This window comes from Salmo trutta, chromosome 20, assembly GCF_901001165.1.
Source record: "Salmo trutta chromosome 20, fSalTru1.1, whole genome shotgun sequence".
Lineage (NCBI taxonomy): Eukaryota > Metazoa > Chordata > Actinopteri > Salmoniformes > Salmonidae > Salmo > Salmo trutta.
In genome coordinates, this window is record NC_042976.1 from 36,507,013 (window position 1) to 36,578,860 (window position 71,848).

The 71,848-nt window shown below is 42.2% G+C and overlaps 3 protein-coding genes across 8 annotated transcripts; all 3 read right to left on the reverse strand.

The window, feature by feature from the left end:
* Window positions 1–16,988: 16,988 nt before the first annotated feature.
* LOC115155972 (homeobox protein PKNOX1) lies at window positions 16,989–29,641 on the reverse strand. Of its 5 annotated transcripts, XM_029703115.1 has the most exons (12): window positions 28,818–29,535; window positions 28,447–28,472; window positions 27,868–27,979; window positions 24,996–25,126; window positions 24,595–24,766; window positions 19,554–19,742; window positions 19,280–19,388; window positions 19,034–19,131; window positions 18,820–18,948; window positions 18,620–18,696; window positions 18,274–18,437; window positions 16,989–18,038 (listed from the first exon to the last, which is right to left on the reverse strand). In XM_029703115.1, exons 2-12 carry the CDS (start codon window positions 28,449–28,451, stop codon window positions 17,860–17,862), a joined length of 1,365 nt encoding a protein of 454 aa, XP_029558975.1. In that variant the 5' UTR covers window positions 28,452–28,472; window positions 28,818–29,535; the 3' UTR covers window positions 16,989–17,859. The 5 variants fall into 5 exon arrangements, with proteins under 5 accessions (XP_029558975.1, XP_029558976.1, XP_029558974.1 ...); XM_029703116.1 differs by lacking the exons at window positions 28,447–28,472; window positions 28,818–29,535 and adding an exon at window positions 29,558–29,641; XM_029703114.1 differs by lacking the exon at window positions 28,447–28,472.
* A 486-nt stretch (window positions 29,642–30,127) lies between these two features.
* On the reverse strand, window positions 30,128–36,721 carry LOC115155973 (NADH dehydrogenase [ubiquinone] flavoprotein 3, mitochondrial). Its single transcript, XM_029703117.1, has 3 exons — window positions 36,616–36,721; window positions 36,017–36,122; window positions 30,128–30,492 (listed from the first exon to the last, which is right to left on the reverse strand). Exons 1-3 carry the CDS (start codon window positions 36,658–36,660, stop codon window positions 30,323–30,325), a joined length of 321 nt encoding a protein of 106 aa, XP_029558977.1. The 5' UTR covers window positions 36,661–36,721; the 3' UTR covers window positions 30,128–30,322.
* A 7,903-nt stretch (window positions 36,722–44,624) lies between these two features.
* LOC115155975 (calphotin) lies at window positions 44,625–56,915 on the reverse strand. 2 transcript variants are annotated; one of them, XM_029703119.1, is made up of 8 exons: window positions 56,791–56,915; window positions 56,277–56,363; window positions 55,664–55,769; window positions 47,158–47,829; window positions 46,735–47,094; window positions 45,280–45,343; window positions 45,054–45,178; window positions 44,625–44,969 (listed from the first exon to the last, which is right to left on the reverse strand). In XM_029703119.1, the coding sequence occupies exons 2-8, from the start codon at window positions 56,319–56,321 to the stop codon at window positions 44,938–44,940; spliced, it is 1,404 nt and encodes a 467-aa protein (XP_029558979.1). In that variant the 5' UTR covers window positions 56,322–56,363; window positions 56,791–56,915; the 3' UTR covers window positions 44,625–44,937. The 2 variants fall into 2 exon arrangements, with proteins under 2 accessions (XP_029558979.1, XP_029558978.1); XM_029703118.1 differs by having other exon boundaries at window positions 46,735–47,829.
* Window positions 56,916–71,848: the final 14,933 nt, after the last annotated feature.

Here is a 71,848-nt window from a genome sequence, read left to right on the forward strand (position 1 = left end):
CTTAAATGTAGCTGTATTTATTACATGATAAAAGCAGGACTGGACAACCAGTGTTGGGGAGTAGGGAACTACATGTAGTTCAACTAGTAACTTAACTACATTTTGCAGTAGCTTGGTGGTATTTCAACTAAATTCTAATCTTGGTAGTGTTTTTTGTAGTTAATTACTTGTTTGCCATGTAGCGGTGCAGTTTACTACTAGGCCTACACACTACTTCTTTAGCAAAGAGAAAATAACCTTCTTAATTCTGACTTGAAACATCGTTTTTGTTTTTAATAAGCTAAATGAAACATTCTGTTAACATCTGACAATTAGTAGTCTACAGTGGCGTAAGGTACTTAAGTAAAAATACTTTAAAGTACTATTTAAGTCGTTTTTTGGGGTATCTGTACTTTACTATTTATATTTTTGACAACTTTTACTTCACTACATTTCTAAAGAAAATAATATACATTTTACTCCATTCATTTTCCCTGACACTCAAAAGTACTTGTTACATTTTGACAAGTAAATGTTCCAATTCACACACTTATCAAGAGAACATTCCTGGTCATCCCTACTGCCTCTGATCTGGCAGACTCACTAAACACAAATGCTTTGTTTGTAAATTATGTCTGAGTGTTGGAGTGTGCCCCCGGTTATCCATCAATAACAAAAAAAAGATGGAAATTGTGTCGTCTGGTTTGCTTAATATAAGAAATTTGAAATGTTTTATACTTTTACATTTGATACTTAAGTACATTTGAGCAATTCCATTTACTTTGATACTTAAGTATATTTTAAACCAAAAACTTTTCAACCTTTACTCAAGTAGTATTTTACTGGGTGAATTTCACTTTTACGTAAGTCATTTTCTATTAAGGTATCTTTACTTTTACTCAAGTAGGACTGTTGAGTACTTTTTCCACCCCTGGTAGTCTATGATATTTCAGATTTAGATATGAATATACATCACAAAGTGGTTTCCATGTAGTGAACTACTTTTTCAAAGAAACTTTAGTTAAGGAAACTACACTGCTCAAAGAAATAAAGGGAACACTTAAACAACACAATGTAACTCCAAGTCAATCACACTTCTGTGAAATCAAACTGTCCACTTAGGAAGCAACACTGATTGACAATAAATTTCACATGCTGTTGTGCAAATGGAATAGACAACAGGTGGAAATTATAGGCAATTAGCAAGACACCCCCAATAAAGGACTGGTTCTGCAGGTGGGGACCACAGACCACTTCTCAGTTCCTATGCTTCCTGGCTGATGTTTTGGTCACTTTTGAATGCTGGCGGTGCTTTCACTCTAGTGGTAGCATGAGACGGAGTCTACAACCCACACAAGTGGCTCAGGTAGTGCAGCTCATCCAGGATGGCACATCAATGCGAGCTGTGGCAAGAAGGTTTGCTGTGTCTGTCAGCGTAGTGTCCAGAGCATTGGAGGCGCTACCAGGAGACAGGCCAGTACATCAGGAGACGTGGAGGAGGCCGTAGGAGGGCAACAACCCAGCAGCAGGACCGCTACCTCCGCCTTTGTGCAAGGAGGAGCAGGAGGAGCACTGCCAGAGCCCTGCAAAATGACTTCCAGCAGGCCACAAATGTGCATGTGTCTGCTCAAACGGTCAGAAACAGACTCCATGAGGGTGGTATGAGGGCCCGATGTCCACAGGTGGGGGTTGTGCTTACAGCCCAACACCGTGCAGGACGTTTGGCATTTGCCAGAGAACACCAAGATTGGCAATTTCGCCAATGGCGCCCTGTGCTCTTCACAGGTGAAAGCAGGTTCACACTGAGCACATGTGACAGACGTGACAGAGTCTGGAGACGCCGTGGAGAACGTTCTGCTGCCTGCAACATCCTCCAGCATGACCGGTTTGGCGGTAGGTCAGTCATGGTGTGGGGTGGCATTTCTTTGGGGGGCCGCACAGCCCTCCATGTGCTCGCCAGAGGTAGCCTGACTGCCATTAGGTACCGAGATGAGATCCTCAGACCCCTTGTGAGACCATATGCTGGTGCGGTTGGCCCTGGGTTCCTCCTAATGCAAGACAATGCTAGACTTCATGTGGCTGGAGTGTGTCAGCAGTTCCTGCAAGAGGAAGGCATTGATGCTATGGACTGGCCCGCCCGTTCCCCAGACCTGAATCCAATTGAGCACATCTGGGATATCATGTCTCGCTCCATCCACCAACGCCACGTTGCACCACAGACTGTCCAGGAGTTGGCGGATGCTTTAGTCCAGGTCTGGGAGGAGATCCCTCAGGAGACCATCCGCCACCTCATCAGGAGCATGCCCAGGCGTTGTAGGGAGGTCATACAGGCACGTGGAGGCCACACACACTACTGAGCCTCATTTTGACTTGTTTTAAGAACATTACATCAAAGTTGGATCAGCCTGTAGTGTGGTTTTCCACTTTAATTTTGAGTGTGACTCCAAATCCAGACCTCCATGGGTTGATAAATTGGATTTCCATTGATTATTTTTGTGTGATTTTGTTGTCAGCACATTCAACTATGTAAAGAAAAAAGTATTTAATAAAATTATTTCATTCATTCAGATCTAGGATGTGTTATTTTAGTGTTCCCTTTATTTTTTTGAGCAGTATATATATTTTTTTAGGGTAGCTTTGTTTAGCTTAAATATATCCAGTGTGAAGTATAATGAACAAAAATATAAATGCAACATGCAACAATTTCAAAGATTTGACTGAGTTATAGTTCATATAAGGAAATCAGTCATTTGAAATAAATTAATTAGGCCCTAATCTATGGTTTCACATGACTGGACAAGGGCCCACCCACTTGGGAGCCAGGCCCAGCCAATCAGAAATAGTTTTTCCCCACAAAAGGGCTTTATTACAGACAGAAATACTCCTCAGCAGCCCCTGGAATATTTCTAATAAGTTGTTCATACTCTAATAAGCCACCAATTGCTTTAAAGAGCGATTGCCTTTAAAAAGCAACACATCCCTTTGAAAACAGCCTATGTGGCATCGATATGAGTCAGAAACAGTTATTCTAGTGTCAAAATTGACTACAAAGTGTAAAACTGAGTTTGGAACATCTGTGCGTCACAACGAGTAAATGAAGATTGGGTTTTGATTTCACAATGTATATTTGCGCACTAACATGGGGTGAACAGCTGCAGGGATTGCTCTCTATCCAATAGCATAGACAGTGAGACAGACTTGCCCAGCAGCTCGGACTTTGTTTACATAAGACAAATCTCACATGTTTTTTTACTTGAGAAATACTGCACCAAACACCTTAGTTAGATGAAAAATCATGCGACTAAAACATCCTCGGCAAAAACGTAAAAATGTATTATTTTGGATTCATTCTTGGGATTTTGAGGAAGTGAAATAGGCTTCCGCGTCTACAGTGTCTCATGGGAGACAAACATCATTAACCAAACACGGAATGGTCAGGAAACACACCTCCAAGACTGAAATCTCGTTTTTCTAACGAGCAACAGAAAAACACACGTGCCAATCGGCGTGTTCAGTGGCTCTTCAAAAACAACTTTTTCTAAAATCTTGAATTAAAATGGAAATTTAGAGATAGGTCTGTAATTACTCAGTTAGGATGGGGCCTAGATTTGTCTTTTTAAGGAGAGGTTGGACCTGAGCGGTTTTAATAAGCTGTAAAGGAGCCAGAGGTCAGGGAGCTATTTATAATAGACAGAATGTTGGGCCAACAGTAGGATTAAACTCTTTTAGTAGTCTAGTAGGGATCATGTCCAAGGGGCAGTATCACTGTTAGGGGGGCACCAAGAACACGCTCAATTGTCTTAAACATAATTTAAGTTGTGGGAGCCCTCAGAGATCAGGGTAGACTAAGTGTGGGGAACATAAATTCCCTTTCAGTGTGAGTGGGGTCGAAGGGGTCAAAGGGAGGGGAGGGTATGACCTTGTTTCTTCCCTGGTGTGCTCAGCAGATACTAGCCTTCAACACATACTAGTGTGGGATTAGAGCAGGGGATGAATCAGGGGGACAGAGCATCAAGAAGACACTTTATCATATTTCTGGGTGAAGCACCTCTGTGAGTATCGGCAGGTAGAGATGTTCAGTTCATGGACAACTTGAGAGCTTCAAAGGATCAGGATATATGAAAGGGTGTATGTTTTATTTTTCTAGCAGTTTATTTACTCAACCCAAACCATACATCTAATTTTCACGTTTGGTTTATTCTACCTTAAGCTTTTTAAATGAATAAATAAAAACAAAAACCTTATGAAAGATCTACTGACTTACTCAATGTCAATCTACTACTTTTGGCTAAATATAGTGAGGACGGGACAAGACGGGCATCTTGAACCTGTGGTAGAAAATCACTGGCTGTGAAGGTAGTAGTAGCCTAACCTTCACAGAGTCTGCTCTGAGGTTGCTTGGGTGGATATGCTCAGAGTAAAGTAGTTTGTAGCTTGTTGCTATGAGGACACAACTGCAGGGAGAAATGTAATTATTTTGCCATGGCTCCGTGTTTTGTTCACAAAATAGGATAAGGATGTATCTTGGATCTGATTTATTGCAGCCACATTTCTTTTACAAATTACATTTTTTTAAACAATGTGCTTTCCCTTCAACTCTATATTATTCTTCGCAGGACATTTTGTTGAATCTGAAAAGAAAAAAACAAACATGCAAATACCCTAGCCTCAGAAGAGTAAGTGGGATCAACTGTTGGATCAAAAGTGGGATCAATGCACAACTATATGTGCAAAATGTAAATGGTACAGCCTTCCCCGTAGCTCAGTTGGTAGAGCATGGTGTTTGCAACACCAGGGTTGTGGGTTCGATTCCCACAGGGGGCCAAGTACGAAGAGAAAAAAAAAAAAAAAAAAATGTATGAAATGTATGCATTCACTACTGTTAGTCGCTCTGGATAATAGCGTCTGCTAAATGACTAAAATGTAAAATGTACAGTAGTTAGTTTTTAGTTACTTGCATTCACAATTGTTAATATTAATAACTTCGAAGAGGTTTCCATCACAAAAAAGATTGCTGTTTTGATACTGCTGTAAAAGTGCAGTAACTGCAGTTGACTGTGGTATATATAAGTTGACTGTGGTATATATAATTTGGACAAAGTACTTGCAGCATACTTCAGTTATACTGCACTCTAAATGCAAACTTTTTTTATAGGATTTTTTTTCTGTTAATTAATAATGCACAAACAATTGAAGAGGGGGTTAGAAGTATTGTTTATTTATATCTATGGAAAGCTGATTAAATACTTTCTTTTAATTTCACAAAGTAATTTGGTGAACCATTCAGTTCGTCTTCAAACCAATTAGTTTTGACATTACACAAGTATGCAGCAACATTGAATTTTTGGTAACGCTTTATCTGTTGTCTGGCTGGTTGTCATGTGGCTCTGAGAGGAAAGACCTATGTGTTTTTGCGCCCCTTGTGTGAGATTTTACACATGAATGGGGCTAGATGTGAGAGGTGAGCTGGCCTGACCTCAGGTCACAAAGCAAGACAATTCCAAGTATTGCTTTTATGGTGTGGAACACTCCTGTGGCCCCACAGTGGGAGGAGTTTCAGCAACTGCCATTTTAGAGTTGGTAGCATTGCTACTTCAGGGATTCCATTACTAGCTCTCACACTGAGATGATATGGAATCACACATGGATCTGCATAGAAATAAAACTCCCTACTGTTTAACACAAAACTGAAACTTTTTACCATATTTTTAAAGCATCTATGCCAAATAAGTGTTTCTAGTTTACTTAACTTATCTCCAAATTAAAAAATTGCATAGGCGACATACATGGACTTATACTTGCAGGATGACACATGAGCTGTACCTTCAAGGTCATTTTAACAACATAAAAATGTATGCATTGAGAATAAGGGCTTTGAACATAAAATGTATGCTCACAATGCCGATTCCTTTACGTCCAATGTCACCTTGACTCACAAGTTGACAGTTATACTGTGTTTGTAACCAAGTGGGAAATGGAAATTTACCACATACGACTGGGAAAAATCAATTTCAACGGCCCTCCAACTGGTCATTTCTTATGGGAAACTCGTCTACCATCCTGAGCTTCCACTTCTCCCGCATGCTGACGTCACCTACTAAAGAAATGAACTTGATAACGGCATTTCGGTAGTTAAATGCAAAAACAAAACATTATTGATAAGAAGCAATCTATTAATGTTTTTTTTTAAACACTATAATTTGTTAACAAGCATGATAGCTGTACTTTTAGTTGATGGTTTACACAGCTTGTTGGCCATTAGCCAATCAGTGTTTCTCAACTAGTTAAAACCACTTGAATGGATCCAACTGGTATTTACGACTTCACAACTGGTAAATTCCCACCTCCAACTTCGTTATGAACGCAGCACTACTCTATGGATAATTCAGAAACAGAGTCAGTGAAACAATACCATACAGGGGGAAGGATTAGGGGTTTCATGTACACTCTTTCTTTGGTTGTCCCCATGGGAGATCTCTCTGTGGAAAGGGTTCTACATCTAACCCAAAGTGTAGGTTTCACATGATTTCTTCACAAAACGAACACAGTGTCATAGTATTCCACCTAACAGTCTTATACTCACTATATTATAACATAATTTGAAAACTCTGAACTATGATGATGACATACTGTAAATAAGAAGTTTGTTGCTTTCTTAGAAGCCAGAACAGAGAAGAGGCACTCTTCGGAAGGGAGTGACAAGTGGTAAACTACAGTAGGCCTACTGTATGGTGTTCTGGCATCACCTGAAGGTAGGGGGAAGTCAACGTGGTTCCCTTCACTACTCAGGACTAGTACTGAGTCTATTGCAGGACTCTCCAACTCTGTTCCTGGAGAGCTACCTGCTGTAGGTTTTTGCTTCCACCCCAGTTGTAACTAACCTGATTCAGTTTATCAACCAGCTAATTATTAGATGTGCGCTAGATTAGGGTTGGAGTGAAAACCTACAGGACGGTAGGTCTCCACGAACAGGGTTGGATAGCCCTGGTCTAGTATGTGCAGCAACATGAAGCCAGCCATCTTTGTTTTTGTTGGAAACATCATCTATCATATCAATAATTTAGTACTTTCCACCACACTTGGCATCTTTGTAATTTTCTGTAAGGATGAAGCACCATGTCATATAGCCTACAGCAGTGGTTCCCAACCAGGGGTACGAGGACCCCCTATCCACAGGGGCTACTTGAGAAGGCTCAAGAGACCATAGGCTTACTGGTCAAATGTACCTGAAGGGGTACTTCAGGGGTACTCCGGGCACAGTAAAATTCAGTTGGTGGTACAGTAACCGAAAAAGGTTGGGAACCACAGGCCTACAACATGCATTTTCACCTATATTTATAATATTTAAGACATTATAGCCTACTAAGCTATTCATATCGTTGTTCTCTCCAAGTCATCACATTTGCATCAGTGTTCATTTTGGCACTCTTTTTTAGATTTAGTATAGTCTTAGTAATTTTTGACAAAAATATAATTAAGTCTTGGTCACATTTGTCATTTGAATAATGATTTAATATAGTTATTGTCAAATTGATGAAAACAGTGGGACAACTACATGCCCTTTCATGTTTGTCACATTTTAGTTATAAATCATAAATCCCTGACTTCAATGAGCACAAACATACATAGCCTTGTCCTACAAACTTGCATAGCATTATATTATCTTCCCAACAGCAGAAATATACAGTGTAAGAATTATATTATATAAGAATTATCTGGCCATGTAAAATCCTAATTCAGCCTACATAGATATTGCACATTAAGTACAAAACAGACACACACAAGCAGAGAAAGAGAGCAAGAGCGAGAGAGATTTTCACCAAATGGTATCGTAAAGTAGTATGATTTGCACCTCCGCAGCCACATTGATGTCCAACGTAGAACGGGAACGAGTCCCAAGTCCCATGTGCTTGAGTCCGAGTTCAAGTCACCAATGGTTGTGTCGTCCCTGTGGTTAAAGTTCAAGTCCCAGTGCTCGAGTCTGAGTCACTGGGTCCACATTAAGTCAAAATAAAGTTATTTAGACAGCCAGATATAGCGTAGTGGCAAGAGGGATTTAGTCAATAAATTGTTTGTGCTAACAAATGTTCCCATATAGGCAACAGGTAATGTTACCAGGGCCACGATATAAATTTCATGAATAAAGCCGACGTTATTCCTTATTCCAAATGTTAGCGACGCATGGTTGTTCTATAGCATATTTCTATCCGAGCATTCAAAAGCGTTGCCTACTGGTGAACGCGACCCAGGTTGTTAGCTATAGCTAGCTAATGAGCTAACATGACTGAACAAGGTAGCCTAAACAAATGGTTAACTGTCCAGTCCGCAAGATCCTAGTTTAAGAACGGCCTGCAATATACTTTATGAATGTAAAATGAGGCCCGCCAATGCACGATTGAAAGAAAAGTATATATTTTAGATGAGATTTGGGTTTAGTATAGGCATTTAGGCCCATCACAGTGGGGGGAACAATTTATTAAGATGGAATTCCGAATTCCGAAAAAACTAATAATGGTTAATTATTATTTTTCTAGACACAGATTAAGCCAATTCCTCGTTATCTAAAGAACATGTTCAGTTGAGAATGCATTAATGATTTAGGTAACATTTTACTTAAAAACCTTCAGTTATAATGCATTATGGTGATGTTATAATGCATCGTAAAACGTGTCATGTAATATACCCTTTTATAATGTTATCATCTAATAATGATGCTGATTCCTGAATAAATAATAGACGTTTTGAGTCAGCTGCAAATGTCCTTTATAAGCATAACATATAAGCCTCTTTATGAAAGATTATAAATCATGTTGTTTATAACAAGCAATAAAGCATTTATAGGCCTACCTGCAGGCAATGTTAACAAAGTGTAACCATGATTTACCTCCGACTAGCCTATTCAGTTGTGTAACTTTTCAAAAAGTAATGTAAATCTCAACTACTTAGAATAACACTAACTAATTAATCTACCATATCATAATGATTTCTGATTGCATAAGAAACCAATGTAATCTAAGACAGAAAATACTTCAGACTGATAAAGAGAGTAAACGTTGGTATTTTATCTCCACTACCCTGCAATCTAATATTCATCATGAGACGCATAGGCTACTTGAACTAAAATGTTGCAGTTTATCCATTTTTGATATATTCGTAGCCAATCGATGATTGATCAATATGACTTCGAACAAGAAAAGAGCTCATGGCCAACATTTCCATTGTAGTAAACTCGTGTTTTGGATTGGCGGAGGGTAAAGATCGGAAGTAGTTTATTTATGCTAATGAAGGAGTTGGGGTTGTAGATATTTACGTTCGACGGCGGGAGCCGCCCTTCATTCACCACATGGTTAAAAGCAGGGTACGTTCGCGCCACTTTCACAATTTTACTACGATTCACAAACTCCTGCCGAATCAAAATAGCAGCACACGGGGATGCGTTATTATTATTATTATTTACTTCGCTACGACGCAATTTACAAGTTTATTGTTTAGTTTCGTAGGTGTGCCTGGAGCAGTGACAGTAAACGGTAAGTCTGCAGTAGTGAGTGAAGATGGTGGATTTCAGATGCGAATGTCTTAGTACGCGCATGTTATTGACAAGAAACCTGTTGTTAGCCTCTTCACGGGATGCGACTAGAAGTTAAACAATGCTTATTTATGCATTCTATTTATCAAATTGATGCAGGGAATATATTCCCTATCCGCTGTTTTTGCATTTAAAACAATGTAACGTTAAGAGGCGCATGGCCCCTTCCTCCATAGTTCTGAGAATGAGGGAGATTTGAAAAGCGTGCACTGCTGCCTCTGCAATGCCTCTACTTGTGTGGCTAGTGTAAGTGAACGTTACTTTTGGTAACTATGGATTTGTCGCTAGAAATATATTTGTGTAATGGTATAACTTTTATGCCCAGACAATAAATAAAGTTGAGTTATTTTGTCTGTGTTCAGTGGTGTGTGCGTTAAAGTGCCTCCAGAACAAAGCAGTAACACATGGGGCTGAAGGCCGCGCGCCTCTGCTAGCTTGGCAAGCTATGCTAACTAAATTACTTTTCCAGTCATTCAGATAGCTCGTTAGCCACCCGCTGGTTATCTGAATAAAATGATTGCTGGGCAGACTTTGTTTCGCGTGGTAAGTGCCCATATCATGCAGTCGGTGACATCAACAATGTTGAAAAATGATGCGCAGAGTTGAAGGCCGGGAGGCAACTTTAGCTTGCTACAGTAATGGCTGGCGATTTTGAGCTTCGTATCTGTTCTTGTTTTCATATGTTACAGTAAAACTTCCCCACATTTTGTACCAGACTCTCAATCTATGATTTACCACTAACATTAGCATGCCGAAGTTGGTCTCAACGTTACACTTGTCGTGGCATGGGCTAGCCAGCGAACGTTAGCTAGCTTCTCACATGCTTTGTATGCAGCGTCTTGCTGTGTGGATTCATGTTAAATTCGCGATATATCATTCGCGTGTGGCGCTTGGCCAACTAGCGGGGCATATTTCCACACCCCAACATGTGTAGTCTATGGATGTGTAAAGTTGATTATGGGTTATATTGATGGTTTATTATAACTAAAATGTATACTGGTATTGCGGACTCGGCGGCGCCATGTTAGCTAGCGCACAACGTGGGGGGAGGGGTATTGAATTTAACGCATGTGCGGTTCCCACGACGTGGGCCACAAGTTGCGCATTTCATACACGATTTACGTTTGCCATGACTTCCAAGAATCTTACTATTGGATTAATTAGCACCATGTTGGTAGATTAAGTGCTTGATCTTTACGCCTGTCCAAATCGCCTTATGTGATGCATTGACAATATCCGTTTGTTTAATTAACTCAGTAAACACACTTGAAAGTAACATTGATCCAACTAATGGGTTACTTTTCAATTTGTATTGCCAAGCATGTCACAATGTATTCCTGTCCTGAAATCGTTTTGCATACTGGCAAAGGAAATGAAATGCATAGTGTATGCTTAAGTTCTCAACCTTAGTCCTATGTATTTTAGAAAATTCTGTGTATTAGTCTTAACATAAAATAGTAGAAATTAATTGCCTTTTTTCTCTCCTTTTGCAGACACTCATTACATTGTGATGCACCCCTAGAATCAGATCCCAGTTCACAAGTAATTGACCCTGAAGCCTAGCATGTGTTGGTGTTGGAATGCTTCACTGGACTGGCAGTCACTGTAGCGTCAAAGTGCTTACAGTGCAGGTAGTCTTCTAATATCTACTGCAGTGAAGGCACTTTAAGCACTATACTGACACTGTAACTGTCTTCATTGTACACTAATCTTCCAAACCTTCACTGGTGCTTATGCTAAGGTGCATCTAGTGCAGATAGTGAATTAGACTAGCACCTACTGCCCTAAGTGCTCCTTCTGGCATAAGGGTCTGGGACTCATCTGGTCTATGACGTGTATGATTTATTCTTGCAGATCTCTGCTAGTTTTGCATAGTTGCACTACAAGAAAAATTGAGTTGTGCAAATCTATGCAAAACTGTCGGAGGCCTGTGTGTCCATCTGTCCTGTTGATTGTCTACATTGACATTGGTTGAGCATCCTGGAAGGCTCTTGGACATCCAAGACTCTTTCTCCCACAGCAATGTTAATGTGTGCTGCAGATGGGTTTCAGCAGTATTAAAGTGCTTATAGTGCAGGTAGTTTTATGGATACCTACTGCAGTGTGAGCACTTGAAGTACTTCTAGATGCATGCATCACCACCGGGTACAGCAGATGCCACTTGGAGCTAGAGCCACTGGTCTCTGGTTAGTTTTGCTGGTTTGCTTTCAGCTTTTCAATGTACTGCTGTGCAAATCCATGCAAAACTGATCATAGCAGTGATTTTAAATCATTCATCAGAATAGCAATCCCTTTCTGTGCAGGTTGGGATAGGCAGCAATGCTCATTACTTGTATGGTATTGCACTTGTCCCGGCCTGTTGAGGACTTGGGGAATTGTCCTGCTGCAGAAGGTCTCCCGGGTGACATTACAGACCACATAAAATCTCTGAATGTTTCCAATAGATTTGAAGGAATGTCTTGATTTGCTGACTGCTTTAATAAATTATTGAATTTTGCTTATGCCTCACTCTGTAAACGGTATCTTGCTTTCATTGTTACTGTCCATCCAGCTGAAGATGGTATTGTTATTTCAAAGATGAATGTGAGTAACATTGTGTTGAAAGCAAACATTTTAATGATCTAGCACAAAATAAAATGTTGATTTCGAGACATTGTGATGAAGGTTTATTTGTGACATGGTTTCTCCCACAACTTTATAAGCCTTCATTTGTCATGTTAAAGGCGTAAACAAATGGTTTAAAATGGATACTAAAACTGTTTTAGTGGCTGTGAAAACACTGTTTTTGTTCAAATTAATGTTCTGTTGCTCCTTAATCTAACCCTTGAGCAAGTTAAAGCAAAGCTATAAACCATGTCTAATCCATATGTCGTGGCTTTGTAGATATAGTTTGTAGCCACTTTGTACAATTATAATGCTCGGAGTATGAAACCAAGCCCATTTGAAATTACATGACCAAAGTGGTGAGATATGCTCTATGGCAGGGATGTCAAACTCATTCCATGCAAGACAGAGGAGGAAGCGCTGCCTGAAATCTGTCGACTAGAATAAGCCCACGGCGTGAGGAATTGAGGTCAATGCGCATGTCTAATTTGGTCAACATAAAAATGTATTTACTATTTTGCTACATGAGCCTTATTTGATTGAATAGAGGTTCTGTGATGGTGACGTTATGAATGGGCTGATTGCATTTTGGCAACTGACCCAAAAATTACTACCTCGGAGTTGTAAGTTGTCCAAGAGATGGAGGACTGGTGTGTGTGTGTATATATATATATATATATATCTGTTTCAGTGTGGACATTGAGGCCTTCCACCATTTTTAAAGTAGCCAACTGGGTAGGGATTCCTGCGTTTGCAGGAATCAGCTAATGGAGATGGCACTGCCCATGCTGTCAGGTGCTATAGCGCACAGATAATGAAATAGCCTGTTCATATTTGCCCTGATTGGCTAGCATGGTCTTGCCTTCCATCTTTGAGGACAATCGATTTCCATTGTTAGAGCGGTCACTCTAAAAGACACACTGCCCAAGACTGAGTTCCTAACTAATCAGGTACAATGGAGTAGTGAAAACCCAGCAACACTCGACCCTCCATTCAACGACCTTGACACCTGGGGTGTGTTCAGCAGGACAATGTTTTGGAACGTTCAGATGGAAATGTAATGTAGAACAAATATTCCTCCATGTAGATGGCTTTTCATGGCATTTCTATCTGCAACATTTGGCACATATGAACTGAACTAGTCATGTCAAGTTGTTGATTGGTTTAAGCCTTAAATAAATCCTATTAACTACATGTAGGTAGAGAAGTATTGTTTACCAGCAGCATCCTCCTAGTCAGCCAGATCCATCTGACAACACAAAGATAAAATCCGTGTAGGCTATACTATTTCCTATCTAGAGTTATCCTGGTTACTAAATTGTCTCAATTGCCACTTGAATTGAGTAGGCCTGTCTTTTTAATATTTTGATGCAGGTACCATCGGTGTCATGTGAAATGTTCACGTGCGCCAGGGATTGTGTTGTCAGTTGAACTCTTTGATATTTACTGACTATTGCATAAACTGTTGTATTTATGTCAGGAGGTAAAATTGGCTCTGGATGTGACCAGAGAACGATAAAATAGAAAGCATACACGGTGCAGTTATGGTTGTATCCAGCAGAGGGAAGCACATGCATTGTTAAACATTCCCTCAGTTTTTAGCGATTGAGCAATTGAGATTGAGATTAATCGTGCAGGTGATTTTTAAAACGTATTTATGGTTTATCGAGAGATCAACTGGCGATAATCTGGTGGCCAATGTTTTTTATGTAAAAAAATATCGTTTAGTGGGTGTACTGCAACTACAGTCTGAGATTGTGTATTCAAGTGTCCAATCCACCAAAGGTCTAATGGCAGTGTGTACATGTAACTCAATCTATCTACATGAGTCCAAGGTCTGAGCCATCCTATTTTGTTTGTACAGCATAAAAAAAAGTCTGCTTTTGTGCTGGTGTGTATGCAATTCATTATCAGCCTACATCATTCAATATCAGCCTGCCTAAATCATGTATGTTAGTTGTGGATGGTCTGAACCGCCATATTTTCAACGCGGCATACAAAGTTTGTTTTTTGAGTGTATGTCTTCATGTTTATAAAATACATTGTGTGTGTGGTCTACTGCAAGGAGTCATTGCTGTCTAGGCCTAGCCCAGCCATATCGTCACTTACCAAGTTGTGGGTGGTGTCTTAAGGGTACCTGTGGTTGTATGCCAGGGTGACATACCTCCCGTAACCTGTGTGGGGTTGAACGTTTGTCACATGTATGTCTACAACCAAGAATGAAGTTAGTGGAACACTTGACAGTTGAGTTTAGGCATTGTTTATTCCAAAATAGAAAGCTTTAAGGCAAACAGACAGAGAAAAGTGAACGGTAGGAAAAAAGTGACATGTGAGAGAGCAAGAGCAGCTGAGACCCACCGGACCCCGAGCCTGAAACAGTGGGGATCTTAGGCTCAGGTTTGAATTTTACATAGGTGCAGGTTTTCCTAACTTTTTGTCAATCTTTTTTAAATGGAGAGTTTGGGAACATTTCTTAAAGCTGGCCCTTGATCAGCCACAGCACTGGTCTTCCGCTCCCTAGAGGACCAATGTGCCATCTGTAAGGTCTGAGGATCCCAACTGCACTCTTGATTAACACATGCAAAATGTCATTTTTTAAAAGTTCTACATCTCTGTCTGCCTAAGCACCATAATATCTATTTCAGTTCCATGTGATTGTGTTATAATAAGCATAGTGTACTGGATTGTGCACTTGAAAGAGTGACATCTATGCTACTATTATAAATGATTACAAAACATTTAACACTGGCAAAACGACTTGTTTGTAGAAAATTAGAGTATTGCAATCAATTAACTGTGAGATCAAGTACATATCCGTATATTTGAATTTCAAAGAACTGCGATTGACCATGTAACATTACTATGCCTTAGCCAAGTCAGTGGCCTGCATTTTAGCTTCCTTTTGACTAATTTCACTATAGGTATATAGCTTCATCTAGTTAAGCTTTCTGTGCTAGAGTTAGTTTTTTAAATTTATTATTACCTATACAAGGCCTTTTTCAGATCTCTCCTTTAAAACAAATAGACATTTTGTTTCTCATTCGTCTTCAATATTTTGAAAACTTAATCGGACCCTGGTAAATAGGGCAACTAGCTTAAATAACGAACCATTTATACAAACATTCCATACAAAACATGAGAACACGAACCCAAAAACATATACTTATGTTCGTATATAAAAATAAGCATCTCCCTTTTTTCTCATGAGCTCTATTGGGCCTGTAGCGCTTGGCGGCTTGTAGTCCTAAACAATGGAAATGAGTTAGCATTTTCTACCTCTGGTTCATTAGGCATTCCTATGGGGAAAAAATAATGGGGTTTGGGATATATGCTCAAAATTAGGTCTGAGGTTTAACAGGCTCAGGAGATCTTATACATTTTTGTTCTATGAGATCAGTCAGCTAACATGACCTTTATGAATTATGACGTCTTCGTGCTTAAAATATATCAGCTGCTAACAGTAGCCAACTGTTAGAAATGAAACTATCTTCGCATCACACCTTCTGCCGTGTGACGCAATGGATGGTATATTGTTTTGTTCCAGGCTGCAACATATCTCTTAAGTGAGAATGTGCTTGTTTTGTTTCCCTGAACAATGTTGGCCAGAGACTACTTTGGCCCAGCTGATAAGGTAAGCTAACAGGCTGAACACACCGCTCTCGTCGCATGCGCAAGCGTTGCAAACTACATTTAGAAATCTGTTATTCAATTAGTGCACCCACGCTGCTAGCGGGCATCAACGAGCGTCTGCGTTGCCAAGGGCTAAAATGGAACTCCTTTCTACTTGTGACACAGATCGCGCTGCAAGTCCTGCCTCTCCCGTCTCCTCATTGGTTTATAGAAGCAGGTACCCACGTGCCATCTCCTCATTGGTTATACCCACGTGGGTGACTGAAAGACGAATGAGGTCGGTGGCGGTAATGCACCTAATTTATGAAAGTTGCCAATCGCAATATAAAGTCAAGAGAAGGAAAAAAAACCTGGAAGGAAGAGAGAACTAGAAATGATTCGGTTGACCGTTTTATGTGTAGATTAATTGGCGGAGTAGAGGACCTTGTGCATTTCAGGTAAAATAACTCGATGTTTTATATCCCAGGACAAATTAGCTAGCAACAGCAAGCTAGCTAAATAGTACAAATTAGCTAAATTTCCATAAATGTTTAATACTTTTCGACCTTTCCCCAAATTAATATAATTGGTTCAGAGTTTGTTTTGATATTTTAACCTTCGTGTCGTGCTTGCGTTTGGTGTGGGGGGACAAAATAAATGTATGCACGATGGCGCAGCCGGTAAGCCTATTATTTAGACATCATGGGCATGCGACCTAAGGTGTAGTTTAATTAATTTTTTTACTTGTTAGGACATTTCAGCTTTTTACTTGTTTTGATTACATAAATGCTATAAATAAAAGTGATGTTAGTTGATATCTCAAAGAACAAAATGTTTAAGATCTCTTAAGCCTGTGGCTGTGTTTACCACATACCTTATGTTCGGCATTTAACAACATTCATTTCCCTACATAGGCGTTGGCCAACGAGCCATAACCTCCATTAGTGCCTACAAAACGATGCTATTGCTCTCCCATTTCCCCGGCGCGTCATGAGAAGTTGGGCACGAAATTACTGTTCAGATACCTTGTTGTTTGCCTTACAGTGGATACGATCGCATCCAACTTAAAATGCAGCTTGTGCAAGTTAACAAACACGTAATCAGATGGTTGTCTATAGCCATCAGTCTTGTGTGTTTTCATGGTCATCACAAACTCACTGTTAAATGTGTCAAGGTCCCAAAATCAGCGTTAGCTATCCTGCTACAGAGCTTTTTGATGTTAAACGTAACGTTTGACGGTAAACAGAAAATGGCTCTATAGGGCCTGGGAGTCAGTCATGATCAGAGTGGGTAAAAGTCACAGGCATGCAAAGTGAACAAAACAAACCATTACTTGAAACTTGGCAGCCAAAAGCAGATTACATAAAATAATCATTCAACGGTTATTAACGGAGCGTAAAAACTTTTTTTTAACACTTCATGATTTGTTTTAGCTGCTTCCGTTCTTTTTGTCTTTTGGAGCGTTGAATTATATTATACAAAAAAAGTGCACTCGCCTACAAAGACTACGTAGTAAAATAACTGTTTCTGAAATGAAACTCCTCACACAGCGCACTCCGTTCAATAAATGGACATCAGGAGTGCTCCCGTACATCCTGTGGTTGTGCTGTGTAAACTGATTTAGTGCGTGTGCACGTGCAATGCAATATCAGTCTATCTACAGTACATGCATGATCTGAGCCGCCAGCTTTTTATTATTTTTTTTGCATAACAAATTGTTCTGATTTTGTGCTAGTGTGTGTACACAACTCATTATCAGCCTACATCATTCAATATCAGTCTGCATATATCTGTATGTTTGTTGTGGAAGGCCTGAATGACCATATTTTCAACACAACAGTTTGTTTTTGAGTGTATGTCTATACATGTGTGTGAGTCAAAGGAGGTTGTTGGCACCTTAATTGGGGTGAACGGCTTGTGGTAATGACTGGAGCAGAATCAGTGAAATTGTATCAAATAAATTAAACCTGGTTTGCAGGCGTTTGATGCCATTCCATTTGCTCCATTCCGGCCATTATTATGAGCCATCCTCCCCTCAGCAGCCTCCTGCGGTGAGTGTGTACAGTACGCCTGTGTGTGTCCTACTGCAGGGAGTCACTGTTGTCCAGGCCCAGCCCAGTCATCTCATCGTCGTCCTCGTCCCTGCTGTCTCCTGATTCGTCCTCGCTGTGCCCGCCAATTATCACTTGCTGCATGGCCAGCGTGCCGCCGTCTGGAGTCAGGCTCTGGAGACCCTCCACACTCATTGTCACCATGGTGCCTGGGGAACAGGCAACCAGGAGAGGACACATCAGTGACATTACATTTAGTTAGTCTCTTATTGAGAAAGAAGTTGCTGTACCAAGAGAGCCTTGACTTCGCCTGAATTCGCCTTGTGACTATCATTCCCAATACAGTAGGTGCTCTTGTGCCTAGTTGCTTTAAAAACAAGTATAGCCAACAGCTCTAGCAACTCGCAATACACAGCAGTGTAGCAAGCCAGTAGCCGTATGTACCGTCTGACATCTGGACCTGTTGTTGGGTCATCCCCGTTGAGATGGAGTCGGGCCAGAAACGCTGTAGCGGCCGGTTCGGAAGCGGTTTCTTCTTAGTTTTGGCCGTCTCCGAAGAGCTGGCGTCCAGCATAGGCTGCAGGATCCGCCTCCGCGCATTGATGAACCTGGAACGGAAGGAGAGATTGGACCCATCACGAGAAGGAGAACAAGAGTGTTGACCAATCACTAAAAGGGAATTGAAGGGTTTGAAACATTACTTGAGGTTTACTCTAGGAGAAGTCGTTCTGTTCTTTCATGCACTTAGGTGGTTATTCATGGTAGTATGGCATGGGTTCATGTAACTCACCAGTTGTTGACCTGGAGGAGGCTCAGGTTAGTTTGGGTCGCGATCTGCTTCTTCTCATCCTCTGTGGGGTAGGGGTGCTATGGAAACAAAACAATTAAATACAACAGTAATTACGTAGGGCAAGATTAAAACACTGCAAGCCAACCAAATCCCAGAATCATTCCAGGTTGTAACCCATAGTTGGCCTGTGTTCTACTCACCCCGATGTGCTGGAAGAGCCAGGAGCGCATGACGTTGGTCGCTTGTTTGGGAAGGACGCCACGCTTGTTCTTGGACGAGCTGTCGTCGTGGCCGAAGAAGCTCAGGTCCTGGTTGAGCTGCAGCTGAAGCTGCGAGAGAGGCGGTTACATCACTCTTCAGCAGGCAGTAAATGTCAACCTTTTATGTTTTAGTCCAGACAGATGTGTGTCTTACCTGTGTGTTCTGAATATGTATAGTCTGGGGAGAGAGAGTCTGTGACACCAACTGACCGTGTGAGTTGACTACTGTGACAGGCTGGTACACTGCGCCACCTGGAGGACACAGACACACGTAAGGGCTGCAAACAGACCACTTTAAACTGCAGGCACAGAGAAAGACTGAAACCAGCCGGTACACTAACAGTCCTATTGAGCTGATGGTGGTGAGCAGTGGTGGTTGTTGTATTCCAGGGTGACATACCTGCCATAACCTGTATGGGGTTGACTGTTGTTACTTTGCCTTGCTGCAGGGCTGACGCTGGCACCACAATCCCCTGGGGACTGAGGGTTCCTTTGAAAGAGCTGGAGGTCTGCACAACACACACAGGTGAGTTAAACTGAGCCTTCATGGGTGAATAGAGTGTTTATCTTATCAGGTGTATATGCTACATAGGGTGTGTCTGTGGTGGGTGTATAGCACGAGTGTACAGTGGTAGGTTACATATATATGTGTGTGTGTGTGTGTGTGTGTGTACCTGGGTCTTGGTGGGAGAGTAGCCCTGTCCAGGTGAGTAGGGGCTGCCAAGCTCTCCACTCAGCATGGTCTCGCTGTTCATCTTGGTCTTGAGGCAGGCAATGTAGCGGCTGCAGAAATCTTTACAAAGGTCACTCACCTTCTCCAGCTCTAGCAGGTGGATCCGCAGCACCTGGATGGCCTTCACCATCTGGGGTCAAAGGTCAGGGAGGAGGAGTTAGCAGAGGCAAGTACGTTTGCACTAAAAATGGCATGTACGTTGTCTGTAGTGTGTTACATAGTACATTAATTATTCCACTAGTAGCTTCTTTGGTATAAGGCCTTTGTGTCATGCTGTGTGTGTAATGTGTGCCCAACTTGCTTTATTAACCCTTTGACATGAAACAGTAGCTCACTTTGATGTGCTCAATATGGAAGTGGTCCGATGAAGCGGGTGCTAAGCTACAGAACTGTTTCGCTAGCACAGACTGGAATATGTTCCGGGATCCATCTGATAACATTGAAGATCTTTCACATCGGTCACCAGCTTCATTAATATGTGCGACGACGTCGACCCCAGTGACCAACCAGAAGCCATATCCCAACTAGAAGCAATGGATTACAGGCAACATCCGCACTGAGCTAAAGGCTAGAGCTGCCGCTTTCAAGGAGTGGGACACTAATCTGGACGCTTTAAAATGGGATTGCGTTTATCAATGGTAAAACATCCCTCCCACCCTAATCAAACTCCACTGGCTCCCACCCAGTTCAATATATGATCATTTTCACCTACAGAGCACTCAATGGACTGGCGAGCACATACATTACTGACCTCCTGCACCCCTACACTCCCACCTGTTCACTGCGCTCCTCTGACACTGGCCTCCTCACCATCCCTTGCACCAAGCTCCGCTCCATGGGAGACCGGGCTTTTACCAATTCAGCCCTCCAACTCCATGTCAGAACCTCACAATCCATACACATTGAAGTCCACACTAAAGACACCTCTTCACACAGGCTTACCTGGATTCTCTGTTGTCTTAGCTTTTATCCTGTGTTCGGAAAGTATTCAGATCTCTTGATGTGAAAAATGTGGAAAAAGTCAATCTACACAATATAGCCCCCAATGACGAAGAAAAAACAGGTTTAGACATTTTAGGAAATGTATAAAAAATAAAACTGACATTTACATAAGTATTCAGACCCTTTACTAAGTAATTTGTTGAAGCACCTTTGGCAGCGATTACAGCCTCAAGTCTTCTTGGGTATGATGCTACAAGCTTGGCACACCTGTATTTGGAGTTTCTCCCATTCTTCTCTGCAGTTCCTCTCAAGCGCTGTCAGGTTGGAGAGGGGGCGTCGCTGCACAGCTATTTTCAGATCTCTACAGAGATGTTCCATCAGGTTCAAGTCCGGGCTCTGGCTGGGCCACTCAAGGACATTCGGAGACTTGTCCCGACGCCACCCCTACGTTGTCTTGGCTGTGTGCTTAGGGTGGTTGTCGTGTTGGAAGGTGAACCTTCGCCCCAGTCTGAGGTCCTGAGCATTCTGGAGCAGGTTTTCATCGATCTCTGTATTTTGTTCTGTTCATCGTTCCTTTGATCCTGACTGGTCTCCAAGTCCCTGCCACTGAAAAACATCCCCCCAGCATGATGCTGCCACCACTGTCACTGTAGGAATGGTGCCAGGTTTCCTCCAGATGTGACACTTGCCATTTAGGCCAAAGAATTGAATCTTGGTTTCATCAGACCAATCTTGTTTCTCATGGTCAGAGTCCTTTTGGTGCCTTTTGGCAAACTCCAAGCGGGCTGCCATGTACTTTTTACTGAGGAGTGGCTTCTGTCTGGCCACTCTACCATAAAGGCCTGATTGGTGAAGTGCTGCAGAGATGGTTGTCCTTCTGGAAGGTTCTCCCATCTCCACAGATGAATTCAAGCGCTCTGTCAGAGTGACCATCTGGTTCTTGATCACCTCTCTGACCAAGGCCCTTCTCCTCCGATTGCTCAGTTTGGCCGGGCGGCCAGTTCTAGGAAGGGTCTTGGTGGTTCCAAACTTCTTCCATTTAAGAATGATGGAGGCCACTGTGTTCTTGGGGACCTTCAATGCTACAGAAATGTTTTGGTACCCTTCCCCAGACCTGTGCCTCGACACAATCCTGTCTCGGAGCACTACAGACAATTCTTTCGAACTCATGGCTCGGTTTTAGCTCTGACTTGCACTGTCAACTGTGGGACCTTTTATATAGACAGCTGTGTGCCTTCCAAATCATGTCCAATTGATTGAATTTACCACAGGTGGACTCCAATCAAGTTGTAGAAACATCTCAAAGATGATCAATGGAAACGGGATGCATCTGAGCTCAATTTCGAGTCTCATAGCAAAGGGTCTGAATAATGACATAAATAAGGTAACTGTTTTTATTTTTAAAACATTTTAAAAAAAATGTAAACTGTTTGCTTTGTCATAATGGGGTATTGTGTGTAGATTGACATGGATTTTTATTTAATACATTTTAGAATATGGCGGTAACATTACAAAATGTGGAAAAAGTCAAGGGGTCTGAATACTTTCTGACTACACTGTACTTAATTAATGGGATTTTATTGCTTTTTATCCTACTGATTTTCTTGTGTATGTAAAGGGACCTTGGGTGTTGTGAAAAGTGCTTAAAATAAAATGTATTATTCTTACAATAAATCCCACTAAGACCTCTGACGAGCAATCAAAACGTCAATACAGGACTAAGATCGAATGCTACTACCCGGCTCTGACATTCGTCGTATGTTGCAGAACTTGCTTACAAAGGGAAACCCAACCGAGAGCTGCCCAGTGACGCGAGCCTACCAGACAAGCTAAATTCCTTCTATGCTCGCTTCGGGGCAAGCAACACTGAACCATGCAGAAAGCACTAGCTGTTCCGGACAACTGTGTGATCTCATTCTCCGTAGCCAATGTGAGTAAGACCTTTTAAACAGGTCAACATTCACAAGGCCGGGTGGGCCCAGACGGATTACTAGGACGCATACTCAGAGCGTGGCTGACCCAGTCTGTAATACCTAAATGTTTCAAGCAGACCACCTTTGTCCCCTGTGCCCAAGAACGCCAACAGTAACCTGCCTAAATGACTACCACCCCGTAACACTCACATTTTGTAGCCATGAAATGCTTTCAAAGGTTGGTCATGGCTCACATCAACACAATCATCCTAGACACCCTGGACCCACTCCAATTTGCATACCGCCCCAACAGATCCACAGATGACGCAATCTCTATTGCACTAGACACTGCCCCTTCCCACCGGGACAAGAGGAGCACATATGTGAGAATGCTGTTAATTGACTACAGCTCAGCATTCAACACCATAGTGCCCGCCAAGCTCATCACTAAGCTCTGTACCCTGGGACTGAACACCTCCCTCTGCAACTGGATGCTGAACTTCCTGACAGGGTAGGCAAGAACACATCTGCCACGCTGAGCCTCAGGGGTGCGTGTGTGCTTAATAGTGCTGAGCAAATATTATTATTATAATTTTTTTTTTTACCAATTTTTTGTCGGTTCAATTATTTGAATTCCATTTCGTTCAGTTATTTTCTTTCTCTGGGAGCTCAATGCGCACATTGCACAGTTTCTCTAGAGAATAAATCAGATCAAGCCCGAACCGTGCGATGTAGTTTCCAACAGGCCAATATTCTACATATTTTAGCGCAGAAAACGTGGTAATTAACTGCAATGACCATAATCCAACGCTGCCTACTTGTCCGGTCTGTTAATTTTACTCCTGCTACGTTAGGTTAGTGTGGTGTAGACACGGCGAGAGAAGAATGCACGATCGAGAGGGAGATGAGAGCAGTTGCTTCATGAGTCATCTCTACCTGAAAATACATGGTCTAAGTGATTGATTGTTGGTATTCAGCAGTTATAAAAGTATGCCTTGTTTACTTTGAAGAACTACAAGAAGTGATTTTGTCAACAGCTCTATAGATGAGATGACTTGGAATTAAATAAGTCATCAAATTAAACAAATGTAATTTAGAAAACTTATATATTAGTGAATAAATGATGGTTAATAAGTGATAAGCAGTAATGTGCTGTCACTACCATCATGGGATATTTGTTTTAGCCTGCGTTTCAGCATTCAACCCACATAATGCATAGTACATTTAATGTTTAAAAAAAATAAACAAATCGAAACCCAAAAACCATGATTATTTTTTAATAATTGAACAGAAACCGACCAGACCTCAAACACTAATCGCTCAGCACTAGTGCTTAGTTCCCTCCTGTACTCCCTGTTCACCCACGACAACCTATCCCTCAACGTCAGCAAAACAAAAGTAGATCATCGTGGACTACAGGAAACGGAGGGCCAAGCCCGCCCCCATCCACTTCGGCAGGGCTGTAGTGGAGCGGGTCAAGAGCTTCAAGTTCTTCTGCGTCCACATCACTAAGGAATTATCACGGTACACACAAACATAAAGAAGGAGAAGGAACGACAACTCATGGCATGGGCCCTCAGATCCTCAAAGTTCTACAGCTGCACCATTGAGAGCATATTGACTGGCTGCATCACCGCTTGGTATGGCAACTGCTTGGCATCCGACTGCAAGGTGCTAGAGAGGGTAATGCGAACGGCCCAGTACATCACTGGGGCCGATCTCCCTGCCATTCAAAACCTCTATACCAGGCGGTGTCAGAGGAAGGCCCTTAAAAAATTGTTAGACTTCAGCCACCCAAGTCAGACTGTTCTCTCCGCTACCGTATGGCAAGCGGTATCAATGCACAAAGTTTGGAACCAACAAGACCCTGAACAGCTTCTGCCCCAAGACATAAGACTGATAGTTTGTTTTAATGGTTAACCATCTCTTTTTTTCTTTCTACCTTGTTGGGAAGGGCCTGAAAGTAAGCATTTTACTGTTTGTCTACACCTGGCGTTTACGAAGCATGTGACAAATAAAATGTGATTTGACATTCCATGTGTCGATTGCATAAATTTGTGAATAGTGTCACTAGAGGTCTTAGTGATGCAAAATCATTGAGTATTGACAGCAGACGAGGGAGCTGACCAGATTGTCGAGGTCAGGATCCTCGCTGAAGAATGCTTTGCCCTCTTTCTCCTGGCTGCAGACAAAGTTCTCGATATCCACGTCAAAGCTGGCTGATGTGATGCAGTCTGAGCCCTGTGTAGACTGCTCACATTTCTCAAAGAGCAGGGCCAGGAGAGGAAACAAGGGATGCCTGACACACACACACACACACACACACACACAAAGAAAAACATTACCAAATTGCTATTATCTACAGTTGTCAAATGTGGCCATTTCTACCCCATACTTTTATTCAGGTAGGGCACATAAGCCCGATAACATCTAAGACTGCCATCGTCACTAACATTATCCTGTTTAAAAGTAGTTGAGGGGGTCGGTTGACTGAAGTTTTGGCAGGAGGCCAACAGAGTTAGGTGTACCGGTATATGGAGGCCTTATCTACATCAAAGGGTGTCTGGGGTTCAGTGGGGGCAGGACTGGAGGCTGCAGCCAACCCCTCCTCACTGAACTTCTGATCATGATCAGCATCACTGTCCTTCTGCTCCACCCCCTGCATGAGGAGAGAGATGACAGCAGAGTAAGGAGCAATAGTGGTGGACAGGTAAAGCTCAGAACCCTTCCTCAACAAGGCATGAGAAGATTGCAAATGCCAACAAGACCAGTAAGTTTAGGTACTAAAAATTATAATAAAATGCCATTTACCAGATGCTTTTATCCAAAGCGACTTAGTCATGCGTGCATACATTTTACATATGGGTGTCCCAGGAATCAAACCCACTAGCGTGGCCTTGCAAGCACCATGCTCGACCAACTGAGCACCACTGAGTATTTCAGTACAAAATGGAAAGGATATAGCCTATCTTAACAATTCTTCTAAAATTGGTGGATTATGCAGGTGTCCTGGCCATGGCAGTATCTCTTTGGTCAGCGCCAGAATAGAAAGATGGGTGGTGGCATATATCATATTTAAGTTATTGATAGCCATGCCAAGCTTTAACTTGTGCTGCTTCATTCAGATTGTCAGTCACATTCATTGATTGGAAGCTAACTTGCTCCACCTCTTCTGCTTTTACACCATGCCTACCAGCAGCTAGTCAGGCTCACTTCCAAGAACATAAATCCAATGTTCTACCATGTGACTGGAGCGACAATGACTTTGAAAGCAAATGCACTAAAAATACATTTTTCCTGGAGCTGAAAAATTCATGCACCTTGACTTTTTCCACATTTTGTTGTTACAGCCCGAATTTAAAATGGATTGAATGTAGATGTGTCACTGATCTACACTCAATACCCCATAATGTAAAAGTAGAATTTATGTTTTTAGACATTGTTACAAATTACTAAAAAGTGAAAAGCTGAAATGTCTTGAGTCAATAAGTATTCAACCCTTTTATGGCAAGCCTAAATAACTTCAAGAGTAAAAATGTGCTTAACAAGTCAGATAATAAGTTGCGTGGATTCACTGTGCAATAATAGTGATTTTTGAATGACTACCTCAATGTACCCCACACATACAATTATCTGTAAGGTCCCTCAGTCGAACAGTGAATTTCAAAGAGGTTCAACCATAAAAACCAGGGAGGTTTTCCAATGCCTCGCAAATGTTTTATTTCATTTTTTTATTTAACCTTTTTAACTAGGCAAGTCAGTTAAGAAGAAATTCTTCTATAATGACGGCCTATCCAGGCCAAACCCTAACCCGGACGACGCTGAGCCAATTGCGCACCGCCCTATGGGACTCTCAATCACGGCCGGTTGCGATACAGCCTGGAATCAAACCAGGGTCTGTAGTAACGCCTCTAGCACAGAGATGCAGTGCCTTAGACTGCTGCGCCACTCGGGAAGGGCACCTATTGGTAGATGGATTTAAAAAAAGCAGACATTGAATATCCCTTTGACCATGGTGAAGTTATTAATTACATTTTGGATGGTGTATCAATACACTCAGTCACTACAAAGATACAGGCATCCTTCCTAACTCAGGTGACGGAGAGGAAGGAAACCATTCAGGGATTTCACCATGAGACCAATGGGGATCTTAAACCAATTACAGAGTTAAATGGCTGTGATTGGAGAAAACTGAGGATGGATCATCAAATTTGTAGTTACTCCACAAAACGAACCTAAATGAGAGTGAAAAGGAAGCATGTACAAATATAAAAATATTCCAAAACATGCATCCTGTTAGCAGTTAGGTACTAAAGTAATACTGCAAAACATTTGGCAAAGAAATTAACATTTTGTCCTGAATACAAAGCATTACGTTTGGGGCAAATCCATCAATGATGGACATTGTTAATATTTTCTAGCATGGTGGTGGCTGATCATGTTATGGGTATGCTTGTCATTGGTAAGGACAAGGGAGATTTAGGATAAAAAGAAAAGGAATAGAGATAAGCACAGGCAAAGTCCTAGTTGAAAACCTGGTTCAGTTTGCTTTCACCCTGAAGAAGGCACGGTGATGCCAAAACATTGGTGTTTTTTTACCCAATAAATTACTGGGAGGTTATATATATGGAGTGTGCTGTTAATCAGCACCTCTACACTAATCTATGGATTTGCGCCAGCTCATGCTTTTTAATCAGTCTGCTTTCCAACAGACACTGGGAGACAAATCCACCTTTCAACAGGACAATAACCTAAAACGCAAGGTCAACTATAACCTGGAGTTGCTTACCAAAACGACATTGAATGTTCCCGAGTGGTCTAGTTACAGTTTTGACTTAAATGGCTGTCTAGCAATGATCAACAACCAACTTGACAGAGCTTGAAGAATTTTAAAAAAAGAATAAAATGGGCAAATATTGTACAATCCTGGTTTGGAAAGCTCTTAAGAGACTTACCCAGAAACACTCACAGCTGTAATCTCTGCCGAAGGTGATTCTAACATGTATTGACAGGGGGTTGAATACTAATCAAAATGTTTTATTTTCCATTAATTACAAAAAATATATATATAATTCCCCACTTTGACCTTGTATTTGGTGTAGATCATTGACAAAAAGGACAAAAACAATTTTAAATCCCACTTTGTAACACAATGTGGAAAAAGTCAAGGGGTGTGAATACTTTCTGAAGGCTCTGTATATCCATCTCCTTACCCATACATTTTGCAATACAAGTCATTCTAAATCCATTAATGATACTTTGCCATTAACTGACTGATTAAAAATGTCAATTATCACCTCAAGAACTTCAAATCTTCCCTTCACTCACCCTTGTGGTTTTAGGCAGGTTTAAGTAGGCCTCAAATCTGAGCCTCAGACTAAATTTGTCCTTCTGACCCACCTGCTGCTCTCTCTTTGTGTACTTGTCCATGGAAACTGATTGGGCAGCCATCATATTCACTGCAGATGCCACAAACACTGAAGCATTATAAGGAGGTGGAGAGTTGGCGGACCTAGAAAGAGACATAAACCCACACATTTTTGAGAAATAAAGACGGCTATTATTGTATCAATTACTCCTGATGATGAATTGTGATTATTCTAATGCAGGGCAAAAATCGAAAAACTGACATTTGTAATTACAATGGTAGTATTGATATTGTATTGTGAATGGAGTAGGGTTGTGGTGGGAGAAAGTTGTTGCGTTTCAGTGAAAATCTATTTGAATGGTTCATGTAAATAGTTTTTCCTTCTGACAGAACAAATGCTATAAACATTTGATCGTTGTGATAGTCTAAATAGCATAACATTCCACTTTTATACTTGGCCAAATGTCCATATTTCTATGAATGGAGCATTAAAGCTTGATTGCTCTGCCAGAGGTGGTCTTCTACCTTACTTCAATACCATAAAAACTATATAATCCAGCTGCCTATCTGAATGTACGGTCTGTGTTCAAAGAGAATGGGACACCATGCACCTCATGTCTCCATCCAGATGAAAGGCCTTTGATGATTAGGGGAACACAATGTATCAAGTTTATTCACTTCCATTCGAAATGCTTTGTTCACGTTTAACTTGTGTTCAGAAACATACCATACAATGTAGCGAATGGACAAAAAAGCGATGAAGATCAAACATACCCGTCTATCATAATGTTACACACCCACCACGTTGAACTGACTTGCTTTTCTCATTACCGTGCTGGCGGCAACAAAGCTAGTTTGTAGGTGGTTAGTTAGCAAGCAAGGATAGGATTAGCTGTAAACCATGTAAAGGAAGGCGGTCGAGTGAAAATTCAGTCGAGAAAATTCAATTTTTGAGAATGTTAGCTACGTAGAAAATGTTTACCTCTTCATATCCAGACTGTACGGTCGCTAGATGAAATAACACGCTACAGCGAACGTAGCTAGGTCAGTAACGTTAGCTAATACATTAAGTTTTCTTTGACAATTTTTTGAAAACAGCCTCAAACGCATGTCAGCTATAATATGCATCACCCCTCTACGGCCGGGACACCCACTGAAGCATCCTTGTTTTAAACGTTGGTTGACCACATTTACGCTAACGTAGCTAGCAGAAGTGCCATATTTACCAGCGGCGTTTGCTACGGATTCGCTAGCTAGCCGCGCGAGGATAACAAGCTAACAAACTGTTCGCTTAATGTAGTGCATATACACGCCTAGTTCATCCAATGTGTATGTACATTGTATTCCAGTATTATTACTAAATGTGTAAATACATGTCTCTAATTTTAGATGGTTCTAAAATCCTGCCCACAACAGTCAAGCAAGCAAGGAACAGATGCCCTTCCCTGCCCCATTCGAGCTTCTACTGATAGGGATAACGCTGGGGCCTCGCTTCTAGCTCTCGCCCTTTATTTTCCAGAATCCTTCTCTCCGCCCAAAACGCGGACATATTTTTTCCTCGGGTAGATTTGCATCTTCCTTGGCCCCGGCCATCTATTCACTGCCAAATAAACTCCACTGGCCTGGCTGTGACCCTAGCTTTAGCCCTAGGCATTTTTCTGTGCGTCCCAGATTGTTTGATTGATAGGGAACAGAAAAATACGATTTTGAGTGACAGCTTACCTGAGTGCCAATCTTCGTCACACTGACAAGCGGCTGCAGCAATGGGGACTCGCAGTTGTCGCGCTGCGTCATCGCGTCTGATCACGCAGGGTCTTTTACTCATTAATATTTATAAAGTGGGAGGATTAAGTCTGGCGTGCCTTTTTCCTCGCCCATAGAATCTAGACACGCGGCTGGTAGCATGCAAGGCCAAATCTAAACCACTGCTTGCTCTCTAGTTTAGTTCAATCCAAAATGAAAAGCCCGTATAACAATTACATTGTAATTAACTTGACATTTACCAGTACCCATCCTCCTCCCACATCAGTGGGTATTATTACACAGAAGATCCATTCTTCTATGATGTGTATTGATTGTACTGCTGTAATAATTAGGTCATGATGTGTACTGTACATTCAGGCCCAGAGTCAACGTCGGGAGCAATTAAAATAGACCGTAGATTAAAAACATTTGCATGCACAGCACTATTCAAATGACCCCTAAGGTTAATCCCAGAAAATAATATAAAATATTTTTTTACTTTATACAAGAGAAAAACCTCAAACATTACAAAAATGTCAAAGCCTCATATCCCTTTGGTGTGTAGTTTAATATCATATATTTTCTATAACAATTACAAGCACGTCTTAGGGATCGTAAAGTAGAGGGGGAAATAATTCTTAAGACACCCAGGGTAGGTATGTTGGGCAGTGGGATCAGAGACATGGTGTCTGGGGACATGGGGCTGGGGTCATGTGGCCTGGTGTCCAGGCAGGCTGGGCCATCTCAGTGCCTGGGGGAGGGTCTGCCGGAGGAGGGCTGGGGCAGACGGTACTTGGCCATCTCCAGGTCCAGGTCTGCGAAGGTGTAATGGTTGTAGTTGTGGTGCTGGAGGTTCTTGTAAGTACTGTTGTCGAAAGGCTCGGGGGCTGGCGCTAGAGGTGCCGCTGCCGCCTCTTAAATTAGAACACAAAAACGGGTATAAGAGAAAGCACAGGAATATAGTTAACCTGGCTGACCAAGGGGCTGGAGTTTAGAAAAATAAAACCATAACTCAAAAATATACCAATTCAGCAAACTGCTTATTTCTGAGTCCCTTTTGGTTTTAGAGTCTTATTCACTACCCTATCAACCATCAAAACCTAACAGAAAAACATATTTGCAGTCAGTATTGTCACTGGCCACAAAAAGTGATGCCCATACGTGACTCACCTTCTACAAAGTACTACTTGATAAGATCTTAAAAAGGATGCAAATATTTACAAGTTTGACAAAAGTAATTTATGGTGGGGCATTTCCTAGTGTTAAGAATGTATCCCCCCATAGAGTCTGGAGTGAATGGCCTTAAAGGCTTTCTTTTATTTTTTATTTAACTGGGCAAGTCAGTTATGAACAAATTATTATTTACAATGACGCTCTACCAAAAAGGGAAAAGGCCTCCTGCGGGGACGGGGCCTGGGATTTAAAAAAATATATATAATAAATACAGGCTGTGTGAACCAAACGAGTGTACTCTCCTTTAAAAGATATTCGCTTGAAAACTGAAGAAAAAAAGTGGCAATAGCACTGTTTGTCCATTTTGAGATGCTGTAGCCAGTATACGCTTTCTCAAAATTAATCCACGATAAATCAAGAAATCTGTCATTAACTTTGACGTTTTTGCCGAGGAGATCCCAGTCGCGCAATTTTACATTTAACTAAGATGTTTGGTGCAGTATTTCTCAATGAAAAAGTGTGCTACTGTTGACCAATCACCAACGGGGCGTAGATGTCGGCTGCCGACTTTGGTTTGCCTCGAGAAATAATGTAACGTGCTCGAACAGCCGGGGAAAAAAACCTTATCGAAGCAACAACAAAAAAAAGAACGTAATATGCAAACTCTTCCAAACTGTTTCGTCTGGGAAGCATCGAGGCCTTTAAGGGTCTACTGCACAAACCTCTGGGAAGGAGGGGGGAAATTATAATAACAAAAGAGCACCTACAGCCAATTGCAAAATTAATATTCCATTAAATAAAAAGATTATCCTCCTTATTGTCGTCCATATCAAAAAAGGTTTTATACACAGGTCATGTTTTTGTTGAAAATACCAATTGGATAAAACTCAGACCATTAAAATACCACTACAATATTGTAAGCTGTTGACTATTAATGTCACATTTTTGTTGGGGCAACTCGCCTATTTGAAACAGCAGGCTTAACAAAGAGGATTAACAGACCCAAATCCAATCACACTGAAATAAATTAAGCGACAGTCACACGCAAAACTCAGACCAACAATGACATCTTCCACATGTGCATACTCAAGACATTTTCCATTCATTCATTGATTCATTGCATGCTTTAGCTTATTCCCTAAATTCCAGTGTAAATGAAAGGAAACCAATGAGTGACCAATCACTCCCCAGCTCCTGTCCTTCAAGCTGGAGTCAAGGGTGGTAGGCTTGGTTCACTAACTTTACCATTTGCTGGTACACAGAAACCTTACCATTAGCCTACAGTACACCATAATCATACCATAAGCTTGTTCAACTGTAACCTTAGCAGACAACCCAATGAACAAGAGAGCATAATAGCATATACAGAAAATAAATACAAAACACTCAGAGTAAAGATTGATAGACAGAGCAAGACAGTGAGACATATGGACAGAGCGTGAGTGCCCTCTCTGGGAGATCACTATGTTTAAATGCATTCAATAATATGACTTGTGAATACTCTGATTAATATAACAGTTCAATTAAGATGTTTACATGCTTTGCAAGAAGAACGATTTCCCTTTCAATCCGGTTTACATGGGCAGTTGATAAATCAGGCTACCGGATGGGACTTAGAACATTTCAGAAAATTCTAATTAAAAATAAACGTGCAATCATATTTTTGGGAAGCCCAATTATTGGCACCAGGATTGTCTTCGAAATGTTATTTTATTTACACTAAGACTGCCATTTTTTTCATTCACTATAACGGGGATCCTGTTTTCTGCAAACAATGCCTGCAGTACCACAGTCAGCCTTGAACATTCATGACTTCAAATGAGAGGGGGCAGTCGTTCTCCCCTAGCTCGGACAAAGTTTGTATTTGAAAAATATTTTGAAGATACTGTCTGATTTTCCAAACTCACCACACTCTTGCCAAAGAGGGAGGCTCACACTGCTCATGATAGCACATGCACCGATCAAATACAAGGCATGAACTCTGATTAAGATGTTTACGTATGCCAATAATGAAAATAAATTCCTACAAAATCTAAATGTTTTAAAAATTGGTTTATACATTGCTTATCGTCGATTTAAGATAAGAGTAAAGTGTTTACATGACTAATGCCAAACTATTGCCATAATCAGTTTAATATCTAATTATTAGTGTGCATGTAAATAAACTAGACATAAGAGTGCGGGGGGAGGAAACAGAGCAGGATTAGTTTACTGCCATTTTTTTGTTTTGTGTGAAGATTCCAATGTGAGCCAGTAAAATAACATGTATCGCAGCATCTTGCGAAAATATACAGTAACAATGATGGTGTGGGGTTAAAGTGTGCAGAAGATGGTAGACAAGGAACACATCAGTCTGCACAATGCAAGCAAGGTAATATAAAATAAAATAAATTGCTATGTAAATAACATTCTATATGCAAATATAGATCCTAAGTCCCAACTGGGAACCATCAGTGCAGAGTCGAGCAGGGCTGAGTTGAAATGCAGCATGTAACACAAACATGCGTCATGCACTTGGCTGAAGTAGCCAAAATCATCATGTGTGAAATGAGGAGTCTACTTTCACTTTAAGAATTTTGCATTACACACGGCAAGAAAGCTAGCTACAGCAAATTAAATGGCATGATAAAATTACTGGGAGAAAAAAAACAAAGCTAAAGCACTTATGTTAGGCACTTTACAGACTATTAACATTTAACAGTACGCGTTATGAAAAACAACATTTAGAAGAAATATGGTCATCTGTGGTTGGAAAGGTCCAAAGAGGAGAGAAATAAAAGGGTTTTATGGAGGTGTGGTGTATACCCTCAGAAGCCTCAATCAGTACTGCATCCACCAGAGCCTCTGCAATTAGCTCCTCTCCTGCTTCAGTCACTACAAGGGCAGTGTCTACCAGCTCCGCAGCAGCAGCTTCAGTGGGGGAAGCTTCATCTACCAGGTCCTCTGCGGCAGCTTCAACTGGGGCAGCTTCAGCGGCAGCCTTGGCTGCTGCAGCTTCAAGGGGGGCTTCCGACGCAGCTTCCACATGAGTTCAGCGGCAACATCTACAGGGGCAGCTTCAGATACTTGTTCTGCTGCTCCTGGAGCCTCGTGGGCAGCTTCCATGACAGCTTCTGGAGTGGCTTCTAGTGCAGCTGCGACTTCTGGAGTAGTCACTTCAACCTCTGGGGCAGCAGCGATCTCAGGGGCAGAGTCTACCAGCTCCTCAGAACTTGCAGCAGGGGCAGGTTCAGGGGCAACCTCCACGGCAGCTTCAGCTGGGACTGCTTCCTGGACTGGGGCGGGGTCAACCAGCTTAGCACTTGCAACCTCTAGTGTGGTCACTTAAACCTCTTCGGCTACAACTTCTGTTGCTTTTTCCTTATCTTCAGTAATGGCATCCAGAGTCACTGCAGGTGTAGCCTCTCGCACAGCTTCAGCAATGGCCGCAAATAAATCTACTAGGATTTCACTTCAGACTTCTCGCCGTCTGAGGAGGACGATTCAGCCGATGGGGCTCCGGGTTCAGTGGAGGCGGCAGCAGCCACTCCGGATGGTTCGGCAGAGAATGAAATGTCTTCTGGCGTGGGAGCTTCAGAACATACAGTAAAAACAATCTCAGCGACTGGGGGAGCAGCATCCACGATTTCGGTGGCAACATCGATTACAGGTGAGGCAAAAATCGATGATGGGAGCAGAAATGTCAGCGACTGGGGCAGGTTTGGAGAACAGCCTCCGCTTCAACTGGGGCCTCTGTCACGACTGCTTCAATGGCAATAGCATGGGCGACTGCTGTGGCCTCAGCGACTGGTGCAGCGGCTTCTACTACTGGTGTTTCTGGTGCTGCAGCGTCCTCTGCTAAAGGAGCTGCAGTCTCTGCAACACTCTTAGAAGCAGGAGCAGCCACCTCTACGACTGGAGAACTACATCGACAGCAGGACTAGCCATTTCTTCAGCCACAGCAGTTTTAGCAGGCGTAGCTTCGGCATGGCTTGTGGAAGTGGGAGCTGGTTCTGCAACTACTATTGTTTCGGCAGTAACAGGGTTAGCCACTGTTTCAATTTCACCTAGAGCCTGTGCTGGGAAAAGTCCTGAGGCTGAAAGCTCAACGGGAAGGCAAATTCAGTCTTGTAGGCTAGTAGTGCTGCCCTCTCTTCTGAGGCCTCTAGGGCTGAGGAAATTGTACAGGTTACATAAAACGACCAAAACCAAACATATAGAAAACTCACCTCCTAACCCCAATGCTTCTGTGGAACTACAGAAATACAATTGGCTTTAGAAAATGGTAATGATTTATCTGTAAGATTGCAGGAATATGGTCATTGGAGAAAGTTTGTTGGCACATAGTTCGAATCATGGAGATAATCCAAGTGTGGGCTATTGTTAGGGTTTGACCAACTATTTGTTTGCATAACGTATATAATATAACAAAGAAGCTATGCTATAATATTAAGTTTATACTCTATATGATAAGAGCATACTGCTGTGTGAGAGGAAGGGGCTCATGGGATGGTGAGTCATATGGAAAGAATGCAGATGCTGTGAATCAGGGATGTGGAAGAGCTTGTTAAAAGATAAGGGCAGGATATGGGTGAAATGTATATGCGGAGGGGTGTCGGGGTTTTAGAGAACTGTGCATTGTGCAGTCACAAGATAAATCGACTGCCAAAGATAATAACTACGCCCGGCAACAGGAGGCATCTCGAGGTTGGGACCAACCTGCACGCCAACGATAGGATGAGTAAGTTTAAATCACGCTCATCCTCCCTCTGACAGGCCAGCAGTGAGCGGGAACTATCTCTGTCAGAGTATTTAATGAGAAGCAAAGGATGTGTAACTCAGTTCTCTGTCTGCCCTGCGTGGTGACACAGCGACCCCGTATATACGAACCACATATTTACCATTCAAGTGTTTGCATTAATTAAAGTACAAAGAAATCAGAAGTTACTATGTGCTGACTATTTTGTTCTGATACCAGATTCGAATTGACGCGACCCAACAGTATACCAGAGAGAAATGTCATTCAGGTTTAGCTACTCAGGGGAAAATAAGAAAGACCTAGCAATGGCATATAACGTAAACCAGTATTTCCCAACTCCAGTCCTTGAGTTCCCAAACAGCACATTTTACCCCAGACAAGCACACCGGAGTCAACTTGTCAACTAAGTTAATCATTAAGCTGAATCAGGTGAGTTCGTATGGGGCTACAACAAAAATGTGTGCTGTTGGGGGTTATTGAGGACATGAGTTGGGAAACACTGACATAAACAAAACCTGTGCTCTTACTTGCAGCTTTCGCCTTTTTAACAGCTTTCTTTGGCTCCTCCACCTTGGTGCAGAATGCAGCCACAGAGGGGCACCTCAAAAGGCCCCAGCTCTCTCGCTGGAGAGCCTGCACAGAAATAAATGCATTCCATTGTTTTGCATTGTAAATGCAGCGTTCATTAGCCTTGGTGTAAGTCTATTTCTGCCCTCCTTATGGAATTGTCATGCTGACCATGTATGGCTTGACAAACAAATCTGGGACCAGCCTAAGCACCCATGCCCTGGCTCAGTTATTTAATGTGTTACCTAGCTATCTTAATTCAGAATGAGCAGGTATTTTGTATTATGCATTGTAAAATATGTCATCACTACAATTTACGTCTAAATAAAAAGCCATAGGTGCAGCCAAGTCTCAAAACGTGAGGATGGCAAGTATCTATCTAGCTAACTTTAGCTAGCTAACAAGCAGTCCAGCTTAGATCAACAGGACCGGTGAAGTCAGTTGTTTAACAAAAAAAAAAGTGGCTACGTTGATTACAAACCAATCATCTAACGAATAAATTATTTCTGATATTACAACTGAAGAACAACATATTTAGACAATAACCAAAACATATTACCTTGAGAGACCCCAGTCGTCCTAGCCAAAGTAAGGAAGTCGCCATTTTGGTGCTCCCTCTATTATGTTCCGTGGGGAAACCAAAGACGTGTACATAAACATTTTTTCTCCTGTGTTTTTTAAATGGCGGTTGGCAACCGAAAGGTAAATTACCGCCACCAACTAGACTGGAGAGTGTAAATCCATTACACTATGTGATACAAAAAGGGAAAAAATACAAATAAAATTACCCTGCCAACTAACCCTTCACTTAATAAAACCCATCACCCCATTCCATTACCTTACTTTCTTTGGCTCCTCTGCCTTGGGTGGGTGCAGTTGCAGAGGGGCTCCTCAAAAGGCCAGAGCTCTCTCGCTGGACAGCCTGCACAGAAATAAATGCATTCCATTGTTTTGCATTGTAAATGCAGCCTTCGTTAGCCTGGGTGTCTATTTATAATCAACGCCAGGCCAACAGCCTGGGAGGACGGGACACTACCTTTCAACACTCCCTGCAACTACTCAGCAATAAAATCCCGTAAACCAAAGTACTTTGCTGCAACTGCAAACACAATACTTATTTTCTGACCCTGGCAACCTCAACCTCCTGCACACTTCTCACATCTAGGAATCCCCCTCCCTGCAACATAACCATAAACTTGCCACCTGAAACACCATAGTGGGTTCGGAACAAAAGCTCTTATAGGATAACTGATATATCCTAACATTACTTTGTCAGGTAAAGACTCAGAATCAAAACTCAAAAGGATATACAGACTCATCTGCTTCACTATGCTCATCACCGGGCCTGCGTTGCACCAAACGGCGCGCCTCACAGCCACCGGGAATCTTCAACTTCAGTTGATCCACCTCCACCCTCACCGCCAGCCCAGTAATCACTCCTTTAAATGGCGCCCTGTTCCCGAGGGCAAAGCAATTAACAGGTATTTTCCCCAGTCGCGTGGCGCAGAGCACACGCTCCCTCTGAGTGGAAGAAACACCAAAAATAATCACAAGTCCACTTCGGGATACCTTCACTGATTCAACAGTACCTAACAAATTTTTCACCCTACCTGACACCACATATGGTTCAGCCGTAAGGTAGGGATCTACTTTCTCCAAAAAGGTCACTCCCACTGGACCAAATTCATCTTTATCTTGATCATCGGTGCAAGGCTCGAGTTCTGAGACCTTCACCACACCTGCCACCTCAGGTACTTCATCCTCATTCTCTTCCAATTCCCCTCCGGAGCTATTGAGTACCACAGTAAAAGTCCTAATACCTATAAAACCTAGCGTTAAAACCTGGAAATGGTTCCAAACGTTGTTTCCCCATTCACTTTGTCTGTCTGGGATTTTAGAACTACTTCATATAAGGTCTGTGTTTTGTGTAGGCTTACCTTGGCGTGACATTTTATAACCGCGCAGATTTCTCGGACAAGGTAACTTAAAAAAAAAGACAGTATTTGCCTGTAATTACCCACCACAAAATTAAATACTAATTAGCCGCTAATGTGGCTATCATACAGAACTACATATCCTGTTGCAAACTTTGATGTCATCCCTCTGGCTTTTGTAGCGAACTAGCTAATCTTAGGTCTCTCCGTCGATCTGAAGCAAGGATGGTTCTGTGCTATGTACCAGATTATAACCACTACTCCGATAATCACATGTGCATTTTATCGTTTTCAGACCTCTGTAATTGAGTGGCGTCGCTGGAGCCGTATGATAAAGTAAGCCCTACTTGCTAGCTGATAACAAACTATTTTGGTTCGGTCAAAGATTTGTGGTTAGCTATCTGCTTGTGAGCGTTAGCTAGCTAGATAACCACCGACTGTAGTTAGCTGTACAAGCTCAGCATTTGTGTAGTCATAGTTTTTCACGTGGTGACTAGCTAGCTAACGTTAGCCCACCAGGGCAATGGTATAGTTAGCTAGCTAAATATCGCCTGGTGGGCTAGAGAGTTGGGCACCTTGGTTGGCTACATTAACGTTGTACCACAGATACGTTTAGTTATACAAATCTTTGATTGCACCACAGATAGGTTTAGTTATACAAATCTTTGATTCCCGCCCTCCTGGACACCTACAGCACCCGATGCCATAGCAAGGCCAAAAAGATCATCAAGGACATCAACCACCCGAGCCACTGCCTGTTCACCCCACAATCATCCAGAAGGCGAGGTCAGTACAGGTGCATCAAAGCGGGGACCGAGAGACTGGAAAAACAGCTTCTATGTCAAGGCCATCAGACTGTTAAACAGCCATCACTAGCACATCAGAGTCTTGTCAACCTCCATCTCCTCATGGTGTGCCAGTTGGGGTTGGTGCGCTGTCCAAATGTTGCCTGCCGTACAGTCTCCTGCTGCTCCAGCACCATGCCAGCCAGGATGTCTGCATGCCCCAGGTGCTTTGTTTTAAAAAAAATGTCAGGTACAGACAGGGATGACAGAGAGGGTAACGGTTGTTCTGGCTCAGGTTCAAGGAGAAAATCCCATTCCACTCAACCTGCCCAGGAGACGGTTCCTCAGACACTGAAGATCCTTCTCTGTGGACTCTAGGGACAGAGGGTTGTAGTCTTCGGGTGGGTGCAGGCTCTCCACTGATTGCATCTGGTTGGGCATGGCTGGCTTATTCCACTTGCATTTTACATTTCCGTACAGACGATATTGTGAACCCAAAAAATAGCCAATGCAGTCGCATGGCTACACTTATGAGCTCCATAGGGGCATTCGTATGTGGTTGAGAGAATCCCCTGGTCACCTATATAGAACTGCCAAGAGGAAGGATGTTAATCAATCAAATGTATTTATAAAGCCCTTCTTACGTCAGCTGATGTCACAAAGTGCTGTACAGAAACCCACCCTAAAACCCCAAACAGCAAGCAATGCAGGTGAAGAAGCACAGTGGCTAGGAAAAACTCCCTAGAAAGGCCAGAACCTAGGAAGAAACCTAGAGGAACCAGGCCATGAGGGGTGGCTAGTCCTCTTCTGGCTGTGCCGGGTGGAGATTATAACAGAACATGACCAAGTGTTAAGTGTTATGTGAATTGTGTTGTACTACTGAATGAAACAGGTGATGCACTCAGACCAGCCTTTGTGATTGAACTTACTTTTACTACATTACTTTAGTTGGATGCTTTGAGCAAAACTTGTATTTAATATAACTTGTTCTGGGAGCCTAGTGTGTGTGTGTGTGTATGAACTAATTATTCGGTCACACTCCTGGTTAGACAATTTTACAATTGGTCATGCTCAAGCTCTTTTGCAAGTGAAACATCCAGAAGTACATTTACATTTTAGTCATTTAGCAGACGCTCTTATCCAGAGCGACTTACAGTAATACATTTCATTTCCTTTTTCGTACTGGCCCCCTGTTGGAATCGAACCCACAATCCTGGCGTTGCACACTCCTGGCTGGCGTTGCAAACACCATGCTCTACCAACTGAGCCACAGGGAAGACCAGGAGCCCTCCTTGCGGTGGGCGGCATCACCATGCTGTCAGCATTACCAACACTGGCCCAGGGGTTTGTCCAGATAGTCAATCTCAAGGCTAACCACTGGGTCACGGTAAGTAACATTCGCTACCAGGTAGTACTGTTAAGGTGTATGACTCCAGTGGTCATGACACCACCCCAGACTTTCTCTCACAAATCACCTACCTCTCTCTTATCTTTTCCAGGGACCTCTGTGAATATGGAGTGGCGGCAGTCCAGAAGCAGAAAAGGGGCACAGATTGTGGGATGTTTGCTATTGCAAAAAGTCTTACTCTGCAGAGATGAGGAACCCTCCATGGCCCAATACCATCAGAAAACCATGAGAAAACATTTTCTCTCGTTTTCAGCTGGGCACCTGGCACCATTTCCCAGTCCTGGGTCCAGGCCTCCCAAGGTGTCCACACCCTACACAACAGAGGTCAGCGTCCACTGCTTCTGCCAGAAATATGTGAGAGAAGGTTAGGAGGTGGCCTGGTGCAGGAGATGCGGCAAGCATTTTTATGTCTCGTTTGTCTCATGTCGTCAATATGCATGAATTTCTGTGCATCGTGTCCATCGTCCGTTTTGTCTGATGTTTTCTCCACCCTTGTTGTCACTGCTTGGCCGGCTCCCCACCTCTAGACAGTAGGTATTTTACTACATTGCATCTTGTTGTAAATCGTATGTTATTGTAAATAACCTTAATCATGTTGTAATATTGTTTTTAATTTGTATAAAGATGTGTTTTCTTGCAGACATTGGCTGTGAAGTTGGTAAGTTGGTTGGTAAATATAGCACATGTATATGTATTGTATTCCAAGTAACGTTTACAAGCATGTAAATATTTGTATATTTTACCATTTGTTTGCTGGTAAATATTTGAAACTTGTCGAATTGGCTGTAAATGTATACATTTGCATTCTAAATGTATTCATTGCAAGTAAACATTTTATTGACTGAAATTGACTGTTCAGTTGCCCAGTTTCTTACTGGTCCTTAACCCCTTCTCCCTTGCCATATATCTTTTGTGCCCAATTCCAAATGAAACTTTAGGCCAGGGTTTGTATGGAATTGGACATTGGTTTCTAGTTAGTGTTTGCATATCTGGAGGCTCTAGATTTGTGTATGTAATAAGGCAGAAGTGTCCCGGAGTCCATTACACAGCAGGGTGGAGTCATCACCATATTGATACACCTATCCAAGCCCCATCAGGTCAAAAACAAAAAATATAGAGTAGGGGGTTAAAGGCCTTAATTAAACTGGGTAAAAATGTGTAAACCTTCTCTCGGCATGTACCTTGATGTCGTGAGAGGGCTTCCAACTAAACCAGGCCCATGTCAAATGAAGTATCCTTTATGCTTGCTTTTCCATCCCACCACCCCTGACTGAGACTGGCTTGCCTGTCGAGGACAAGTGACAGGAAGAACTAGCCACAGCACCTGCCTTTTGATTCTGCCTCTTCCCTTAACTCTTTCTCTTCTTTCCCTCCAGACGAAATAATGCATCTCGTGACGTCCGATTGTCCAACAATCCGCCCACTCATCCCATCCCATCCCCTCCTCCATCTCATTACATCATCTAAAGCTACTGTTATTGTCATGTCATTATCTGCTAATAAAGTTTGCTAGCCGTATCATGTGAGATACACAGATGAATGACAGACACGGGCACTGCAAACACTCAGAACAAAAAGAGCAGCAGTGCATGGACTTCGCAGTCTCACTCTTCAAGTCCCCCTTTCGAGACTGGCTGTCTGTTGTGTAGTGACAGGCTGAACCTCCCAACCACACAGCACCCAACTCTTTTCCACACACCAGAATTAAGTATTTCAGTCTGATTGCCATGTGAGTGCACAAAAACAAAATCAGTGAAAATAAATTAAATCACACGCCTGTGCCACAAAAAGATAAAAGTTTATACATTTAAATCGTAAATATTGCCAGCTTGGTTTTCATAGCTGTTTCACAAGGTGTTCATTGCTGTAAATTGTAACGGATCCCTTGATGGTATTTGTTAGTTCAACATTATTCATTGTTGTATCCTAGGGACCTAAAATATGTACATATATATTCAACCACAGGGGTGTATTAATGAGCTATGCGAGATAGAAAAATAATGAATCATAGAGTACTACTGAAATAATATTAGAAAAACAAGGGAATGGAAGCTCAAAATAAAAACATGTCAGTTAATAACCCCGTGTATGAATCAAACTGATTTGCATATGAATGGAGTGGAAATAAGATGACTTTGTGACCTGTAAGGTAAGTAACATTGTGTCAAGCAGATTACACGCTTTCTTTGCAATTTCCAAAACGTAGCAACGTAATACATTGATTTCATGTTGTTGAAATGTTAACCAGGTACCCAAAAGTGGTTTGAAGTTATGTTTTCCTCTTATTAGCTAAACAAGTTATTTAAATAGTAAAATGATTGCAGAAATCAGCTTTGTTTAACATAGCAGGGATGAAAATAACGTAATTTAGGCTGTAATGATCACCAAAATTTGACGCATTAGGTCATCACACCGTTCATATTGCAACGGACGCTAATAGTTTACCGAATCCCATTGTGACGCAAAGGGGGACACTTTTTGGCAGGGGGACATTGTTTGGCACGAAAGACCCCCCAACCAAATCTTGCTTAGGGCCCCCAAAGCCTAGACCAGGCCCTGCAGGTGTCACTCAGATGTTAGTCAGGCGTTCAATGGTTAGGCGACAGTAGCTCATGCGGCTTATCGACTCTTTTCACCGGCGATATTGCGCATTCTGTTTGTACTTGGTGCCAATAATCCTCGCCCTTATTATGGCTAGATTCTTCAGAAAACAAGTAATTTATTTCCGTTTCATTTATCTGTATACTGCTCCAGGGTTATAGTTATTGCTTGGATAAGCATATTTACTATTATGTATTGATCTTTTTCACTGTGTGCTGCGCACCGCAAAAAACATTAGAAATATCAGTCAATTATTGTAATGTTTGTGCATCAACACATCCTGTAAGCGATGGGGGGTTGCCAACTGGCAATTTGGCATGGAAATTAAATGTTATTCATTCCAGCCATTTCTCAAAATCCTTCACTTTTGCTGTTGGGACTCCTTCCAAGTGTCTCCATCCTTTTCCACTGCTACTTTGATTTTGCAAATGTTTAATTTGGGCCAAATAAAAAGTACATTTTAGTAATTTAGCAGATGCTTACAGGAGCAATTTGGGTTAAGTGCCTTGCTCTAGGGCACAGACAGATTTTTCACCTAGTCAGCTCAGGGATTCGAACCAGCAACCTTTCGGTTACAGGCCCAAGACTCTTTAACGCTAGGCTACCTGCTTCCCTATTAAAAAAAAGTATACACTTCAAAGGAGGTTGGTGGCAACTTAATTGGGGAGGATGGGCTCATGGAAATGGCTGGAGCAGCATTAGTGGAATGGTATAAAATACAAACACGGTTTCCATGTGTTTCATGCCATTCAATTTGCTCCCTTCCAGCCATTATTATGAGCCGTCCTCCCCTCAGCAACCTCCACTGTTATTTTCCATCAATGTACAGTACCCCAAATCTAATATGTGGACATACAGCATCTGTAATTAAAGGTTAAGGCAAATCTGTATTCAGCTTATTCATAGGAATTTATGTGCAGTTGTACAATACATACACCGAGCGGACAGTTTATTAGGTACACCACCCAATCCACAAAAATAGTTCGCTTCTACAGTGAGTCACATGACCGTGGCTTGCTATATAAAGCAGGCAGACAGGCATCCAGTTACTGTTCGACTGAACGCTAGAATGGGCAAAACGAGTGACCTAAGCGACTGCCTGCTGTTTCTGAGATGGTGCAATCTCAGAAACAGCAGTCATCTTGAGCTTTTCACGCACGACAGTGTCTAGGTTTACCGAGAATGGTGCGACAAATAATGTCCAGGTAGCGGCAGCTCATTGAGAGGTCGAAGAAGAACGGAAAGAATCATGCAAGCTAACAGGTCGGGACAAACAGGCAAATAACAGAGCAGTACAACAGTGGTGTGCAGAACAGCATCTCGGAACGCACAACTCGTCGGTCCTTGTCACGGATGGGCTATTTCAGCAGATGACCACACCGGGTTCCACTCTTATCAGCTAAAAACAAGAAGCGGCTCCAATGGGCACGCTATCACTGGACAATTGAGGAGTGTAAAAAACGTTGCCTGGTGCAACAAATCCCAGTTCCTGTTGTGTCATGCTGATGGCAGAGTCAGAATTTGGCATGAGCAGCATGAGTCCATGTCCCCATCCTGTCTGGTGTCAAGAGTACAAGCTGTTGGCGGTGGTGTGGGAAATATTTTCCTGGCACACGTTAGGTCCCTTGATAGCAATTAAGCAACGTTTCCATGCCCCAGATAATTCAGGCTGTTCTGGAGGCAAAGGGGCGTCCGACCCGGTACTAGATGGGTGTCACTAATAAACTGGCCACTGATTGTATATGGGTAGTCTCTTGACTTAAGCATTGCATGTGATGTACAATGATGACTTACAACATATTGATCCACTTTCGGATGAAACATGCAACGGAGACAAAAGTAAAACAATATGGATCAGAGTTTATTTTTTCCCTTATCCAACTTAAACATTTCTGGATCTTCATCCTATGCAAAAGCATATTTCACAGATCAAAGCGCAGCATCAGCTTGTCCTCCAACACGTGCATCTAATACAGACTAATTTGCAAGAGAATTTCTAGATATACGGAAACAGCTCTATACCCCACAAACAAAATGAATGAACATTATTTTAGCCTTGATTTGATATAGTAGCCTACGTAACTTATTACTAGATGTCCACTTCAAATAACAGATTGACAGGAAAAGACAACAGAAAAGTTGACTGGTGATGTTTACTTGGGGGCAACTTCCTCCAACTTGGGCTCTGAAGGAGAGAAAGGGTGTGAGATGAGAATTCTATGTAACACATTTTAAAAAGGTTCATGGCCACCTTTATAAAACTACTAACCTGTGAACTTGAACTCTGGGAAAGCTGTGAGATCTCCACCGCCATACAGCCTCTGGAGTTTAGTCAGCTCTTCTGCCAAGTTCTTCTCATATGCAGGGCCTGCATCTACCAAACCACCACTAGCCCTGAGAGAGAAAAACAGGCCTAAACGTCAGCTTGATGACAAAGGGTGTGATTGTAAGCAAAATCGAAGCGCTAGCCACACAAAAAAAACATTGTCACTTACGCGCTCTTTGAGGAATACTCGCGGATCGAATGCAGGAATAGCTTCTGGATCGGGTCCAGTTGAGCTGAGAGTCCAAGAAAATAAAATTATTTTCCATTCATTCACAGAAATTCCAACTATGACCATGCCCCTTTGGCTTAAACCACATGATAAAAAAAAAACAAATTATCACATCTGTGACCTAAACCCTCATGCACAAAAACAGCACCTGGTAGTGGTAGACAGTATGGCATCTACAGGGGTAAGAGAGGAAAGGATTGAGTGTGAAAGGTCAGGTAACAGGTTAAATAAGTTCCGTGTCATGCTAGGCATCACAAGTTCATAGCATCATCACTTGGCAGACACTGGATCTATATTTGAGATTGAGATGTCCAATTTAAATCCCTGCATAACCAATTCATGTACATAAAAAAAAAAGTTATAATTGACAACCTCTTCCCCCTACTCATGTTTAATTCCACACACAGCAACCAAGGTGCAAACTCAAACTCACTGAGTGCATTGACCACAAAGTGGATGGAAAGTTGACATTTCCAAAGTAATCTCATACAGCACCAAACAAATAGACGTGAGGGGATCAATTACAGATAACTGATATCATGCACCTCCTGGGTAAAACAAGTGCGACAAGGGAAGAGTAGGAAATCAGACCCCATTTCACAATGTAATCCGTCAGTAGCTGCCCAGAGGCAACAGACAGGCCAACCCTGGTTGGTTAGTGTGACCATAACATTACTTTTGACAGTACACAGTAACTTTAGCATTAACCGTACAAATAATCTTTAACAAACACACCAAACAGTAGTTTTAATTATAAAAAACAAAATTAGGGGCATTGAGAATCAAGTCTTTGTAACAATATTTGGTGAAGGGAATAGAGAAGGAGGATATGAGGAGTTGGGCAAATCAATTAATTGGCAGGTAAATTACATCACAATGATCAAGTGAAAATAGAAAGGAGAGGCTGAGAAACAAAGATGAGGGCAGTTCAGAATTAGTAAGTGCTGGAAAACATGGCAAAATAAAGTGCAGAAAGACACCGAGCCAAGCAGATCAGTGCAGGCCATCACAGATGAACCCATGAGAAAATGATGATGCATCCAGATGCATGCACCAAGGTGGTCAAAGCAGCATGGTTACAAGTTAAAGCACACAAACACACAGAGGAGAATGGGGTTGTGTGGCTTGAGTTTACATGGCTGCAATGTAGAAATGTGGTAGTTAAGGGATAAATAGCAAAATAGATTATAGAGTAAATAAGCCCACTAAAAGAGGTATGCCAATAAGCTGCCCAATGCAAGAACGAAAAGCGCTTTTGTGATTTTGGGTATCTTTACAAGTTATCCTTACAGTTATAATATATTAACATCAAATGGGAATACAAATATGACTGTTGGTAGACTGTAGGGTCCACAGAGAGGAGAGAAGGGTTTAGGGGAGGGGGGGGGTGTATACCCTCAGAAGCCTCAATTGGTACTGCATCAGCCGGGGCCTCTGCAATCAGCTCCTCTCCTGCAGCCTCCGCCACGATAGGGGCGGTGTCTACCAGCTCCTCAGTGGCAGCGTCAACGGGGGCAGCTCCAGCTACAACCTCTGCAGCAGCTTCAGCCACAAGCTCAGCTACAACAGGGGCTTCGGCTGCAGCTTCAACGGGGGCAGCTTCAGCCACATCTTCTGCAGCAACTTCAACTGGGTCAGCTTCTACTGGAGCTTCTGCTATGGCTTCAACATGGGCTTCTGCAGCAGCTTCAACTGGGTCAGCTTCTACTGGAGCCTCTGCTATGGCTTCAACATGGGCTTCTGCAGCAGCTTCAACTGGGTCAGCTTCTACTGGAGCCTCTGCTATGGCTTCAACATGGGCTTCTGCAGCAGCTTCAACAGGGGCAGCTTCTGCAGGGGCAACCTCTACTGGGGCTTCAGCTGCTGGTGCAACGGCTTCGACAGCGGATGCGTCTTCAGTGGCAGCTTCAACAGCGGGTGTGGCAGCTTCGGCTGCAGCAGGAGCAGCAGCTTCAAAGGCAGGGGTGGCTTCAACTGCAACGGCTTCAGCTGCAACAACGGGGGCGTCTTCAGCTGCAACAACGGGGGCTGCTTCAGCTGCAACAACGGGGGCGGCTTCAGCTGCAATGGCTTCGACTGCAATGGCTTCAACAACAGGAGCTTCTTCAGCTGAAACAACGGGAGCAGCTTCAGCTGCAATGGCTTCAACTGCAATGGCTTCAACAACGGGGGCAGCTTCTGCTGCCGGAGCAGCGGCTGGAGTAGGGGCAGCGGCTTCAGCAACTGCTTCACCTGAGGGGGCAACGGATTCGACGACAGGTGTGGCTTCGACTGCAGCAGGAGCTGCTACAGCTTCAGCTGCAGTGGCGGCGACAATTGGCTCTGCGGCAACTGCTTCAACAGATTTGGGGGTGGCAGCAAGTTCTGCTGCGGCAGCAAGTTCTGCTGCGGCAGCAGCTGCTGGTGTTGCGTCTTTCTTGGGAAATTCCACATATGTTCTGTGTGGGACAAGCTTCTCTATATCGAAGTATGTTTTGCCCTGGGACTTTTCTAGGACGGAGGAGGGGGGAAAACAAAGGATTTATTTATTTCTATTCATACTCTATGTAGTCTAAAAGGCTTGGAAACCAACATGGACCAACTTTGCCATAAAAATGTGTATGAAACTTACCTAGCACAACATGGCTAACCACAGAGTATTCAAGAATGTCTCTTTGCAAGACACATATGGTGACTAGACAAGCACCAAATTTCAAGCAAGGGTACAAAAAGTGTAGCTGTAATATTAAAATGGACTGCTGGTGGCACATTAATTGGGGAGGACAACTCATAGTAATGGCTGGAATGGGGCACACTTAACGGTATAAAAACACAGTTTGATACTAATCCATTCCAGACATTATTATGAACCATCCACCTCTCACAAAACAAAAATTGGCCACTAGATAAAACTAACTTTTGTTGACAATTCAACTTAAGGATACAAGTATTTGAAAAATAACAGATTTATAGGCCTATTACTGAAAGTTGAGAAAGGTTAACACCTGGGGAAGGAAGACTTTAAATTCAAAATGTACACCACAACTTAATATAAAAAAATGGTCGAACTAGCCAAGATATTTGTTCAAATTGTGGTACAAGTAGCCTGCAGAAAACAAATCTCTACAAGATTCAGAATTGTAGATTTTTCAGCATTTAGGCGCCAAGGACCCAAGAACGCTTGAGCGTCACTTTCCCTTTAGCATGTAGGCCTAGATGACTTCAGTTAGATTATCATCTTCAGTTCTTCTCCAAAACATCTTGACTTCTGCCAATTTCTTTGGCACCTACTGTACACAGCGTCTTCAGCATCTGAAAATTATTTAAAATATATTCGGGGGGGGGGGGGATGTGGCAAACTTTTCTTCTATGCAATTTCATAATGACAGTGCTGGTCAATCTTCAGTACAGGCAGGATTATGGAGGGTTCTTGATTAGTTCTGGAAATGTTCCACAATACTTAATATTTAAAAGTCTCACTACAAATAGAAATCTTCTGGGACAAATGGGGTGGTCATGTCACAAGTGAGGTGTTTAATCAGCCAGATTGGGGTGTTTATTCAATCTTGCCATCACTGGGTGTCTTCATCTTCTTCTTCCTGGAGCAACAGATTAATGCCGAACTGGGTCCTTTTATTTACAGCTAAATCTAATCTCTGGATGGTTCACAGCCTAGTCTCTCCCTTTGTCATGGTGTGCGAAGAATTTGATGCCTTCATAAAATATCCAACAAAATTGTGCTAAAAGGGTCAGTTTAAGGAATTCGCCAGTCTATTTGCCTAATTATACTTGTACCACAATTTGAACACTCTCACTATGCTCAAGAATTGACATCTGCTCTAGTGATGGGAAGTTCAGCTCTTTTTACTGAGTCTGATCTTCGTCTCATTCAATCAAAATAACAAATATTTAGACTAATTTCATTCATTCGAGTCTGTTAATGCCCAGAGCACACGGGACACCCTACTGGCGAACAATGAACTAAACTTCAGTCATGATTCTACAAGCCTCTCATTCAAATGTAGCTCACCATAGGGGGCTTATTGGAGCTGTAATTTGTGACAGACTTGTAAAAGCGTGCTTAAAACAAAAGTATCGTAAAACTTTTTTTTAACTCAGCGCATGGGGACATATTTCAGCAAATAAAACACCTGTTTCAAATAAACGCAGGGTCTAAATGAATTGTTTGAGATTACCATGGGGACAGCCTCTGATTAAAATAACTTGGGACCTTTAATATTTTGCAGAACTTACTCGGAAACATGCGTTATGTTCCTGTTGTCAGCAATTGCATTAACCTCTTATGGCTAGGGGGCAGTATTTTCACGGCTGGATAAAAAACGTACCCGATTTAATCTGATTATTAGTCCTGCCCAGAAACTAGAATATGCATATAATTATTAGCTTTGGATAGAAAACACTCCAAAGTTTCTAAAACGGTTTGAATGGTGTCTGTGAGTATAACAGAACTCCTATGGCAGGCAAAAACCTGAGAAGGTTCTGTTCAGGAAGTACCCTGTCTGAACATTTCTTGCCCTTGTTGATTCTCTATCTATTACAAGGGATCTCTGCGGTTACGTGACACTTCCCACGTCTCCAATGGGCTCTCAGAGCCCGGTAAAAACAGGAATGACGTAATTCAAAGCCCTGGCTGAAACACACGAGAGCAAAAGCTAAGTGCTCTATCAGTGGAGAAATGCTTACGCTCGTGACCTGCCCCGCCCCCGTCTTTCGGTTTTTCCCTCAGTTTACAGACATGCAGATTCCCGGTCGGAATATTATCGCTTTTCTACGAGATAAATTGCATAAAAATTGGTTTTAAACAGCGGTTGACATGCTTCGAAGTACGGTAATGGAATATTTAGAAATTTTTTGTCACGTTCTGCGCCATGCGCGAGACCGTGATTTACCATTGGGATAGTGTCTAGAACGCACGAACAAAACGTCGCTGATGGAACATAACGATGGATTATTTGGGACCAAACCAGCATTTGTTATTGAAGTAGAAGTCCTGGGAGTGCATTCTGACGAAGAACAGGAAAGGTAAGACCATTTTTCTTATAGGAAATGTGATTTTGGTGAAGGCTAAACTGGTTGGGTGTCTAAATAGCTAGCCCTGTGATGCCGGGCTATGTACTTAGAATATTGCAAAATGTGCTTCATCCGAAAAGCTATTTTAAAATCGGACATATCGAGTGCATAGAGGAGTTCTGCATCTATAATTCTTAAAATAATTGTTATGCTTTTTGTGAACGTTTATCTTGAGTAATTTAGTAAATTCACCGGAAGTGTTCAGTGGGAATGCTAGTTCTGAACGTCACATGCTAATGTAAAAAGCTGGTTTTTGATATAAATATGAACTTGATTGAACAGACATGCATGTATTGTATAACATAATGTCCTAGGTGTGTCATCTGATGAAGATAATCAAAGGTTAGTGCTGCATTTAGCTGTGGTTTTGTTTTTTGTGACATTATATGCTAGCTTGAAAAATGGGTGTCTGAATATTTCTGGCTGGGTACTCTGCTGACATAATCTAATGTTTTGCTTTCGCTGTAAAGCCTTTTTGAAATCGGACAGTGTGGTTAGATTAACGAGAGTCTTGTCTTTAAATAGCTGTAAAATAGTCATATGTTTGAAAAATGGAAGTTTTCGTATTTTAGAGAAGTTTGTATTTCGCGCCACGCCCATCATTGGATATTGGAGCAGACGTTCCGCTAGCGGAACATCTTGATGTAAGAGGTTAATAAAGGTTTTTGAATGATTTAATTAAATATCATAAGGCTAATTTCACCAATGGTTGACAAGGAACAAGGAAACAAACCCCAACATGTGGAAGAACTTGACTGGCCTGCACAGAGCCCTGACCTCAACCCCATCGAACACCTTTGGGAGGAATTGGAACGCCGACTGCAAGCCAGGCCTAAACGCCCAACACTAATGCTCGTGGCTGAATGGAAGCAAGTCAACGCAGCAATGTTCCAACATCTAGTGGAAAACCTTCCCAGAAGAGTGAGGCTTTTATAGCAGCAAAGGGGGGACCAACTCTATATTAATGCTCATGATTTTTGAATGAGATATTCGACAAACAGGTGTCCACATACTTATGGCCATGTAGTGTAGGATTATTGCAGAGCACCCTGCCAGGATGTTCACTTTCTAGCTCAAACTACATACATTCCTTTGCTGTGATTTTTTTTAAAAGAAATTCTTGTCTCTCGATTGGGTCTCATTATCTATTCAGCTCCCCTGTGTCCTGCTCCCAGAGATCAAGAAAGTGCTTTTCACAGACCTGAGAGGAGAACCATCCTACTGCAGTTAACATATGCATTTGCCTGTTGTCTTTTCTATGTGGATTTGGTATTACACAGTCTGCTTCATTTTAGAGTTGAAGAGCACCAACTACAGATACACATGCTTTTATTTTGCGTCAAAGACTAAATTCAATGTAGAATCAATTGGACAGGTAACATATTATTTTACTATTGTAAAATGCAGTGGTGAGAATACCATTGTCCCCGTCAGGAGCCTAGGCTTTTGCCACAGAGTTCTTGTCTCTGGACCACACAAGCTTGATATTGCATTCTGCAAAGGCACTCGTCTCGCTCTACATCTGTCAGCTACATGCTGTATCACAACCGGCCGTGATTGGGAGTCCCGTAGGGCGGCGCACAATTGGCCCAGCGTCGTCTGGGTTTGGCCAGTGTAGGCCGTCATTGTAAATAAGAATTTGTTCTTAACTGACTTGCCAAGTAAAATAAAGGTTAAATTTAAAAATAATAAAAATGGTGACCAGGGTGGGATACTTTCGATACGCCTATGGGGCCTGGGCACACGAATGCTCCTAGAGAGAGGGGGGGGAATACTGAAGCATTCGTGGATGACAGTTCTACAGTTACCATCAGAGGTTCATGCTTTTGGCATAGATGGTAAAGCTCTCATTTCTGGACTGCAACATTGCGCCATCCATGGCACTTGATATACATTGATTGGTTGGCTACACTTTATTTAGATACTTCAAGAACTGTTTGAGACACCTTTGCTATTTGCCTTGGTAATCAAATGGTGAAACACTATTTGTGATGGTGTTCTTTATTCGTATGTACAGTACCAGTCAAAAGTTGACACACCTACTCATTCCAGAGTTTCTTTATTTTTACTATTTTCTACATGGTAGAATAATAGTAAAGACATCAAAACTATGAAATAACACATGGAATCATGTAGTAACCAAAACAAAGTGTTAGAAAAATATTTGATTTGTTAAGTAGCCACCCTTTGCCTTGATGACAGCTTTGCACATTCTTGGCATTCTCTCAACCAGCCTTGTTAAAAGTTAATTTGTGGAATTTCTTCCCTTAACGTATTTGAGCCAATCAGTTGTGTTGTGACAAGGTAGGGGTGGTACACAGAAGACTTACCAAAAATATATATATAATAATAAAAAAACACTTCCTTGGTTACTACATGATTCCATATATGTTATTTCATAGTTATGAAGCATTCTGCAGCGATAGGCCATCCCATCTGGTTTGCGCTTAGTGGGAAAAATCATTTATTTTTCAACAGGACAATGATGCAAAACACACCTCCAGGCTGTGTAAGGGCTATTTGACCAAGAAGGAGAGTGATTGAGTGCTGCATCAGATGACCTGGCCTCCACAATCACCCAACCTCAACCCAATTCAGATGGTTTGGGAGTTGGACCGCAGAGTGAAGGAAAAGCAGTCAACAAGTGCTCAGCATATGTGGGAACTCCTTCAAGACTGTTGGAAAAGCAGTCCAGGCGAAGCTGGTTGAGAGAATGCCAAGAGTGTGCAAAACTGTCACCAAGGCAAAGGGTGGCTACTTTAAAGAATCTAAAATATATTTTGATTTGTTTAACACTTTTTTGGTTACTACATCATTCCATGTATTATTACAGAGTTGATGTGTTCACTATTATTCTACAATGTACAAAATAGTAAAAAGAAAAGAAAAACCCTTGAATGAGTAGGTGTGTCCAAACTTTGACTGGTACTGTATATACAGTGCCTTCGGAAAGTAGGTCAGACCCCTTGCCTTTTTCCACTTTGGTACGTTACAGCCTTATTCTAAAATGTATTAAATAGTTCCCCCCAACCAATCTACACACAATACCTCATAATGACAGAGTAAAAACAGGTTTAGACAATTTTGTAAATTAATAAAAAACTTAAATAAATTTGCATAAGTATTCAGACCCTTTACTCAGTACTTTGTTGAAGCACCTTTGGAAGCGATTACAGCCTCAAGTGTGACACTACAAGCTTGGCACATCTGTATTTGGGAAGTTTCTCCCATTCTTCTCTGCAGATCCTCTCAAGCTCTGTCAGGTTGGATGGGGAGCGTCGCTGCACAGTTATTTTCAGCTTATCCAGAAATGTTAGAGTCAGGTTCAAGTCTGGACCATTCAGAGACTTGTCCCGAAGCCACTCCTGTGTTGTCTTGGCTGTGTGCTTAGGGTCGTTGTCCTGTTGGAAGGTGAACCTTCACCCCAGTCTGAGGACCTGAGCGCTCTGGAACAGGTTTTCATCAAGGATCTCTGTAGTTTGCCTTGTTCATCTTTCCCTCTTTTTTTTGGGGGGGGGGGGGGGTACATTTAACACCAATTTTGTGATATCCAATTCGTAGTTACAGTCTTGTCCCATTGCTGCAGCTCCCGTATGGACGCGGGAGAGGCGAAGGTCGAGAGCAATGCGTCCTCCGAAACACGACCCTGCCAAGCCGCACTGCTTGTTGACACACTGATCGCTTAACCCAGAAGCCAGCCGTACCCAATGTGTCGGAGGAAACAGCTGGCGACCGAACATAGCTTGCAGGCGACCGGCCCGCTACAAGAAGTCGCTAGAGCGCTAGAGTGGGACAAGGAAATCCCGGTCGGCCAAACGCAGACAACGCTGGGCCAATGGGTCTCCCGGTCACGGCCAGCTGTGAGACAGCCTGGGATCGAACCCGGGGCTGTAGTGACGCCTCAAGCATTGCGATGCAGTGCCTTAGACCGCTGTGCCACTTGGGAGGCCCCCCTCGATCTTGACTAGTCTCCCAACCCCTGCCGCTGAAAAAAATCCCCACAGCATGATGCTGCCACCACCATGCTTCACCATAGGGATTGTGCCAGGTTTCCTCCAGATGTGACGCTTGGCATTCAGGCCAAAGAGTTCAATCATGGTTTCATCAGACCAGAGAATCTTGTTTCTCATGGTCTGAGAGTCCTTTAGGTGCCTTTTGGCAAACTCAAAGTAGGCTGTCAGGTGCCTTTTACTGAGGAGTGGCTTCCATCTGGCCACTCTACCATAAAGGCCTGATTGGTGGAGGGCTGCAGAGATGGTTGTCCTTCTGGAAGGTTCTCCCATCTCCACAGATGAATTAAAGAGCTCTGTCAGAGTGACCATCGGGTTCTTGGTCACCTCCCTGACCAAGGCCCTTTTCCCCAGATTGCTCAGTTTGACCGGGTGGCTAGCTCTAGGAAGAGTCTTGGTGGTTCCAAACTTCTTCCATTTAAGAATGATGGAGGCCACTGTGTTCTTAGGGACCTTCAAAGCTGCATACATTTTTTGGTACCCTTCCCCCAGATCTGTGCCTCGACACAATCCTGTCTCTGAGCTCTATGGACAATTCCTTTGACCTCATGGCCTGGTTTTTGCTCTTACATGCCTTTCCAAATCATGTCCAATCAATAGAATTTACCACAGGTGGACTCCAATCAAGTTGTAGAAACATCTCAAGGATGATCAATAGAAACTGGATGCACCTGAGCTCCATTTTGAGTCTCATAGCAAAGGGTCTGAATACTTATGTAAATAATGTATCTATTTCTAAATTTTAATACATTTGCAAAAAACATTATCTAAAAACCTGTTCTCTCTCTCATTATGGGTAATTGTGTAGACTACTGATTTTATTTTATCCATTTTAGAATAAGGCTGTAAAGTAACAAAATGTGGAAAAAGGTCAAGGTGTCTTAATACTTTCCCTAGGCACTGCATCTACCTCAACCTAGTACCCCAGCACATCAGCTGTTAGTCTACACTTGTTGTTTACTTAGCATTTAACAAATACAATTTGATTTGACTCTAGCGCCGCAGGAGCATATACCAACCCTGCTGCCAGCAGGTCAAACAAACTACTTTAAATGAACGAGTCACTCAAATCATCAAATCTTATGTCACATGCAGATGTTATTGCGAGTGTCGCGAAACACTTAAATGTAAAACGAATCATGACTCGAGTACGTAAAAAGCGTTGTTCAAAAAGAACTAATCGTTCGTTAACTCCACATCACTAATCTGCTCAAGTATCACACACTACAAATAATTGTACTTACTCTCTGAACTGCTCTTCTTGGGCTTCTTGGGACCACCAGCATTCGTGCATAGGGCAACAGCTGCAGGAGCTCTCCTCAAAGAGCCCCAGCTCTCCGCCTGCACGCACTGATCAAAGTACACACGAATTACTGATAATTCACATGACTGCAACAAACTAATAATTGTCAGACAAAACTTGATATTTGCAGTTAGTTAGCTACTAATACTAGCTTCGTGCCATGGTAAGTAGGCCCCACCGCCCAGCCATCTAGCTACCATCAACGTTTACGTATAGAAAGTTAGCGAGCGGTCATAATCTTAAATAAATAGCTGATATAGCTATATACGTTGACAACTTATTTACTCACTCAAAATATTTTCTCATATTCTAAATTAACCACATGTGTGCACTTGATATGAAAAGTAGACAGCTAACGTTAGCTGGATAGCTAAGTTATCTAACGTTTGCTAGCGCTTTCCATGTTTCTCCAATCAAATCGTTGCGCACAACTCATGTTCTTCTCAGCACAAATGGAAAAACAAAGGAGCAGGTTGTTATAGGTGTCTTTTCGAAAATAATGGTGTGTTAAAACTTTAAATAATACTGTGGTTATGTGCATGACATTTCATTACCTTGAGAGAGCCAAGTCGCCCTATCCTCAGCAAGGAAGCCGCCATCTTTGCGCTTCAAGACTGCTTGATCTTCGGCCCACAGTCTGCCTGTGTGTGTTTTAATAACAAAACAAATATATATATTCCATCCATTTTTTTATCATCACTTTATAACAGAATGCATGTGATCATTGTTAGGGAAGTTAGTTCATTTTGCGACACAACAATTAACAAATATCAAACGTGTGCATTGAAGCAGTGTCAAACAACACTTATTACACGTCTGCAATATATAACGATTACATGACTGATCATTTATGCGATTGCCTGTTTGTAGTTTTATTCTTCTTTACGAATGTGAGCTCAGGGTCAATATGACGTTGCCATAAATTCAGTGAAAGTTTTACCAACTTTAGTAAAGTTCAATGGCTTCTATAGTCAGGAAGCATCCTCAAACTAAGGTTCGACCAATGGTGGATATTTGCTATATTTCTATAGTCTAGCTATGAAGTTAGAATTAAAATAGGATATCTACCAATAGGTCTGCAAGGGGATATCTTGAATCTCCTGCCCGGTGTTCACAGCATCAAGCGGCGTACGTAACAGAAGCTCAACCAGTGACAGTACACGCCCCCTCCTCCAGTCGGACACATCAGTGCAATGAAAGTGATTGTGGCAAAGATAACAGCAAATCTTTTTTATAACTAACCCATTATTTTATTTAGTGTAACAGTGTGTTTTTATATAACCTTCAACATAATATGAACATTTATAATGCACAGTTGATGGAAGCTATATCAAGTTTGTTTTCCGCTCTTCCTTTTGTTTTCAAACTGCTTCTGTATTCAGGTCCAGCTGCATAACACATTAAACAGTTTTTCACCTCATCTTGACATGAGTTATGTAAATCTGTATTCACGCAATAGTTTTCTCCCTTGTTAAAGTCACCTTACTTATTTTAAAGCAACAAAGCTTAGTTCATAATTCAAAGGAGTGTACATTTTGTTCTTTGGCGACGTAAATGAGGTGCGACAAAGTCTTTCTCACATCTGTCACAGAGTTTCTAAACCCAGAGGTGCAACATCACAAAACTTCCGGAAACGCTTGTGAAGCAGACAAGGCCGGGATTTGATTAGTAAATGAGAGAAGTTAACATTTCTTCCTTGGTTAATTTTATCGAAATCTAAAGGCACAAACTAGATTCGACCGTTAGACCCGATTATGTGTTTCTGTGCATGAGTTTAGCTCGCCAACGTTGCCATGGCATCGCCCACAAGCGTAATCGAGGATTTATATCGGAGAAGCAGTTTCTAATTATCTTCATACTGTACTGTCTTTGCTTCTGTGCTGGTCGGGGGTATCACGAATCCTTGGGACGTCCCTACCATAGAAATATTAATAAATAGAACGGGCTTGGAAGCTCTAACCCTGGCAATTGAATTTGCTGATTTGTTGTTCTATTATGACTAAGTACGTTTGATTTCAGAATTTAACAAGTAAGAAATAGGCCTGTCTTTTATTTCAATATTCTACTAATCTACAAGGATTTATAAACCCCTATTTTTAATAGCATTTATTTCCATCAATAATTAGTCAATTATTGCACCTGATTTTGACCCTGAAAATATGTCTTATATTTTCCCTTAAAGCTTTTCTGAAATTAACATAATGTGTGCAGTAAGAATGATGAATGATGGAGGTGACTGTGTTCTTGGGGACTTTCAAAGCTGCAGAAATATTTTGGTACCCTTCCCAGATCTGTGTCTCAACACAATCCTGTCTCGGCGATCTACGGACAATTACTTCGGACTCATGGCTCGGTTTTAGCTCTGACATGCACTGTCAGCTGTGGGACCTTATATAGACAGGTGTGTGCCTTTCCAAATCATGTCCAATCAATTGAATTTACCACAGGTGGACTCCAATCCAACTGAAGAAACATCTCAAGGATGGTCAATTGAAACAGGATGCACCTGAGCTCAATTTCGAGTTTTATTGCGGAAGGGTCTGAATACTTCAGTAAATAAGGTCATTCTGTTTTTTATTTGTAATACATTTGCAAACATTTCGAAGAACCTATTCACTTCGTCATTATAAGGTATTGTGTGTAGATTGATTCGGGAAAAAAGTATTTAATACATTTTAGAATAAGGCTGTAAAGTAAAAAAAATGTAGAAAAAGGGAAGGGGTCTGAATACTTTCCGAATGCACTGTATCTACTGTAGGATCAGATGATGGAAGAGAGCAAGGTACACCCTTTGTTTTTATCGATGGTCTAACTCTTCCCTTAACAGAGTCGAAAATGAGGCAATATGCTTATTTCTAGCACTTAAATGGTTTAGGGACCGTCTAAAAGTGCAATATCTGTGATTACATGTAAGCAAAAATATATATGTTTTTGCATTCCCATTCGTGATGGTTAGCCCTATATGAAGATTACACACTGTATAGGGCTTCCAGTCACGAAAGGCCCCAACATTCTTTTTTTTTTTACCTCTAGTTACTAAGGGTGCAATATATGACCCATTTCAAATCAAATTTTATTTGTCACATGCGCTGAATATTACTTACAAGCCCTTAACCAACAATGCAGTTCAAGAAATAGAGTTAGGAAAATATTTTCTAAATAAACTAAAGTAAAAAATAAAATGAAAAGTAACACAATAAAATAACAATACAGGGGGTACCAGTACTAACAATACAGGGGGTACCAGTACTGAGTCAATGTGTGGGGCTACAGGTTTGTTGAGGTTATTTGTACATGTAGGTAGGGGTAAAGGTTATTTGTACATGTAGGTAGGGGTAAAGTGACTATGCATAGATAAACAGCGAGTAGCAGCAGTGTAAAAACAAAGGGTGGTGGGGGGGTCAAATGGCCACCTGGATGAATTGTTCAGCAGTCTTATGGCTTGGGGGTAGAAGCTGTTAAGAAGTCTTTTGGATGTGTCGCACGGTAGCAGAGAGAACAGTCTATGACGCGGGTGACTGGAGTCTTTGACAATTTTTTGGGCCTTCCCCTGACAGCGCCTAGTAACTAGGTCCTGGATGGCAGGAAGCTTGGCCCCAGTGATGTACTGGGCCATACGCACTACCCTTGTGTAGCACCTTACGGTCAGATGCCAAGCAGTTGCCATACCATGCGGTGACGCAACCCGTTAGGATGCTCTCGATGGTGCAGCCGTAGAACTTTTTGAGGATCTGGGGACTCATGCCAAATCTTTTCAGTGTCCTGAGGGGGAAAATGTGTTGTTGTGCCCTTTTCACGATTGTCTTGGTGTGTTTGGGCCATGATAGTTTGTTGGTGATATGGACACCAAGGAACTTGAAGGTCTCGACCTGCTCCACTACAGCCCCATCGATGTGAATGGGGGTGTGTTTGGCCCTCCTTTTCCTGTAGTCCAAGATCAGCACCTTTGTATTGCTCACGTTGAGGGAGAGGTTGTTCGCCTGGCACCACACGGCCAGGTGTCTGACATCCTCCCTATAGGCTGTCTCATCGTTGTTGGTGATCAGACCTACCACTGTTGTGTCGTCAGCAAACTTAATGATGATGTTGGAGTCGTGCTTGGCCACGCAGTCGTGGGTGAACAGGGAGTACAGGAGGGGACTAAGCACGCACCGCTGAGGGGCCCCTGTGTTGAGGATCAGCATGGCAGATGTGTTGTTACCTATCCTTACCAACTGGGGGCGGCCCGTCAGGAATTCCAGGATCCAGTTGCAGAGGGAGGTGTTTAGTCCCAGGTTCCTTAGCTTAGTGATGAGCTTTGTGGGCACTATGGTGTTGAACACTGAGCTGTAGTCAATGAACAGCATTCTTACATAGGTGTTCCTTTTGTCCAGGTAGGAAAGGGCAGTGTGGAGTGCATAATCTGTGGATCTGTTGGGGCGGTATGCGAATTGCAGTGGGTCTAGGGTTTCCGCGATGATGGTGTTGATGTGCGCCAAGACCAGCCTTTCAAAGCACTTCATGGCTACCGACGTGAGTGCTACAGGGTGGTAGTCATTTAGGCAGGTTACATTCACTTTCTTGGGCAAAGGGACTATGGTGGTCTGCTTGAAACATGTAAGTATTACAGATTCGGTCAGCGACAGGTTGAAAATGTCAGTGAAGACACTTTCCAGTTGGTCTGCGCATGTTCTGAGTACTCGTGCTGGTAATCCATCTGACCCCGCGGCCTTGTGAATGTTGACCTGTTCAAAGGTCTTGCTCACATCGGCTAAGGAGAGAGTGATCACACAGTTGTACGGAACAGCTGGTGTTCTCATGCATGCTTCAGTGTTGCTTGCCTTGAAGCAAGCATAAAGGGCATTTAGCCCATCTGGTAGGCTCGCGTCACTGGGCAGCTCGCGACTGGGTTTGCAAGCATCCGATGTGCGTCAGAGCCGGTGTAGCAGGATTCAATCTTAGTCTTGTTTTGATGCTTTGCCTGTTTGATGGTTTGTCTGAGGGAATAGCGGGATTTCTTATAAGCGTCTGGATTAGTGTCCCGCGCCTTGAAAGCGGCAGCTCTAACCTTTAGGTCAGTGCGGATGTTGCCTGTAATCCATGGCTTCTGGTTTTGGTATGTACGTACGGTCACTGTGTGGGATGACGTCGTCGATGCACTTATTGATGAAGCCAGTGACTGAGGTGGTATACTCCTCAATGCCATTGGATGAATCCCGGAACATATTCCAGTCTGTGCTAGCAAAACAGACTTGTAGCATAGCATCTGTGTCATCTGACCACTTCCCTATTGAGCGAGTCACTGGTACTTCCTGCTTTAGTTTTTGCTTGTAAGCAGGAATCATCAGGATAGAATTATGGTCAGATTTGCCAAATGGAGGGAGAGCTTTGGATGGGTCTCTGTGTGTGGAGTAAAGGTGGTCTAGAGTTGAGTGTGGCCAGCCAACTGTATATTATCCGTGTCGTCGTTGAGCCACGACTCTGTGAAACATAAGATATTACAGTTTTTAATGTCCCGTTGGTAGGATAGTCTCGAACGGAGCTCATCGTTTATTCTCCGGTGATTGCACGTTGGCCAATAGAACAGATGGTACAGGCGGATTACCCACTCGCCAACAAATTCTCACAAGGCACCCCGATCTCCGCCCACTGTACCTCCATCTTTTCTTCACGTGAATAATGGGGATTTGGGCCTAGTCTTTGAGAAACAGTATATCCTTTGTGTGGGACACATTAAATTAAAAATCTTTGTCCAGTTCTAGGTGAGTAATCGCTGTTCTGAAATCCAGAAGCTCTTTTCGGTCATAAGAGACTGTAGCAGCAACATTATGTACAAAATAAGTTATAAACAATGCGAAAAAACACACAAAATAGCACTTGGTTAGGAGCCCGTAAAACGGCAGCCATCCCCATTCTAATGTTAAAGGTGTAGTAAGGATACTTACAAGGATACTTTTCAAAACCTTCCTATCCAGGTGAAATGGAGATGTAAAACCACATAATGTAAAGTAACTGACCCCCCATCGTCCATGCTACATTCATTAGAATTCCAGTTCACAACTTTCCTGATTTTACATTTATATTTCCACTAATTTGAAAGGGTGTTTACATACTTTTGTATATATAAATCCATACCTTTGGCCAATTTGCAAACATATTGCAAGTTCCACCTACATTTTGCTATTGGAACATCACTGTCATAAAAAGCTTCTCTAATTAATGAATTATTCAATTTTTTATCAGTAATTGAGGCACTTAACTACTATGGTTGAATTTACAAGTGATGGATCTGTATTGACCACAGTTTGTTTCTAAAGGGTTAGAACACCATCTGGCATTTCTTTACACAGCATTTACTTTTCCTTTGGTGAGACAGGGAGCTCAAACATTGAGCAGCTGGCCCACAAGTAAAATGTCCTTCCTAAACCAATGTTCTAAAAACAGTGACTTGTTTTTATATTTTATGACAAGATTATTCCATATAACATACGTATGAGGGGAAAATTTGTTTGTATAGAAGGGACAAACAATTAAGCATTTGTTTGTAGAAATAAGCAAGTTTAACAGGAAGTATTTAAACTGCAAAAGGAAACTGGTATTGTAAATCAAAAGCTGTTTGGGTCCTTAAAGTAATGCTTTATCCAATAGACCCTTTTTCAGTACACGACACACTGACGTCACGCACAGATGCGAGCGCCTCTTGGCGGCAGTGGCGGTTCTAGACCATTTCAACTGGGGGGCCAAGCTGGGGCCAGTTGTACTGTTAGAGGGGCCAGTTACATTAGACGTTATTGTTGTCATATCGTTTTCTTCACTGCATTGCAGGCATTAGTTATGTAAAAATAATTTCATACTCCACATTTAGGGGGGCCACAAGGGGGTCCAAAATTGTTGTCACAGGGGCACTGGCAGATGACACAACAGTGGTAGGCCTGATCACCGACAACGATGAGGCAGCCTGACTGGTTGCATCACTGCCTGGTATGCTCAGCTTCCGACCACAAGGCACTACAGAGGGTAGTGCGTATGGCCCAGTACATCAGTGGGGCCAAGCTTCCTGCCATCCAAGATCTCTATACCAGGCAGTGTTAGAGGAAGGCCCTAAAAATGGTCAAAGACTCCAGCCATCCTATTCATAGACTGTTCTCTCTGCTGCCTCATGGCAAGCAGTACTGGGGCGCCAAGTCTATGTCCAAAAGGCTTATTTACAGCTTCTACCCCCAAGCCATAAGACTCCTGAACAGCTAATCAAAGGGCTAACCAGACCGCTCTTTTACGCTGCTGCTACTCTCTGTTTATTATCTATGCATAGTCCCTTTAACTCTACCTACATGTACATATTACCTCAATTATCTTGACTAACTGGTGCCCCCGCACATTGACTCTGTACCGGTACCCCTTGTATTTAGCCTCGCTATTGTTATTTTACTGCTGCTGCTTAATTATTTGTTACTTTTATTTTTCAATTTTTTACTTAACACTTATTTTTCTTCTTAAAGCATTGTTGGTTAAGGGCTTGTAAGTAAGCATTTCACTTTAAGGTCTACACCTGTTGTATTCAGCGCATGTGACAAAATGATATTTGATTTGATTTAAATAGGCTTTTTTGCTGCCGTTCTATAGGATCTTCCCCTTGTTCTGCCACTAACTTGCGCATCGCCCTGGTGCAGCAATGTTTGTAAACACAGAAAGGGGTCTATACATCTTTAAAATTTGGTTAAAAGTTGTGAAATCCAACACATTAAGACACACACACAATTATTTCACTTTTTGAGGTTTAGTAACATATTTTTCTGCTTTGTAAGGTTTATTTTTCCATATAAAGTTAAACAGCATCTTATCTAATTGGGAGCAAATAGATTTGGGACTGTCAAGACAAGAGAACACATAAGAGGCTCTAGACAAGCCTTCAAGCTTAGTCAGCAAAACTCTTCCTTTATGGACAAATCTCTGCCTATCCATGAGTTGAGCTTGTTTTTTTTAATAGATAAAAAAATACTGTGGTATTCTAGGCCCTGTACACATTATGACATATTTCATTACACTGTACGTCATCTTCACGGAGTCTAGGGCCTCCCGAGTGGCGCAGCGGTCTAAGGCACGGCACTACAGACCCGGGTTTGATCCCAGGCTGTGTCGCAGCCGGCCACGAAAATTGGCCCAGCACGTCCGTGTTCAGGGAGGGCCGGCCAGCCGGCCGGGATATCCTTGTCCTATCGCGCTCTAGCGACTCCTTGTGGCGGGCCGGGCCCATGCACGCTGACTTCGGGTTGCCAGCTGTACGGTGTTTCCTCCGACACATTGGTGCGGCTGGCTTTCGGGTTATGTGAGCAGTGTGTCAAGAAGCACTGCGGCTTGGCGAGTCGCGAGTCCATACGGGAGTTGAGGCGGTAGGACAAGACTGTAACTACCAATTAGATATCACAAAATTGGGGAGGAAAAGGGGTGAAAAGTACAACAACAAAAAAAACTTAGCATTAAAACTTCACAGAGTCTACCTTGAAGGTCATGGCAAGAAGAGTCCTGCATTTGTCAAATTAACGTCAGATTTGACGTTTCGTAGCAGGTTAGTTTAATTAACGTAGCAAGTTCTGAGAATTAGGTTAAGGTTAAGAAAGGGGTTAGGGTTAGCTCAAACGCAAAACATTTCACCCCCCCCCCACCCCCCCTTCAAATTTCCTTAATTTTGTGGCTAGAGTCAAATACTTTCTGCGGCACACATCAGAGCCAAATACTTTCTATAGAACAAACTTAATGTCAGGATAGGCAACCAAAATATAAAGTTCATGTATGTGTGTTATATTAAACATAGAGGGAGTAAAATTTTGGCAAGCAATAAACATTTCAGAACAACTACTAGTCGATTAAGATATGGGAGAGATGACGAATTTTGGCAAAGAGATTTATTTATAGACTAATACACTGTGTTTACACACAAGTGTTTACACTTCCTACAGGCTGCAGGAGTGCTCTAGCAGGGGAGATGTGGCATTTTCTATAAATGTGAGGATGGTTCTTCTAGCCCACAAACTTGGACTTGGTTATGCTGCTCTGAAGAAAATAAGCAAAGTCCTAGGGATTCCTTCCTTGCGTCTCAGTGCATATTAGAGACATAACAGGAGAGTGACAGGTGAATAAAAAGGGAGAGTAGCCCATTATTGTCAGGTGACTTGCTGTGCATAAATAATGTTTATTTCCTTGCTCCAGCAAATGTATTCAAAGTGAATAAACAAAGTGATAGGAAAACATAACTATGGACTGTAACATAGGCCTACAGTGTCATAGGGCTGTAGCCTACTGTGACTACTAAGAAATTAGCTTCACATAAAGTAAATACTCATATGCTAATATTTAGGGTAACATGCTGATATTTAGTCCTGCAGTTATGACTGTAATGTTGATATACATAAGCGCTGTAGTTGCAGAGATTCATAGAGGGCTACAGACAATTGAGAGTGCTGCAAAGCTAATTAGAAGAGCATACTCAGATATAGACCAAGGCATAGCAGAGTTGCTGAAGGAGGAGGAGGATGCCATCATAGACATTCATGTATCCTTCGATGGCACTTGGCACAAGAGAGGATTCACTTCCAACTACGGGATAGGTGTGTGCATTGGCGCTGGTACCAGCGAGCCCTAGAAAATGGTGAGATCTACCCAGTCACTAAAACCATGAAGACCATACACTTTTGAATAGAGAGGTTGCAGAGAAAATGGTACATTTATATCATAGGATGTTAAATGATAACCTCCTCAAAAGAATGTAGCACGGAGGAACCCAGAATGCAAATGAATGTCTGAACTCTAATGGTCGCGATGTCCCAAAACTGTCTTCGTGGACAAAAGCTGTATTGATGCAGCAGCCAGTATGGCAGTAGCCACATTCAATGAGGGAGCCACTGCTATATCAAATGTGATAGACACATTGTGGATTGACTACTTTGGTGACACTGGAAGCAATCAGAGAGGAGGATGCGAGGCATATTGTGAGAGCTGATGCTTCTTTAATGGAATGTGCCAAGCGTAGGCACAGGACCTATATTAGGCCTATATTGAATCTCCCATTCCTCTCATAAATGTTTGAAAAAGCTGTTGAGCAGCAACTCACTGCCTTCCTGAAGACAAACAATGTATATGAAACGCTTCAGTCTGGTTTTAGACCCCATCATAGCACTGAGACTGCACTCTTGAAGGTGGTATATGACCTTTAAATGGCGTCAGACCAAGACTCTGCATCTGTCCTCGTGCTCCTAGACCTTAGTGTTGCTTTTGACACCATCGATCACCACATTCATTTGGAGAGATTGGAAACCCAAATTGGTCTACATGGACGGCCTGGTTTAGATCTTATCTGACGGAAAGATATCAGTTTGTCTCTGTGGATGGTTTGTCCTCTGACAAATCAACTGTAAGTTTCAGTGTTCCTCAATGTTTTACTTTTAAACTCAGATAAAATAGAGATGCTAGTTATAGGTCCGAAGAAGCAAAGAGATATTTTGTTGGATCTGACAATTAATCTTGATGGTTGTACAGTTGTCTCAAAAAAACTGTGAAGGACCTTGGTGTTACTCTGGACTCTGATCTCTCTTTTGACTAACATATCAATACTATTTCAAGGACAGCTTTTTTCCATCTTCGTAACATTGCAAAAATCAGAAACTTTCTGTCTAAAAATAATGCAGTAAAGTTAATCCATGCATTTGTCACTTCTAGATTAGACTACTGCAATGCTCTACTTTCCGGCTACTTGGAAAAAGCACTAAATAAACTTCAGTTAGTGCTAAACACGGCTGCTAGAATCTTGACTAGAACCCAAAAATGTGATCATATTACTCCAGTGCTAGCCTCTCTACACTGGCTTCCTGTTAAGGCTAGGGCTGATTTCAAGGTTTTACTGCTAACCTGCAAGCATTACACGGGCTTGCTCCTACCTATCTCGATTTGGTCCTGCCGTACATACCTACACGTACGCTACGGTCACAAGATGCAGCCCTCCTTATTGTCCCTAGAATTTCTAAGCAAACTTCTGGAGGCAAAACTTCTAAGCAAACTTCTGGAGGATCTCCCCCATGTGCCGTGGGGGAGATCTTCGTGGGCTATACTCAGCCTTGTCTCAGGGTAGTAAGTTGGTGGTTTAAAGATATACCTCTAGTGGTGTGGGGGCTATGCTTTGGCAAAGTGGGTGGGGTTATATCCTGCCTGGTTGGCCCTGTCCAGGGCTATCGTCGGATGGGGCCACAGTGTATCCCAACCCATCCTGTCTCAGCCTCCGGTATTTATGCTGCAATAGTTTTTGTTGGGGGGCTAGGGTCAGTCTGTTACATCTGGACTATTTCTCCTCTCTTATCTGGTGTCCTGTGTGAATTTAAGTATGCTCCCTCTAATTCTCTCTCTCTCCCTCTCCCGGAGGGCCTGATCCCTGGGACCATGCCTCAAGACTACCTGGCCTGATGACTCCTTGCTGTCCCCAGTCCACCTGGTTGTGCTGCTGCTCCAGTTTCAACTGTTTTGCCTGCGGCTATGGAACTCTGACCTGTTCTCCGGATGTGCTACCTTATCCCTGACCTGCTGTTTTGACTCTCTCTCTCTACCTCACCTGCTGTCTTGACCTATAAATGCTCGGCTATGAAAAGCCAACTGACATTTACTCCGGAGGTGCTGACCTGTTGTACCCTCTACAACCACTGATTATTGTTATTATTATTTGACCCTGCTGGTCATCTATGAATGTTTGAACATCTTGGCCATGAACTGTTATAATCTCCACCCGGCACAGCCAGAAGAGGACTGGCTACCTCTCAGAACCTGGTTCCTCTCTAGGTTTCTTCCTAGGTTCCTGCCATTCTAGGGAGTTTTTCCTAGCCACCGTGCTTCTACATCTGCATTATTTGCTGTTTGGGGTTTCTGTATAGCACTTTGTGACATCGGCTGATGTAAAAAGGGCTTTATAAATAAGTTTGATTGATTGATGACACAGTCAAGAAAGTAAAGCGGCACCAGCAACAACTCCAATGGCCTTACATATGTGGCAGGCATAGCTGATTAATGTTCTGTACATTTCAACAGCCATACAAAAAGCCTTGTATGTGATAAATTGAGCAAAGTGATATGCGAATTTGCCAAAAACTGCATATTTGCCCAACAAAGCATATGCTCTTTTGCTTGAAACAAATGTATTAAACATGCTGATATATTTGTAAAAGTTTTAGATTTTTACATCTTGTGTCTTTTTGATCTTGCATATATTCTGTAAATATATGCAAGATATGCATCTGCCATACACATGAAGAGTTTAAAAAAAATAATTCCATGAAATGACAATATTTTGATAAACTGTTCTGTAAAAGTCTGACCATTGAGTGTCTTATCACAATAAAATAAAATATACATTCTGCCTTGAAGCAATGTGTTGAAAAACGGATTCTTGTAATATGCAAATTAGCGCATATTTAAGGTGATTTTGCCTCATTCGCATATTTAAAAATAAATTAAACTTAATACAAAAATATATTGTATTTATGTATACTTTCAACTGGTAAAGTTTCTGTCTGATGAGAGTAAAGGAAAAAAAATCCCTTTTCACCTGTGGTGCCTGGCCTTAAGCAAGAATCCCCAAGACATTTTATTTATAGTCCCCTGTTGATCATGGCTTGCCTTAGGTTCAGCTTACAGAGCAGGTTCAACTTCATAAGGAACTGCCACTGTTTGGTATATCTGCCTCCCTCCTCTAGACCCTGAATGTCAACAACAAGCATGTCATCAAAGCTGAACGCCATGAGAAGATCAGGGTCAGTCAGCCACCTGAAGGCCCCACACAACATCCAGGCATTCTGCCTGGGACACTTAGAGTGAGTACGGCTGGCGTACCTGTCAGAATGGCCACGAGAAAGAGACAGAATTTAACTATTAATCATTAAGCAGTCGGTTAAAACTGTCATTTCTTGATATTTAACATGTTTTTCTCCATAGGTTTGTCAGTTCTCTATTGGCCCCACCAGGACATCCGCAGTGGCTACTCTCTGGATCAGGGTTGAGATTTAGACTAACTGCTAGACGCATCAATTAATTGAGTTCTTCGACTTAAAGGGGCAATCTGCGATTGCTACATTCATTTTGGGACTTTTAAATTCATGATACATACCAATTTATTCTTGAAGAATATAACTTATAAATGCATCATGAGCTTAGTTCCATTTTGTTACCCCATCAAAACCCAATATATAAGATTTCTCTAGACTAGCTCTGGTTGTACTGATCCAGATGAAGCTCTACTGCTGACCTAAAAAAACATTTTCAATGGAGACTAGTGTGTCTGTCTGGGCTGGTGTGTGTTGACATGATGGGACCATGAAGTTGCGAGAGTTTAAGTCAAGACGGAGGCTCCAGAGCTGGAACCTGAAGTAGCTGAGGGACATGCCGAACTCTGATACAGAAACAGAAAAGGTGACCACTTTACTTCTCACATTAACGGCCCACTCACATTGATACATGAAGGAGTGTGTTACTTATGCCATTCAGAGTCGTACACATACTGAATAGCTATCCTCGTCCTCACTCATACCAAGCTTCAATCCATAGAGCTCACTGTTTACAGTTCACTGCACCTTCCATGTATATATGGCTGTCCTATATAGGATGGCATTCCTTTCTTAGACAGTTTATTATGGCTACACCAGTATGCTGTTTTGTGCTGGGTGGCATGTCAGATTTCCCCCTGAGCCATGTTATGCATGTGACATCCTCATCTCTGCCTTTGTTCCCAGAGGTCTGCCTTCACTGGCTCTCCCTGTGGACGTCATGTGGCAGTGCAGTGTGAGGTCAGTGTTCTCCTCACAGACTCCAATTTTTAGTAATGTATACCCTGTATTGTTGAAAGATATACATAGATGACACTTGCTTTGTGTGACTGGAACTGGGATGCAATGTTTGCCATGTGTTTTCCAGAGTTCCCTCAGTGCAGCTGTTTGGGATGGATTAAGGGGCAGAGGAGCGGTAGGTGCCCTCCAGCAGCTGGAAGGTACAGGTGTAGAGCAAACACGACTTAAAAACCACAAGATTATACAGTATTGGTTTAGTAAACACACACAAACACCAAGATTTGGGTTGTATCTCTTATACTCTCACTGTGTTGTTTGTACTGTTCACAGAGCCCCGGTGTTGTTGTTTGTTCTCTGCAGTGCAACAGTGAAAGGCCGGAGTCGAAGAGAGAAAACCTACAGCCACATTGGGAGGCACATCAGGGTGAGTCATCACACCCACAAATTACCACATCGCCCTCTCATCATCCCTCAGTAAAGTGCAGAACTAACCTGTGGTGTGTATGCACTCCGCTCCCTTTCTGCCTCCTAATGTTCCCCTGAGCTAAGTAGTTTTAATGCAAAGTAGTCAGACTTGGAGGATACTTTACATTCACTTTTTTTTTTTTACTCCAACATTCACTGACATACATGCAGTACACACACACACACAACATATGCTCACACACACAAAACTGACACAGATGCATATTGACCCCCCCCCCCCCCCCCCCCCCCACACACACACACACACACACACACACACACACACACACACACACACCACACACACACCCTGCTGATACTTTGTTTATTATGTACCTTGATTGCCTAGTCACTTTTACCCCTACCTACACCTGCACATTGACTCGGTACGGTACTCTTGTATATAGTTTCGTTATTGTTATTTTGTGTTCCAATTTGTTTTGTTTTTTAGCAGTTTTGTTAATTTTTAACTCTGCATTGTTGGGAAAGGGCCCGTAAGTAAGCATTTCACAGTAAAGTTTACACCTGTTGTATTCAGCGCATGTGACAAGTAACGTTTGATTTAACGGTTTTCCCTGATGTGGCCACTAGATGGCAATGTAGGCATTCTCCACCTAGCCACAACGGTAGAAACAATCTGTGGCGACAAATCATCCGTATCGTAACACTTGAGGGTATTCCAGAGGACTATTCCAGAAAACCGGATTAGTGATTTAGCGAGATGTGTCAAAACCGAATTTGTGAAAACTTTCCGGGCTCCAGAAAGAGAGCCTGGTCAGAAACCATAGCAACGAATGGTCTGAATCAAACCTGCTACCTACTATGTTAACTTGATTTTAGCCTGTCTGGTGAATAAATATAAGACTTCTCCGCCAATCAGATTCTTGTTCATCACTCCCGCCTATCCCATCTTGGAAAAACCACTTGACATCGGAGCCTGAATTGTTCGCCGTGCTCTCCATTGGGAACGAATTATTGGACCTTGAATTCATCTTTTAGACGATAAAGAATTAAGAATTATTTTCCCGCACAGTCACTAATATATCTGGTCAATTTACTCAACCCATACCAAATATAACTCAACGTTTTGACTGCTATACAAACGCTGTGTATTGCTTAGCAATGTTTTTCCACTTGAAGTTTCCTGTACAATGTGGGCGATGCTCAACTATTTGGCGAAGCAACTGTGCGTAGAGCCGTAAAAAGAGTCTGCATCGCATTGAATATATATTTGTATGTATGTTGCAATCCCTGGCCATCAAGCTGTCCATATAATAATCAATGAGGACTTTTACAGAATTGCAGGTATATTAGGCTGTGGTAGGTTGACTGCCAGCGATGCTTTGCTAACCTCAAATTAATAAAGCACAAAATGGAGAGAAAACCGATTCACAGCATAAACAAACAGGTAGCTATTGAATACTGTAGCCTGCACAAATCATTTTCATAAAGTCATGAAATTCAATGATCTTCCTTCTTTTGTCGGATGATCTGTGACTCCCACAGGGTTATAACTAAACATAGAAACACATTGTTGCCCATGTTGCCATGAAAACCACTATGAATTCAATCAATTATTATTCATCCTACATAGGCTATGAAATGGGCCTACTACCACTGCAATTGTGATACAGGCTACAACAACTTCCATATTACTCCATGGCCTTGACACTTAATATCACCAGCGTTGCAATAAAAGTGCTCTATAAAGTGAAAACATTTACTAATCAGCCATGTGTGTGAGCTAGGCCTATTAGATATTGGAATTGTTCCACTTCACTTGCATATTTAGTCTGTCTGCAATTTTCTGTCAGGCTCCCTCTATGGCTTTTGCGGCAGTGGATGTATTACTTGTTTTGGCAAAT

Excerpts from the sequence above, each read along its gene's own strand:
- LOC115155972 (XM_029703113.1), bottom strand. The coding sequence starts at position 28,005 with ATGTGTGGGTTTATGTCTCTTTCTAGGTCCGCCAACTCTCCACCTCCT. Across the intron at positions 24,767-24,995 it reads GATAAGGCCTCCATATACCG|GCATCCCTTGTTTCCTCTCC; the intron begins GTACACCTAACT and ends TGTGTGTGTCAG. Across the intron at positions 18,697-18,819 it reads GGCTCTTCCAGCACATCGGG|CACCCCTACCCCACAGAGGA; the intron begins GTGAGTAGAACA and ends TTGTTTCCATAG.
- LOC115155973 (XM_029703117.1), bottom strand. The coding sequence starts at position 36,660 with ATGGCGACTTCCTTACTTTGGCTAGGACGACTGGGGTCTCTCAAG. Across the intron at positions 36,123-36,615 it reads GACGACTGGGGTCTCTCAAG|GCTCTCCAGCGAGAGAGCTG; the intron begins GTAATATGTTTT and ends ATTTCTGTGCAG. Across the intron at positions 30,493-36,016 it reads TAAAAAGGCGAAAGCTGCAA|AGGCGGCAGCGGCACCTCTA; the intron begins GTAAGAGCACAG and ends TTCTAATTTAAG.
- LOC115155975 (XM_029703118.1), bottom strand. The coding sequence starts at position 56,321 with ATGGCGGCTTCCTTGCTGAGGATAGGGCGACTTGGCTCTCTCAAG. Across the intron at positions 55,770-56,276 it reads GGCGACTTGGCTCTCTCAAG|TGCGTGCAGGCGGAGAGCTG; the intron begins GTAATGAAATGT and ends TACTTTGATCAG. Across the intron at positions 45,179-45,279 it reads GAGTATTCCTCAAAGAGCGC|GGCTAGTGGTGGTTTGGTAG; the intron begins GTAAGTGACAAT and ends TTTCTCTCTCAG.